Genomic DNA, 71,754 nt, shown 5'->3' on the forward strand with positions numbered 1-71,754 from the left:
GCTAGAGAGATGATAAGGCCTAATAAATGGTTACAAGCAAGAATTTTTCCTTAAGAGTTAAAGCATTTCTTTTTATTTATTATCCTATCAATTTACTACCCAAAATTATACGTGTGAGGGAGTTTAGTTTAAGCAAGATTCTCTTTTCATGATGCATGGATCAACCTATTCATTCGCTCAAGCCAGAATATAGCGGCATTCGCATATAATTTTTGGCACAGCGCACACTCACTTCCCATACGCTAAACGATTCTTACGCAGCGTAAATTAGTGTACCTGTAGAAGATTGATTAGATAAAACCAGTGTCACGATCCTAGATAGACCATATTGCTAGGGCTTATACTTACGTAAATTTATCGTATCCTATTTTTCACAAATTTTTTGTTGCTCAAATTTTAGGTTTTTGAAAAGAGTTCTTAAACCCGTATACTCATTATTGGCTCCGATACCACCTGTGGCAGAATCGCCCGAAATAACACGCTTTCAGAGGTGCTCATCTTTCACTAGACACAAAGCACCCTGAAAGTTAGCTACATCGTACAATTCCGTCGAGCACACCCCACGGGAGAACTAGAATCAATCCATGTTTTACTTCCAGAATCCAATAATGAATACGAGCTTACAATACTTAGTCCATTTCATACAACAAGAGTTCTAAGAAATTATTTATTGCAATACCAGGGTTCAGAGTGCGATAATTAAACAGCGGAATTAAAATAAACATCTAGCGAAAACGATACAAGGATTCGTCTGTGCCCACCAGAAGAATCCTCCACATAAGAGCTACTCCTCAAGCTGCACCTGCAGTAGGGTAAAATAAACCCTAAGTACACAATATACTCGTAAGACTTACCTGACTAGTGGGAATAATTTCCCGACTCTAAAGGATATGATAGGCAATATAGGTTTGTTGTTTTCTTTTTGCTTACGAAAAGCATTACTAGAAGTACGTCCTAAAGATCAAGTTTAATTAGCAATCATGATTTCTTCATTAGCTAACCATTCTAGGTAAGCACATATTCTACTTTCAAGCAAGAGTTGAGCAATCAGAACCAATTTATCATCTTTCATATTTCAGTTCTTACTACGGTGCTAGACCATAGCCAAGTCATACCGTCTCACAGAAATGGCGATTCGTGAACCAATCTATCCCAGCTGGGTAGCCCAAAACACACGCCCCATTTGTACCCCAGGCACAAACAAGACCAACCCATTCCACTCTTGTCACGGGGCTCAGGTCCCTGTCCAAACTTGGACTCCAAGCCCCCACACTTGAGACCCGATCTCAATATGGTGCTTAGACGTCCACCTTTTCCTCCTCCAATCAGTCGGTCCGGAAAGAGCCAGAACCCACAACAAGAGCGTAATGAGTCTTCCTGCTCTCATAAGTAAGTATGTGCTCAGGATAATAAGTCTATGACCTGACTACCATCCACAGCAATGAATGGTCCTCAATCGATACGGACAGGGAAAATAGTATAACCAAGCTAGGCTCCATGGCCGCGGGACACGACTTGTTATGCCCACCAATACCCATACCATATCCCTGCCCAATCTTTATTTTTTTCATCATTTTTATCATGAGAGTAATTATAATAATCACCTATTGTGAGTAACGGCAGGTTACTCACGCTACCTAAAACCTAAGTATAGCAGCTACTCAAACCTACACTAGTAAGACTCATAGGACAGATATATCTATGCATGTGGTTTCCATAAAATTCCTGTAACATAAATGCACATCACATATATGCATATAGTGATTATCAAAAATAAGGGTTATGCAATGGGGCTTGCCTTGGGAAAGCGCGGTGTCAGCTGAGTTAGTCAGTGGTGGTTCCGGGACCTCCTCCTCCATGAGAATCTTCGCCTCGTACTCCTCAACGATCTCCGCCGACTCGTTCTCCATATGCATGCGATGATGATGCAACGATTTAGTATTTAGGCAACAACAACTTTTAAAATATGAATACATATGCCATACTAACAAACTAGCTCTAATGACTAAGATTCTAACCTAACCATCAGCTCTATCAAATCAAGTGTCAAGCTCACCCTAACAAGTGCTTAATTTTCGAAATCAATGTTATGCTCTTATTCATATGAAAGGTTTAATGGATATGTAGCTACCCTAATAAACAAGATATATTAGGGCTACAAAAATTACAGTAAGCACATAATAATACAATGAAGCTACTGTAAAAATTTTAGGATCAAAGTTATCACCAATTTACCACAAAAATTCCTACAATAATTACCCTAATAATATTAAGCACTTTCAAATGATTTAATAGCCCATAGTATCAACACAGATATGCATGATCTATCTATACTACCAGATAGATCACAATTTTAGAAACTTAACAAAATTTGTTTCGCAATTTTTGGACACCTACACGAATTTATATCAATTATACAAATCTAGCTCAGAAATTGAAATGAAAAAACTATTACTAATTCCTAAGAAAAAGTAAAACCAGATTCAACCGCGCGGCCCACCTATGCGAGGCCCGTGCGGACGTGGCCCACATGCAAGACGGCCGACGGCGGGTGAGCCCGCGCGCTGGTATTTTTGCAAAAGAGCCCTCGGACTTCTCCCGAACTACACCTAAGTCCTAACACTATTTCTTCCCCTCTCTAACAAATTCATTTAACCCCCTGAGTTTTCATAATTCCCCCACACACACCCCCGGGCAACTCTGTGCACGGCAGCGCGGCGAGCAGTGGCACAGGGTGGCTACGCCGGCCACCTAGGACCTGTGTGGACCCATCAAGCGGGTCAATCGCCATCCCTGACCTAAACTACTGTGTTGGGTGGTGGTGAGGGATGGCAGGGCTCACTGGTGAGGGCTGCAGCGATGCGTGGCCATCCACGATGGCGGCGCGACCGTTCTGGTAAACTAGGGCAGCTATAGACCTAACCAGCTAGCAGGTGAGCATCAGGATCTTACCGTGGACTTGGCCGAATTGACAGTTGGAGTAGAGGAGGGCGGAGGAGGGCTGGATGCGTGCGGCGGCGTACCGCGACGGACATGGCCGAGTCAATGGCGCTGGGGTAGCAGTAGCGGTTCGGCTGATGAGCGCGGGGTGAAGAGGGAGTCAAAGCGGAGCTAATGATGCAGCTGGACCAGCCTCTCATGGCTCTGTTGGGGAGTTGCCACCCGCGCCAGACGAGCACGACCTTAATGGTCCGGTGGTGGGGAAGTGGCCAAATTGAGGCTTGGCTAGGCTCAACTCAAGGCGGGATGGGGTCGGGTGGCTAGGTGGCTTAATGGCGAGGCTGCGGACGAGTTGAATCGAGTTGAGGTGATCTCTCTCTAGTGGATTTTTTGGGTGCGGCTCAAACGGCAGAGACGGTAAGGAGGAGGGTAGGTCTGAGCTCTGGCCGTCCTCACCCGGCGGCAAGCGGCAGACTAGACCCGAGACAGCATCTGCGGGCTCGCTACGAGACAACGCAGCCAGAAAATGTGCCCGCGCGTAGGTAGTTGGGGAGCGCGGCATGTGCGGCCATAGCGCCATTAAGGCGAGGCGACGGCGCAAGGCAACAGGGAGCCAGCCCATGTTGCACGCGGCGACGAGGTTAGCAACAGCAACATTGCGGCAACAACAGCATCGCGCGACAGCGGCTAGCAACGCGGCAGCGAGGTGGGGCAGCAGCACGGTGGCTAGCAGCAGGCAAGCCATAGCCAGGCCGAGGACGGCCTCGGCCGGCCAACACGCGGCAGCGCGCGTGCTCACGGGCGGCCAAACATTGCGACATCGCGCTCCCGAGCGTGGTGACCACGCCCACCCGGCCAACCAGCCCGAGATGATGTTCGTGCACGTATTTTAAAGCGTTTGCCAAAACTAAATCGATTTGATTGAGGCTCGACCATTTAAACCATGCTAAAGAGGGTACATCAACTACCATACGGAACAAAAACATAGCACTGACCTTTAGCTAAATTTTTCAAAATTAATTCACCAACATAGCCTTGTCACACTATTTTCAAACTAAAGGATTTTTCTGTCTTGAGCTAGATTTAATTTCAAGTTCCATTTCTAAGCTATTAGAAATACTAGCTAGCAATATTATTTTTCTAAGACAAAAGTTACATTGTCATCTACAAAGTTTATACTTCAAACTTTATTTAAATGTCACATACATGTTTTATAACATTTTTGCTTAATAAAAATTATTTTATAAGCCTACTCGATAGCACACAAGCACTAGAACCTTTCGTAACTAAATCTTCGTTGCGCATTTTTAGTACAACCAAAATTCTATTTTCACTTTCCCACATGTTCTAACCCATAAATATGATGCTCATGAGGTGATTTAGTAGTTAGTTTAGGGCGTAACACCGAGGGTGTTATACAATGTGGTTGTAAAGAAATCAAAATTAATGACCTTTATTACAGTCGATGATTGTCGTAGCAATGGCATTGCAAGTTTGTGTGCCATCAAGTCCCAAACCATAGTGGAACTAGCTGAAATTGCGTGGCTCAACGTGGTTGCAGAGATCAAAATTAATGACCTTTAGCGGGTTCATATATATATATATATATATATATATATAAAAGAACACTTTGCCCTGAGCACATGACAAAGCGGACAAATTGGCCTAATTTTTTACATTTTAATCTTTTTTTTAGAAATTTTATATTTGGTCTCTTAGGAGACTTAAACTCATCTTTAGACTCTGCAGATCGGCGCTATGAGTCCTGGCGCCGAGGTAAAACGTCTTGGCGCCACAGATCTTGGCGTCGAGGTGTCTAACTGTGCACAGTAGAAAATCCTAGGTGGTATTAACGTGGCTGGTACCTTGACGCCACGTATCTTGACGTCTAGGTCGGCACCACGTATCTTGGCGTCTAGGTCGGCACCACGTATCTTGGCGCCGATACAGCGACCCATGTACAGCGCCGAGATCGGATGTATAGCCCTCACAGCGACCACTGCGCACCTATACGAGGGCTACGTCTCTGCCGCTCACTGTGCAGGTGGGGGCTTGCACTGTGGGCCGAAAGGGATTCCGTCGTCCCGGCGGCCCACGGGACTGTTTCTCCACAGGACCTCGCCGAACAAGAGCAGGGTAGGTTAATTCTGAATAGTTATGTTGATGCTAATTTCAACTAGATATATATACTCCTATTTCCTTTCATCTCCTGTTTAGGGGACGAATAACAGAGCCACACTGTCTAGACCAGTAAGCAAGGAGAGCAGGGCGCTTGAAACATCGGGGCATGGGCATTCCATTTGAAATAATAATATCGGGGTGCTACTACTCACCATTTCTAAATATACAGTATTACAAGGTAACATTTAAAATGACATATTAGAATTATTGATGGTCATTAAAGAATATTTGACTGTCCACTAATAATGTCTTTATCCGAATATTAATATTGCTATCTTCATTCAGGGGCGGTGTTGGAGTTGATCCGGTACAATGATGCGGTGCGTGTAGAATGATGGACAAATTAAGCTAAACTGAAGAGAAAAGTTTTGAGGACTAAAATGCACTTTGATAGCTCATATATGAAACTGAGTCTAAATGTAAAGCTTAAGGACTAGAATTGTCACTTTGATAGTTATAAAATTATACTTAGCCCAAAAGTAAATTTTAAGGATTGAAATAGCAATTTTAAAAGCTTAGAGGACCAGTGCAGCAATAAAGGAACTAAAAATACATTTTACAATAAAAAAAACAGGACCAGTGCAGCTGTGAGCGCTATGCGCGGTAACATGGAAATAACACCTTTCCACCGCGTATAATAAAAAAACAGAAAGACTCGTGAAGGAAGGACGAAAAATAACCGCGGTGCTACAGGAGTGACGTGACAGGAACAGTGGTGCCTTTTCCCTTCACGTGAAGGAGAGAGAAAAGGAAGATAGCGTGAGAAAAGTTTTGTTATTAGGCCTTGTTTAGACGAGACCCAAATTATAAGTTTTTATAACATATTGAATTTGAAATCTAAATGGGTTGGGTGAAAAAATTTTGGGTTGGGGTGGAAAACAACCTCGGGGCGCACACTGGACGCCCTGTACCCCTGAACTCCGCGCCGTTCACCCCCCAACCCTATCCATTCGGCCGCTGTCTCCCCCAGCTCTCCCCCAGCTCGGTCTCCCCGCGCCGCCGCTGTCTCCTTCCGTCGCCGCCGTTGTCTCCTCCCCCGCCGTTCGTCCAGATCTGCCGTCCTTCACCATAATACACACCATCTCCCGCTCCCTTATCCTTTCACCAGCACCAGCTCCTCTCGCCTTCGAAACCCTAGCCGCAGCAGACGCCATATAGCACCACCGCCGCCGCTCTCTCCTACGCCAGATCCACGCCGGCCTGAGCGAGATCCACCCCATCCTCAGCGAGATCCGGCATCCTTCTACCCGTCGTGCGCTATGGAGGGGTTCAACGGGGACGGCAACGACGGCCACCAGTTCAACGACGACGGCTACGCATCCGGCTTAGGCGACGGATTCAACTCCGGCTACGGCGTTGCCGGCTTGAACTCCGGCTACGGCGACGCCGCCTTAAACTCCGGCTTCGGCGAAGGCGGCCACACCAGGGACTTCCTGTCCTAGCCGCCGTCGTTCTCCGCCTCCGGTGCGCACACCTCCGCCGGCGCGGCGCCTCCTGGCTTCTCGTCTTCGAGCAACCCGACCCCTAGACAGCTGAGGCTGGATTCGCTCGACCTCAACGGCAGGCAGTCCTGGGTGAACATGCACGCCTACCAGGGAATCCTGTAGTCCGGGGGTCAAGACGGCGGCAGCGGCAGTTTTGCCCCCCCCCTGCTGTGCGCGTGCCTTCACTCAGCGGCAAGGGTTCACTGGGCCTTCGACCGCCTCGTGGGGCCTCTGGCAGCGGTGGTGCCAGTGCCGTCCCTCCTCGTTAACGTGGCTCCGCATTTGGCGGCGCTAGCAGCTCTAGGGGCCACGGTGCTCCATGCCGTCGCCAGGAACCGACTGCCGACGACGACTTGCCTCCTCCTCAAGTCCCGGTACAGATCGATTCCCAGAACACGATTGTCAAATTGTCATGACTAGTTTTTGTACTTATCACATGCACTGCATATTACAAAATGTTACAACATACTTAGAAATACAACTTTGAATGCATATGTATGTTCTGCTTATCATGATAATTTCAGTATCAATTCCCATATGGTTGCCTCTGGTTATTAAGGCAATTAGGTTATGCATTATTTCAGAGCCAGCTTGACAGGGCAAAGTGGAGTCCTTTGCACACTAAGGTCTTCTGTAAGCTGTACTGTGAGCAGATTGGCCTCGGCTACTGCAATAGGGGTCAGATGAGCAAGTGGGGTTGGAAAAATATCACAGAGGAGTACTTCAAAGCGACAAAGTTGGTTCATGACAACGTAACCTTTGGCAGTAAGGTCTGAGAACTGAAGAGGGAATGGTCAGCCATACAGAAGCTGCAGCACAAGAGCATAGGATTGGGCCGTTCTGCTGATGGTTCTGTCGATGCTACCGATGAATGGTGGGAGGAGAACAGCGAGGTACACCTTATTCTTAGGTTTCCACAACTCCTAAGTTATCTTCGTACACTTTCTGATAACCTCTTTGTTACATTCCAGGACAAGGAGTGCCAGAAGATGAAGGATGGGCTTCCTGAGTACCTCCTAGAAATAGACAAGATGTTCCAAGGCGTAGCAGTGATAGGGGAGAGCACATATGTTCCTGGCAGACGCAATGGCCCACAGTACATTAGCAGTGACGAAGACAAAGATGGCGACAACGGCACTCCACACAGCACTCCATAGAGCAGTGGCAGCAAGCGGAGCTTCAGCAGCATGAGCACTCACAGCACTGGTACCAGTCCTAGGAAGAAGTCCAAGAGCCTAGCACTTCGTCAAATGTAGAGCAACATGAGGCAGTTGAACATCATGATGGAGGACAAGGCTGCACGACAATCCCAAATCTGGGCCGACAGGTAGAAAAAAGAGGATGACAAGGAGGAAGCAAAGAAAGCCAGGAGGAAGCAAGTGATACAGATGGCCAAAGATTTGGTGGCAACTACGGGAAATCGTCACTTGTGGGTTGGAGTCCTCAAATTAGCCCGTTCTGAATCTGACATGGACACCTTTGAGGACGCAGATGAAGAAGGAAGAAAAGTCCTCCTTGACCACCTCGCTAGGGTCGGCAACTAGACCCTCTAATCAATGCATGAACCTGTGTGTGTGTGTTTGTGTGTGTTAACCTGTGGCATGAACCATTTGTTGTTGTGAACTTTATTGTGTTGTTTCTCGGTTGATGAATGTTTAAGTGATGTGGTACAATGGATGTGTGATGTGTGAATGTGAGAGTTTGTTACATGTGCTAAGGTTAGGGTGCATCATTATGTTTGGTTATTGGAATATGTACTGACAACACTTCATTTGTACCAGGAACCTCAACAACTTGGTGCAGCGCTGGATGATGATGATGATAGGAAGCAGCAGTGGGAGGAGGATTTTTTTGCCATGTTGGCAGAAGATGATGACGACGAAATTGCATTGATATATGGTATGTATTCTGAGTATGCCATGCACCTTGACAAGTACTACAATAGGACAGACTATAGGGTGCCAAAGATGAGTGGGTTGGAATGGGTAGAACGGAAGCTATGCAATGAAACATCCTGCTACAACATGTTTAGAATGGCCCCAGATATGTTCTATAGTTTGCATAATATGTTAAAAACTGAGTATGGCCTGAGAGACACAAAGAAGTCCACCTCTATTGAGGCTTTAGGGATGTTCCTCTGGATTCTAGGTGCTCCACAGTCAGTTAGGCAAGCCGAGGACAGATTTGAGAGATCACTAGACACCGTCCACTCGATGTTCTATAGAGTGCTTAAGTGTGTGATCAAGTATGCGGACGATATCATTAAACCTAGGGACCCAGAATTTAGAACAAGACATCGAAGAGTGATGAACCATCGGTTCTATCCTGAATTCGAGAACAGCATAGGAGCTATAGATGGCAGTCACATGCCTTGTGTAGCGCCTGCCGATAAGTTTGTACAGCACTTGTGTCGCAAGGGCCTGACAACACAGAATGTCATGGATGCTTGTGACTTTGATATGATTTTTACATTTGTCCTTGCGGGATGGCCTGGCTCTGCTCATGACATGAGAGTGTTTGATGATGCAATGACTACATGGAAGGATGACTTTCCTCACCCACCCGATGGTAGCCACCTAACTGTTAGTACATTTGACATTTCTAATTGAAGTATTTAACACTTATAGGTATGTGCTGTTATAGGGAAGTTCTATGTCGTAGACTCCGGGTACGCAAACCGTCTAGGATACCTGACTCCGTACAAGAGAACCATGTACCATATTCAAGACTTCCAAAACGTCATAGAACCACGAGGTAAAAAAGAGATATTCAATTATGCCCATTCATCTCTTAGAAATGTCATTGAAAGGGCATTTGGAGTTTTGAAAATGAAATGACGCATATTGTTGCAAATCCCTTGCTATCCTGCTAGAACGCAAACAAAGATTATAGTTGCTTGTATGGCTTTGCAAAACTTCATAAGATTGAGTGGCCTCAACGATGTTGACTTTGGGTTGGTAGATGAAAATGTTTCCTATGTGCCGCCAGAGGCCTCGTTTGATCAGCCTGAAACTGTTGATGCCCCTGACACCGAAGATCGTGCATAGATGAATGAGTTTCGTGATTATGTTGCGGAGCACCTTTACAATAGGTTGTGACGACTTGTATTTTATTTGTAATTGCTGAGAACTTGTAATAATGTTGCTTGTGGAGGACTTGTATTTTAGCTTTATTTGCTGAGAAGTTATAATAATGTTGCTTGTGGACTGTAATAATCTATGGGTCTGTTAGTGCTTACAAACTGTTTTATGTGTGTCATATGCATGCAACGTATAGGATGCAGTAGCAAATGTAAAGGATGCAGTACTATGCATGGGACATGCAAATCTTTAAATAAATAGGAGCAGTTTTGTCTTTGACCAAGCTTATTTATTGCAATGCAAAGAGCTTTGGGATGAAAATTTTCTAACCGCCGGTGGTTAGAAAAATTTAGGTTAGAAAAACTTGCAATCTAAGCAAGGCCTTATTTTGCTGTTATCAACACCGAGGCCATGTTTAGATTGCAAAAAATTTCAACCCGATGAATAGGAGGCCATGTTTAGATTGTAAAAAATTTTAACCCGATGAATAGTAGCGCTTTCGTCTTATTTGGTAAATATTGTCCAATCGTGAACAAACTAAGCTCAAAAGATTCATCTCGTGATTTCCAACTAAACTGTGTAATTAGTTTTTTTTTACCTACATTTAATGTTTCATGTAAGCGGCTAAAAATTGATGTGATAGAGAGAGTGAAAAAACTTAGAATTTGGAGATGATCTAAACCAGGCCGAGATGATATACAGATAACACTGCAGCGGTTCAGATGCGTACTTTTGAGTGTGGTCACCAAACTGTTGTGTGCATAACTAAACAGATCAACAGAAGGCCGGATCGTAGCAAAGCAATACTCTTTGTGCTACAGGAGTGACGTGACAGGAGTGACGGAGGAAGCACACTATTCCACAATGTGCACAGTGAGCGGCAGAGCCGTAGCCCTAGTGTAGGTGCGCAGTGGCGTAGCCCTGGTGTAGGTGCGCAGTGGTCGCTGTGAGGGCTATACATCCGATCTCGGCGCTGTACATCGGTCGCTGTACGAGGCGGGACGGCGTGCGGGGCGCAGGCACTCGAAAGTTGATCGACTGGCTGGTGACTGCCTCGTCCCGTCACCGGAGATTTTGCGCACAGGGAGAGGCAGGCGAGCCTCGTCCCATCGCTGCCCACGCCTCCTGTAGCACTGACCATCGCACGCGCCTCGCGCCGCGGACTGCCATGGCACGCGCCTCACCGCGACAAGGTTATCAGTGTGTCGAGGTCGGCGGCGAGATGTATAGCGCCGATGTTAGCGCTACATGTTATGGCGTCGAGGCATTAGCCAGGTTGGATTTTTATCTGTGCACGGTTAGTTATGTCGACGTCTAAGATATGTGGTGTCAAGACGTGTTACCTCAGCATCAGAATTTATGACGCCGACCCCAGAATCCAAAGATGAGTTTCAGTCTCTCAGAGCCAAATGTAAATTTTATTAAAAAAAAAGTTAAATAGTAAAAAAATTAGGGGGCTATGTCCGTGCTTGCATGCCAAGCCCTTGTTTAGTTGCACCCTAACTTCCAAAAAGTTGCTACAGTACCTTTCACATCGAATGTTTACGGCCCGTGCATGGAGCATTAAATATAGACGAAAAGAAAAACTAATTGCACAGTTTGGTGGGAAATTGCGAGACGAACGTTTTAAGCCTAATTAGTCCATGTTTGAACACTATTTACCAAATAAAAACAAACGTGCTACAGTAGCCCAAAATCCAAATTCCTACAACTAAACAAGGGCCAAATTAAACTTGGAACTTTCTCGTCACCATGACCTTGACTTCCTTAAGACAGGCAACTGCTAATGACCAAATATTTAAAACAACCCGACCCCAAAAACGTGCTTTGAGCCGAACTCTCTCTCTCACACTCACGACGACGACCTGTCCGTCGCGTCGTCGCACGCCACAAAAAGCTAAAGAGCTAACATACACAGACATATATTTATTTATTCACACCTTAACTTTTGACATAAGCTAATAATAACCACTACAAATTCGAACTTTTGATTATGCAATAAAATAACTAAATTTGGTACACGTAGTCTTTTTTTTTTTTTGACAATGCATACCGCGAGCTTTATTAACTGATGATAGTTACATCGTTCAGTACAAACTCAAGAATAAAGCTAGAGGACTCATGGTCCCAAATACAATTTATCTTAGTTTACATATGATACACATAGTCTTTTAGCTAGCCTGTGAATACGACTAGAGCGCTCAATACGAGTGAAGGTTTCATGCTAAAGCTACAAGAAGCTAACACGAACTATGTTATAAGTAAACTACTTTAATCTAGACCCAGAACAATATAATTAGAGGAAAGTAATTGTAAAAATAGTTGAAAAAGTAAGTAGAGAGGATACTTATATATAATAATAATTCAAATGTCTGGCTCAGTGAATTTATCGGGTTCAACCCGTAGACCGGCTAATATATTGGTGCTTTCTCTGGTATGAGTATGACGGTTGCCTCCTGGGTTCTGTGAAAGTTGGTTTCGGGTTTTGAGGAATCAAAATTCACAGGGCTAACTTAATCAGCTAATGTTCGAAGGATTCAAAATCAACGAATCATCACATAACTCTAAAAAAAGCTGTTTCTACAACTTTCTGCTTTTGGAAAATTTATAAAGTTATACTCGCAACTTTTATGCACAACATTTTACAGGATAACATATTACCATAACTTCTTATCTTAACTTTTTCAACATAATATTTATAAAATTTTCTAGATAATTTTCATGACAAATTTTCTATGTGACATTTGTAACCGAACTTTTGTTCATAGCTCTCTGCGAACAAAGGTTATGTTAACAATTTCACTTTTCTGTATGACCTTTGCAACCCATTTTTTGCTCATAACTCTTTAACATAACTTTTATACAATAAATTTTACGAATAATGTAACTTATACACGTCAGTTCTGTTGTTCAACGTGTTTCTACAAATTTATATACAACTTACCTAGCACATTATTTTACATAATTTGTTCCAAACAAACTTCTCAGCCTAAAAATAAAAAATGTTTAGATTAATATAAATATTTGAAAAAGGATGAAAAAGGAAGGAAAGAAAAATAAAGGGAAAAAATAGAGAAAAAACACGGAGGGCAGGGGTCACACCTGGACCACATGTCCTTCCTCGGTGGTAGCGTCGGATTGGCTCACGGAGCGTGTCGTGGACGGGGAGTGTTTACTCCGAATGAACGACCACGATATTGGAATTAGAGCTAACTCCAAATAACCAGAAAAAAATACTTATTGCGGACAAAGTTATCCGTAGACGTGGCCAGGCCAACCCAATTTGCCTGAATTTTTTACTATTTAACTTTTTTTTTAATAAAATTTATATTTGGCCCCTAAGCGACTTAAACTCATCTTTGGACCCTGGGAATCGACGTCATGAGTCATGGCGCTGAGGTAACACGTCTCGACGCCACAGATCTTGACGTCGAGATACCTAACCGTGTACAGAAAAAAATACTACGTGGCCGGTACCTCAACGCCATAGTACGTGGCGCCAAGGTCGGCACAAGATCTTGTCGCCGACCTCGGCTACACTGTAGCGCGGCTGCTTTTTCTCTTGTACAGTGTTTCGATGACAGGCTTGGGAATGGCAGCCTGGCTCGCCGACGCCCCTGAGCAGTAGCAGGCACAGTGACGACGACCGCGGTGCACGTAATCTGCTGCGCTTTCTTGCTGCAGTGGCAAAGGTGAACGGCTCGAGATAGATGGAGTATACGCTGCGCTGCGCTACCTGCTCTTCTCTGCTCCCCTGCATCGAGACGATGGAGCAGTGCGGAACAGGCAGATGCAATACACCATCACCTGCCAAAAAATGCTCCTACGTGAGGTTCTTCGAAATGCGCCATAATCTGGTGGAAGGATTATTACTGTGTTGTTCACCAAACAAAAAAAATGTCAAACTAAAATATTACTGATTACTGAAAAACGAGAGCAAGTTCATCATCCTTAACAGTCAACAAAGTGCAAGATATGCTCATTCCCATATGCACATTCTCTCCCCAAGCACCTGCAAATCTGCGGTCGTTAGACTATCTTCAACGAGAAAGACCTATTCCAAAGACCTATTCCGGAATTTGGGTGACGCACAGTGAATGAGTGTGATACCCAAATTCCTCCGTTTCCAACGACGAAGGCAAATATCTTCGGTCCTCTCTCCCACGCGGGCATGGCGACAGCGACGACGTGGGGCGACGACGCGCTCTGGCGCTGGCGCGGCGCCCGGATCCGGCCCCCCTCCCTCTCCTTCTTCCCCGAGCCCGGCGGAGCTCGCGCCCGCGTTCGGCCCCCCTCCCTCTCCTTCTCCTTCTTCGCGCCCGCGGTTCGGCGGAGCTCGCGTCTGGCGGAGGTCGCGCCCGGCCGAGCTCGCGCCCGCGCCGGCGGATCTCGCGCCCGTGGCTCGGCGGATCTCGCCCCCGCGGCTCGGGGGACCTCGCCCCCGCGGCCCGGCCGAGCTCGCGCCCGGATCCGGCCCCCCTCCCTCTCCTTCTTCCCCGAGCCCGGCGGAGCTCGCGCTCGCGTCTGGCCCCCCTCCCTCTCCTTCTCCTTCTTCGCGCCCGCGGTTCGGTGGAGCTCGCGTCCGGCGGAGGTCACGCCCGGCCGAGCTCGCGCCCGCGGCTCGGCAGAGCTCGCCCCCGCGGCCCGGCGGAACTCACCCCCGCGGCCCGGCCGAGCTCGCGCCCGGATCCGGCCCCCCTCCCTCTCCTTCTTCTTTCCTGAGCCCGACGGAGCTCGCGCCCGCGTCCGGCCCCCCTCCCTCTCCTTCTCCTTCTTCGCACCCGCGGCTCGGCGGAGCTCGCCCCCGCGGCCCGACCGAGCTCGCGCCCGCGCCGGCAGATCTCACGCCCGCGGCTCGGCGGAGCTCGCGCCCGGCGGAGCTCTTGCGTCGTCTTGCCCCGACGGCTCCCACCATTTGCGTCGTCTCTCTTCGAAACGCATATTTGCCTTACCAATCGCAGATGACCCAGAATGGGGAGCTGGTTTTGGTCCTCCGTTGGAGGAGTGTTTTGGTCCTCAAAAACACTGTGCCAAACGCATTTTTTGCGTTTAGATCGTTCGTCGGAGACAGTCTTAGCGTTCAGTAAAATCACGGAGTATTTTATAAAAATGCAAGCACGAGTATTTTATAGCATGGTCGTCGTCACTGTGCCTGCTACTGCTCAGGGACGTGTGAAGTCAAATCAAGTCCTAGCCATCCAGCGCACCTAGCACATGAGCGGACCCCATGCATGCAGTTCACAGCCTCTCATACAAAAGCACTATGTGCATGCGGACGAGCTGCCTCCTCCACTATTTTACTTTGGTATTTTCACTATTTTTTTAAAAAAATAATTGAATTTATGGAAATGATCTTTCCTAGTTTGGTTTATTTTTTGGCACGCACAAACTGTATTTTGGATAGTGATGTGTCTTAACCACTAGCTAAAAACACTCAACCCAACCACCTTACTGTTTCGAGGATATAAATTAGCTAAGCCATGTAGTTTTGTCCTCTTCTACTAAACTTTTTTGTTATAAATAGTTAATTTAATATTATAGGGGCAATGCTTACTGTATTTTTGGCATTGCAGAGGCGTGGGCGACGGAGACGAGGCGGGACGGCTTGCGTAGCTGACACGCCTACAGTGCCGCTACAGTGCACCGCACAAGCCGCACACCGGCTACCTGCCCGGCACCAGCTACAGCACATCAGGGCCCTTGCTACAGTGCGCATCATTGCCTCCTGCTACAGCACAGCAGCGGCAGTGTACAGCAGCGCGTGCTCGTCACGTCCCATCGTCCTGTAGACGTGCATGCTAGGCGCCACATATCTCGCGCCGACTTCGGCGCTACGTATTATGGCGTCGAGGTACTAGCCATGTCGACGCTACATAGGATCTCGGCTAGGCACCTCGGTGCTAAGATCTGTGGCGTCGAGACGTGTTACTTCGACGTCAGGACTTATGGTGCCGATCTCATGGTCTAAAAATGAGTTTAAGTCTTCCGGTAAGCCAAATGTAAATTTTCTTTGAAAAAAGGTTAAATAGTAAAAAATACGGGGAATAGGGAAATTACCACTAGATGGCGGAGAGAGAAAGCATAATCATATTGCAGACAAAGCATAGCCATGTAATATTACAGACTTTCCGGTTAATCTTACGCAAGAATCGAATCCATTTCTTTCCTATATGAACTGCAATTTGCCTAGGAAGCTGACGTAAAGGTCTCTTTCTCGAAACCAGCTCTTAGGTCTTCTTCGCCTTATTGATTAGAGCGAGGCTTAGGGCGACGGGCTCCATGTTTCTACAGTAGCATATTGTTCCACAGAGCTGGGATCTAAAATAGAAATTAACAAGTCCATGACTCTACCGCCCGATCAATCCTGTTCTACTAAATCCCCTCTCATTTTTCATGGCCACCTATCTTTACGGCTAAGGAGTGAGAAATCGGGCTCGGTGGTGTGTCGATATATGGAGGTGTGGAAACACACTGAAATATACGTGCATTACGGCAACAGAGCAACACACGCCCTGCTTGGTCGGCACGAACACGATTACACGAAGCTGCGGCCTGCGGAGATCATGCCGGCGTTGCCCCGCTCTGCTATTCTCGGCCTCGCCATCTGGATTACCATGCTGGCGCGACAAGCTCGTTTGCTGCCGGTGTTTGCGGCGCGGGGCGACCTGACCGCGGGAGACGCCCTGACGCCGCTCCAGTACATCACCAGCCCGTCCGGCGGCTTCGCTTTCGGCTTCTGCGACCTCCACTCCGACCCAACCAAGTTCCTCCTCGCCACGTGGTTCCGCTTCGGCGACGACGGCAGCTCCTCCTCCCAGCCGCAGCCACAGTCCGTGGTGTGGTTCGCGAAGCAATCGTACATGGGCACCACGCCCTACGCCACGGCGCGGTCCGTCCTCAGCATCACCGACGGCCAACTCACACTCACTGACGGCAACGAGCTGCTGTGGACTCCCAGCATGCAGAGCGGGTCCGTCCTCGCGCTAAGCGACACCGGAAACGTCCGGTTCATCGGCGACAGGGGCAGAGTGCTCTGGGAGAGCTTCTGGTACCCGACGGACACGCTCCTGCCAAGGCCAGTCTCTGGCCCCGATCTACCGGTTCGAGGGGTTCCTCTTCTCCAAGCGCGCGGACGCAGAGTTCAACACCGGGCGGTTCAGCCTGACAGCCCAGCACGACGGCAACGTTGTCCTCTGCATCGACCTCTTCACCGGTGACATAAAGCAAAACGCCTACTGGGCGACGGTGTAACGATGCTATGGAGTGGGATGAACTGGCGTGATTCAGAACAACGAGTATGTGGGTTTAGAACAACGAGTAAATGGATTCGATACAGGTAAATGGAATTGGTAATCGCCAGCGAGATCTCGAGCCGCAGCTCGCCGCCAGTTTGCCGACGCCGACCAAGACTGATTCTGCTTCGCAACTCCCCCTCTCCGATATACTCGCTTACAGCTGTTCGACAGCGTTACTCCAGACGCAGCTAGGCTTGATGCACTCACGTGGTCCAGTCCGGCCCGGTGACTCGCTTACTGGGCTTCTTGGGCCGCTTGCTCTTGCTTCTCCCTTCTGGTGGCTTGACCCGGACCATGACATCCCCCCTCCTTTTGAAACGGCTTGACCCCAAGCCGTGAAATCAGGAAACAGCCGAAGAATCTCATCCTCGTCTTCCCATGTTGCCAGCTGCCCAGCTCCGCAGGCCAATGAGACCATTTGATCAATAATTGGTAATAAGTACGCTGAGATTTGGTGCAAACACGGCGATCAAGAACCAACTCCGGTATCTGCTGACAAGATGTATCCAATGGTATAGGAGTAAAAGAAGTAGGGGCAGCGCCAGTTACCTTCTTCAAGAGCGAGACATGGAAGGCTAGATGAATACTGGACTGAGGACGCAATTTGAGCTTATAAGCAACTGAACCCACTTTAGCTTCGATTTCATATGGTCCAAAATACCGATAGGATAACTTGTGACAGGTTCTAGCAGTAACAGATGTCTGAGCATACGGTTGCAGTTTCAACCAAACCTGATCACCGACCTCAAACTGACGTTCAGATCTATGCTTATCAGCCTGATGCTTCTGACGCTGCTGAGCACGCAGCAATTGTTGATGTAGTAAAGCATTAGCTGTTTTGCGATCTTGGAGCCATCCATCAAGTTCAGGGATATGACAATCTTGGTCAGGGTCTATACCGAAGTGTCTGGGACTGTGACCATATAAAACTTCGAATGGAGTATGCTGGAGAGAAGCATGGTGACAGGTATTATACCAATACTCAGCCAAATGCAACCACTGTGACCACTGATTTGGGCAAGCTTGAATAAAACAGCGAAGGTAAGCTTCAATGCATTGATTGACACGTTCCGTTTGGCCATCACTCTGAGGGTGATAGGCTAAACTCATGTTCAATTGGGTACCGACAGAGAAAATAACTCCTTCCACAACAAGCTGGTGAAGATCTTATCTCTGTCAGAGACAATAGCAGTAGGCATTCCGTGCAGCCTGTATACTTGCTCCATATAGACTTTAGCGACTTGAAGGGCAGAGAAGGGATGCTTGAATTTGATGAAGTGGGCATATTTTGAGAATTTGTCAACAATGACCAGAATGCAATTATACTGAGCAGACATAGGTAACCCTTCTATAAAGTCCATAGTGACTACCTGCCAAGCCTGTGCTGGAACTGGTAGAGGTTGGAGAAGTCCGGGGTATGGCAAACGCTCACTCTTGGCCTGTTGACATACAGAGCAAGCAGAGACAAAAGCTTTGATAGTGGTCTTCATATGTGGCCAATAAAACAGGTTCCTGATTCTCTTGTAAGTTATCAGAAATCCAGAATGTGACCACCAATAGGACTGGAATGAAGTTGCTCAGTAATAAGATTATGGAATTCCAAGGAATGGCCCAACCAAATGACTTATTTATACTTGATAATCCCTTGGTCTAATGAATAATTTCCATGAGGAGATTGCAAAGCCAGCATGGTCAGGAGCTATTGAGCTTTGGCATTATCAGAGTATGAGGTTTGCAGAGATTCTAACCAAGTAGAAACTGCAACTGAGATAGCATGAATAATACCAGCAGCATGAGTAGTCCTAGACAATGCATCAGCAGCACAATTAGTATTACCTTTCTTATAACAAATCTTGTATTGGTAACCCATGAGCTTGGTCATAGCCTTCTGCTGCCAGTAGGAATGAGGTTGTTGGTCAGCAAGATGAATCAAGCTTCTTTGATCAGTGTTGATGATAAATTCAGCAGGCTGTAGATAAGATTTCCATTGCTCTACTGCTAGCAATATAGTCAAACTCTCCTTCTCATATGTAGACAGACCTTGGGATTTGGGGCCTAATGCTTTGCTTACAAAGGCAATGGGGTGCCCATCTTGCTGTAAAACTGCTCCAATGCCATAATCAGAAGCATCAGTTTCAATGGTAAAGGGTCTGTTGAAGTTGGGAACTGCTAAGACAGGAGCAGAGATTAAGGCCTTTTTGAGTAACTGAAATGCTGTCTCAGCACAAGCAGTCCAAACAAACAAGACACCTTTCTTGAGTAGGTCAGTTAATGGCTTAGCAATCATGCCAAAATCTCTAACAAATCTTCTATAGTAACCAGCAAGGCCGAGGAAGCTTCTGAGTTCTTTGGTAGTTGATGGTGTTGGCCAATTTTTCACATCCTCAATCTTTGATGGGTCAGTAGATACCCCATTAGGACTCAGGACATGTCCCAAATACTTAAGTTGTCTTTGAGCAAAAGAGCACTTGTTAAGCTGGACCTTGAACTGATGGTGCAACAACAGCTGAAACACCTGGTTGACATGTTCCACATGCTCCTCAAAAGTTGCACGGTAGATCAGGATATCATCAATAAATACGACAACACACTTTCGGAGTAAAGGAGCTAAAATATGATTCATCACAAACTGGAAAGTGGCAGGAGCACCAGTTAGCCCATACGGCATCACCATATATTCATAATGTCCTTGGTGTGTCTGAAAGGCAGTCTTAAACTGATCATCAGGATGAACCAAGATTTGATGAAACCCTGATCGAAGATCCAGTGTTGTGAACCATGTAGCGCCATGAAGTTCCTCAAACAGCTCCTCAATAATAGGGATAGGAAACTTGTTCTTCACAGTATAGGCATTGAGTCATCGATAATCTACACTCATTCGCCATTCACCACTTTTCTTCTTGACCAATAACACAGGAGAAGCAAATGGACTGGAACTCTCCTTGATCATGTTGGTTTTGAGCAATTGTTGGACCTGTCTTTCGATCTCATCTTTCTGAAACGGAGTATACCGATATGGCTTCAACCGAAACGGCTGTGCACCAGAAATGAGTGGAATAGTATGAGAATGAGATATGCTTGGGGGTATACCAGTTGGTTCTGAAAACAAGTCAGCAAACTGATCTACCAAGGTGGAGATAGCAGGAGGTAGCTCGGCAGTTGAACTGACATCAGAGGAATCAACTGTATAAACATCAACCATATTCCAAATAGCATTAGACTTGTGCAAGGCCTGCAGCTGATTGAGAGATACTTCCTGTATCTGGGGCTGACTGTCCTGAATGCCCTGTAGTTTCACAGATTTACCCTGATACTCAAAACTGAGCCATTTGTGTTTCCACTAGATTTGCATCGGGCTAAGAGACTCAAGTCATTCCATTCCTAATATGGCATCATAACACGACAGAGGAAGTATCTTGAAAGTGGTATTAAACAAATTACCATCCACTGACCAAGAGCAGTTCACCACTTCATGAGAGCATTGCAGAGTAGCTCCATCGGCAACTCGGACAGCTAGTGTCTGAGGAAGAGCTCGCCATGGTGTTAATTTGGAGGCCAAACTCTCACTGATAAAATTATGTGAACTCCCAGAATCTACCAGAATTATAGACTGAAAATTCTGAATGGAGGCAGCAAACTTCAGAGTATGAGTGACATTAATACCTCGAAGTGCATGTTCAGACAAGGCCATGAGTTCATCATCATCATCAGAATCTGATTGAGATGCTTTATCAAAAGTAGGATCAGCTAAGAGTTGCCACACCTCTTCAACTAAGTGTAGAGGAACATTAGCTGCACACTTATGTTGTGGTCCCCATTTAGCTCCACACTTGAAACATAATCCTCTAGCTTTTCTGTAGGTCATCAGGGCAGCTAGCTTTTCATCAACCTTGGGTGTCCCAGCAGCCAGACGAGGTATGTCAGGCACTGAAGAATCAGAAGCATTTGATTTGACTGACTGGCCACCAGGATATGAAGTAGCCTGACTGAAACTGCGCTTGGCAGACTGATTATAATCCAGCTTCTTGTACTCACGAGATGACTGTCCTTGAAGAGGAAGGCAGGATTAACAAGGGGGTCATGAGCAAGCAATTGATGCATCAATTGATCAAACAAGGTAATGTACTCAAGAACGGTGCCCGTTTGTTTGACATGGAAAAATTGATGGATAAAGTGATTAAACTGATCACGCTCAAAACGGGCAACCACATTGTGACAGAGAACATCCCAAGTACATTGACGCAAGTTAAGCTCAATGGTCTGCATCCAAAAGGCTGCAGTACCGGTGAAGTTGATGGTGGCTAGCTTAACCCAATTATCAGGTGGAATATCATAGAGATCAAAATAAGATTCACACTGTTTGATCCAGAATTTTGGATTTGACCCCGAAAATTTAGGGAAATCCTGCTTTGGCATGTTATGACTGAAATTGGAATGATGGCAACAGGAATTGAAGTGCGGAACATGATGGGGAGAGGTTGGTGGTGTATGGGGCTCACCTTTTGTCACAGGTGACACAGCAGGGCACAAGATGTCTTCTTATTAGCTTGGCGTATTTTTCATTGTTTGCTTTGTACTCAGTGTCTGTCATGTGGGCCCTAGGCCAGTGTCTTGTTACCGGCATACAAATGCCAGAACTCTGTAAGAGAAACGCTATTGAAGAAAAGTAAACACGAACACGCTAAGGCAGGGGCTTCCCTCGCCGGCGTTCATCCCTAATTTGTGCCATTTGTAGTGCTCACGTCGACGGCTTGATGCCGGCGGCCACGGGTGTTACAGTGGTATCAGAGACGGTTTATCCTCGGCCTCCACTCTCGATTCCGCTCGGCTTCGATCTTCGATTCGTAATTCCGGTCGGTGGGTTGATCTCCACCCCGCATCCTTGTGGTGTGGGCGAGAGGTCCCGTAAATCCCTCCTTTGGTTGAATCGGGTCAGCTAGCGGCGTCGAGTTCGTCTAATCCGAGATTCACAAATTTCCCATCCACCCACCCCACCTCTTCCATAGATACCTGGATCCGCCGCAGTTTCTGCCCTCCATCTGTGTGGCGGCACTGCAACGGGTTTCTCTTTGTCCACAATCGACTGCGAGCGGGCGCCATCACCACCAGTTCGTCGGTGTTTCCATCCTCTACGGCATGGTTCTCGACCGGGGGACTACATCAACAATTTGGTTCGGTGGCGTGAACCCTTTGTGAGAATTTCTCCAACTTCTCACTCCATTTCCTTCTAGCACGCTTGAATCGGTGGTGAGGGTTGCGAGGCGCTTGTTCTCGTGTAAAATTCCGTAGCCAACTGGTTCAATTGCGGTGTGGTGGCGTTCAGAGGGGAAGTGTCCATCGACTTGGGTTGCGGGACACCTGTTTCCATGTAAAATTCCTCGGTCGAGCCTCACTTCCAGGCGGCGGTGATTAGTTGTTGTGTGGAGCAGTCAATAGGGGAGGTGTGAACCAAACCTGTTGTTCCACCAGTTTTAGTCACAGCTCTGTCTAAGCCTTCCAATCCTAAACCATCCAAGCAGACCCAAATTCTGTTGGATCAGATGTCGAAGAGCACTGATGATGACCAGTCCAAGTGGGACTAGGTGATGGATCATTTCGATCTCTTGTTCAATCGTATAACGGATATGGGTATCGTCCAGCAAGAGATGAAAACTCAAATTGAGTTAAACAACGCAAAGGTTGACAAGTGTTCTGCAGATCAATAGTTCATTGCTCAGCAAGTTAGAGCTAATGGTCAGGCAGTAGCTCAACTGACCCTGCGGCAGTTTGAGGAGGAGAAAAGCTCTGCCACTCATGGTTCATCGTCCCTGGTGTATGATGATGAAGAAGAGCATTTCCAGAACATGTTTGCCAAGGACAAGAACATTAAGAAACCTGAGCAGTCTAAGTATCACAGATCCAAACTGGAGCAAGACAAGGGAGAAGGGGTACCTCATCATGCTCTGCCTAAAATGTTTTTCCCAAGTTTGATGGCCTTCATCCCAAAATCTGGATTGACAATTGCTGCAATTACTTCTCTATCTATAATGTGCCTGAGAGACTTTGGGTGTCTTCTGCCACCATGCATCTAGAGGGCAATGCTGCCAAGTGGTACTAGGCCTATAAATAGACACATACTAAGATCTCTTGGGTCACCTTTTGCTTGGCTATGGAACAACAATTTGAAGCTGATGATTATAGAAATGCCCTCACTGAGTTGATTGATCTCAAGCAGTCAGGCACTGTGGAAGACTATACTACTAAGTTTGAGCAATTGCAGTTTGATATCACTATGCATAGCTATCATTATGATGATCTTTTCTTCACCTCCCATTATGTCAGTGGTCTCAAATATGAAATTAGGGCAGTGGTTGAGCCTCAGGTACCAACAACTGTACACAGAGCTGCTATTATAGCCAGGATTCAGCAAAAGGTGCTTGATAGAGGGAAAAACAAGTACTAGAAGGCTCCTATTCTTCCCAAGCCAACCCCACAACACATAACTGAGACCAAGCCACAACCAGTTTCTGGTACTCTATGGAGGGATAGACAGCTGAGGGACTACAAAAAAGCTAATGGATTGTGCTACACCTGTGGGGAGAAATTTGAACCAGGACATATTGAGGTCTGTCCCAAGAGAACCAAACCACACAGCAATGCTCTGGTGGTCAATGACTTGGATACATAACTCAGTGACGATGTTCTCAATCAATTAGCCATCGAGGATGCTTTACCAGACCAATTTTGTCAATTGTCCCTCAATGCATTGACCAGCACTGATACAAGCAACAGTATTAAACTGAAAACCAGGGTCAAGAACAAGATTATTCTTACTCTATTGGACAGTGGCAGTTCTCATAGCTTTGTAAGTGCCCAGTTCACCCAACTAGCTGGCCTGCCAACTGTGCCGATGTCCCCTCGCAAAGTAAAACTTGCAAATGGGGAGTGGATAGTGGCTGATAAAATGGTCAAGCAATTGGAATGGTATTGTCAGGGTCATACACTGGTTGCTGATATGATAGTACTGGATATGCACCCCTATGATGCTATTCTAGGTTTTGATTGGTTGCAGCGCCACAGTCCAATGCAATGTGATTGGCAACTTAAAACTCTTGAATTCAAGGTGAATGGATGGCCAGTGAAATTGCAAGGCATCAATCCACCACCTCTACAGCTAACAGTCATATCTGCAACTAAAGTCTACAATTCCACCAAAGGCAATGATGTTTGGGCCTTCGTATTAGTGGACTAGATCCCTACAACACCAGACCCAGCCTACCAATTCCACTATCATTCCATCATCTATATAACAGGTGTTGACATAGTATGATGATGTTTTCTCTAATCCACAGACCTTACCACCACAAAGGTCTTATGATCACTCAATTCCTTTGCTTCCTGGTTCCATTCCTGTAAATTCAAAACCCTATCATTACTCTCCCCACCATAAATCAGAGATAGAAAGGCAGGTTCAACAGTTAGTCCAAGCTGGATTAATTTGCCACAGCCATAGTCCATTTGCTTCTCCAGTCCTACTTGTCAAGAAGAAAGATGGAACATGGAGGTTTTGTGTAGATTACAGGAAGCTCAATGCCCTCACTATAAAGAATAGGTTTCCAATGCCTATAATTGAGGAGATACTGGATGAGTTGGCCGGTGCCAAATTCTTCACAAATTTGGATATGAGGTCTGGTTACCATCAGGTCAGAATGCTTCTAGAGGATGAGCACAAGACAACATTTAAGACACATCACGGCCACTACCAGTTTAAGGTGATGCCTTTTGGACTCACTAATGCACCAGCCACTTTCCAGTGTATCATGAATCAAATCCTTCAGCCTTTCCTCAGAAAATTTGTGTTGGTCTTTCTAGATGATATATTGATATATAGCAACACTTTAGAAGATCATGCTAGTCACCCTGAGCAAGTGTTGGCCACTCTTAGACAACATCAGTTGTACTTGAAATCTTCTAAATGTACTTTTGCTCAAGATAGTCTGGAATATTTGGGTCACATAATCTCTTCTCAAGGTGTGGCCACTGATAAAACCAAGATCACTGCTATGCTACATTGGCCAGTACCTACTACAGTCACTGAGCTAAGAGCTTTTTTGGGACTCACTGGATATTATAGGAGGTTTGTTAAACATTATGGACTGCTTACTAAACCTCTTACTCAGTTGCTCAAATGTAAGCAATTTGCCTGGTATGAAACAACTCAGCAGGCCTTTGATGAGGTCAAAATGGCCATGACCAGAACTCCTGTCTGGGTCTTCTAGATTTCACTCAGCCATTTATTCTAGAAATCGATGCTTGTAATGATGGTATTGGAGCTGTTTTGATGCAGCAGGGACAGCCCATTGCTTATCTTAGTAAGGCTCTTGGGGAGAAACACAAATCACTTTCCATTTATGAGAAGGAGTTCTTGGCCTTAATTATGGCAGTTGAGAAATGGAGACCATACTTACAAAGACAAGAATTCACTATTCTCACAGACCACAAGTCTTTAAGCTTTCTCAATGAATAGAACCTACATTCTGAACTGCAGAGAAAAGCTATGACTAGGCTCATGGGTCTCCACTTTAAGATTGTGTATAAGAAGGGCAAAGAAAATGTGGCTGCAGATGCTTTATCCAGGGTAGCTCATCTCCTGGTTGTTCAAGCAGTCTCTACTGTTCAGCCTATTTGGATTTAAGAGGTCTTGAATTCCTACACCATAGATCCCAAAGCTCAGCTACTGATGAAGCAATTAGCTGTGTCCAGCCCTGATGCTAATGGTTTCAGTCTAGAGTAGGGTCTCATTAGACACAATGGCAACATTTGGATTGGCCAGAATTCATCTTTACAAACGAAGATCATTGCTGCTTTTCATTCAAGTCCTTTGGGAGGCCATTCAGGTATTACTCCTACCTACTTTAAACTAAAGAAGCATTTTGCTTGGAATGGTATGAGACAGGATGTCGAGAGTTATATCAAGCAATGTTCAGTCTGTCAGCATGCCAAACATTCATTACAACATCCAGCTGGTCTGTTGCAACCTTTGCCTGTGCCAGAAGGAGTTTGGAGAGATGTTTCTATGGATTTTATAGAAGGTTTACCCAAATCTGATGGCTACAGTGTCATTTTAGTGGTTGTGGACAGGCTGACTAAGTATGCCCATTTTATTCTAGTTAAGCATCCTTACACTGCCAGCACTATTGCTCAGGCATTCCTGGATAATGTAGTGAAGTTGCATGGCTTACCAAACTCTATTGTCAGTGACAGAGACACAGTGTTTGTCAGCCACTTCTGGACATAACTGTTCAAGTTGTACAAAGTCAATTTAGCCTTGAGCACAGCCTATCATCTTCAAACTAATGGACAAACGGAGAGAGTAAATCAGTGTTTAGAAATGTTTCTCCGATGTTCAGTGCAAGACTCTCCCAAGGCCTAGAAATCTTGGCTGTCCCTAGCTGAATTGTGGTATAACTCCTCCTATCACAGTTCACTAGGTTGCTCCCCTTTCAAGGCCCTTTATGGGTATGAACCAAATGTAGGTGCAGTACCTCAGCTACCATAAAATACTTCTCCATCAATAGCTGAGGTCATTCAAAATAGGAAACTTCATTTGCAATCTGTAACAGAACCGACCAATTATACGAAATTAAGTAAAAAAATCATCCGCCAGCGCAGACGATTTAACAAACTTAAGCCCGTATAACCCGGTAGTCCGTGAAATCATGAAGGATTTCAAACCAACTCACATACCAGCCAAGATCGTAATAAGTTTAGCGGTCACCATCACATATTACATAAAAGTTCGCATCTCAGATACATTAGAGTTTAAACATAGTTATTACAAAATGAGTTCAAATAGAAGTAGCGGAAGCCATTTGTTCAAAACCACACACTCACACGGAGTTCAAATACAGTGCCAGCTAATGATCATCTCCAACAAAAGCATCAGACGAGACATAAGGAATGACCATGCCCATGGTCCTAAGCATCACTCATCGCAGGATAAAGGCAGTTGATACAGTAGCCGTAATACATCTGCCCATCTATAACAAGTGGGAATAAACCCTGAGTATGAGAAGGTACTCAGCTAGACTTACCCGACATAACCGAAAATAAAGTGACACCAAGGATTATGAAGGGCTTTATAGTAGTGTAGCTGACTCATTTGCAAAAAGAAGCATTTTTAGCATTTCAAGAACCTTTCCAAAAGCATTATTGTCAAGTTAATTATTTATAACCTGTCGACTAGATTTGCACCTATACTAGAGCAAACATGTGATTAAGCAGATAATGATAACCAATGATCATTAACAACTTCCATATTGCCATATTCATTATAACTGTCCAAGTGTTCCATCAACATTACTATGATGAAGTAACTCAAGTCAAGTGCTCACTATCCAGGAGCAATGGCGATTCGAATCGATTCCTAACCAGCTGGTGATTTATTCCTTACACAAACCTCACTCACCCGCTAAAGTGAGGTATCGGTCACCGAGTCAACTATCCAGGAAGCTCGAGTTTGCCAGGAACCACATGTACCCGGGGGCCGACCGACTGCACTTTGGTCTTATCATCTCGCCCCCGTGTCCTACCACACCTGCTCCGGCACAGTACGCTGCGGGCAATCTACTTGGCCCGAATAATCTCCCAGCTTCGTGGTCGAAAGGTACTTTATTTGGCCAGCTAAATGTAAGGCATGCGTTCAACATGACTCGAGGCCCAACAATGGTCGGTCCTTAATCGACACAGACGGAAAACACTACAGTCCAAAACTCTGTAAGTCTCCGTCCGGTCTCAACTTCATTTAACACTTAGTTATACCATGACTTCATAGTCATCCAAGTAGATCTAGGTAACCACCTATGGCTCGCGGGTGATAGGAAATCACCCGACTTCTACCAGTCTAAGCCAGCTAAGTATTGACTCGACGGTGGATACTAGGGTAACAAGGATATAGTATAACAAAGGTAGACAAGCTATAATGCAGCAACGGTTGCAAACAACTCCTGAACGTAATGCATCAATTAAAGTAAAGCAGTTAATTAACAATTGCAAACCGGGGAGAAAATGCTCCGGGGCTTGCCTCTCTCGAAGGAGCTCGGGCGGTGATCGGGGCACTCCGAAAGTTCCTCAACGTCCTCTTCGTCGGCTTCGGGCACTTCCTGCGGCTGCACCTCGAGCTGCTCCTCGGGCTCCTCGGGTATGACGACTGGGTTCTTGGTTTACGATCCTGTATGATGCAATGTGCGTAAGTGCTTATGCAATCGGTGCATCGGATGAGATGAATACAATGGATATGCTCGAATACAAGGTAGTCAACATCATCCAAGAACATATACTACAAGCACATGTCATCTACTGCATTCTCTTCTACTACTAATATGCTAAGTCAACACATCTCATTAAATGCTTCAAAGATACACCAAAGCTTCACTAATTTCTTAATCACACATAAGGCAACACTTGATTAAACCCTAATTAATAATAGGTTTGAATAGCAACATCTATTTTTATTGCTTAGAAAAATCTTAGAAAATTACCATAGCACAGTACTACCCTAAGTAGTCTACCAGCAGATTTTTATGGTATTTGAATGAGTGGATTAGCCTACACAAAAATAACAAGCTATGGCAAGATTATGAACATGAAAATACTTTGTACTGTGAAAAGTGTCAAACAACAGATGAAATATTTTTCCTATGTTCTACACAATAAATAATCACTGTACAAAAATTATCACATGCATGTTTTATACAAATTTTGCTCTCTAGCAAAAATAACAAAAATCAGCCATTAAAGGCACTTGAACTACACCTCATAATTTTTCTACAGTACATGCATGACACATATTTTTCCTAGGAAGTACATTACACAAGAAGAGTAACAAACTTGGAATCATATTTTTCTGCTACATATAGGATTTACTAACCATTTTACAAGATATTAGCAATATCAAGAATTAATTAAAGCTCTACAGAAAAGCATCTAAAAAATGACATGCAATATTTTTATCATGTAGATCTGGTGACAAGGATCCTAGCAAAATTTGTTTCAACAAATTTGGAGCAAATTTGAGTATACAAACATTTTCCAAAGCATTTCTCTTTCCAAATAATAAAAGAAAACTGAAAACGTAATTTTCCTATTACTACTGGGCCGGCCCGTGGAAAACAACTGGCCCACGGCCACATTCGGCCTGCTCAGACCGAGCGAAGGGGAGGGCGGCGGCCTGGCTCGGGGCTTCAGCCCAAGCCATCCTGGCCCAGCTCGGCCGAGGCAAAGGAGCCACACCACTGCGGCTGGGCCCTGCGGCCCCACGGGTCAGCGACCTAAGAGCAGGGGAGGAGCTCCGCCGACCGGTGCTCACCGACGGCGAGCCCTTCCGGTGGCGCGGGCGGTGCCAGCGTGCACACCACGCCGAGCTGCACCGGCTGGGAGGGTGACGTTGGCCCGGCGGCGAGACGGACCACGCGGCCACGGCAGCGCGCTCGCCGGAGAGGAAGGAGGCGCCAAGCTCGGCCCTTACCTCGACGACGGCGGCCACGAGCGAGCGCAGGCGAGGCAGGGAGGCTAGGCGGAGCTTCTGGCGGCAGGAATCGAAGAATGGAGGCGTGAGAGGAGGGGTAGGTCGCCGGCGAGGCAGCGGCGGCGTTCGGTAGCGAGAGCAGCGCGCGCTGCTGCTGTTGCTGCGTCTGAGAGAGCGGGAGTGCGAAATGAGGGTGCAGCGGGGGCAGCAGATGAAGGCAGGCGCGTGGAAACGGAGGCAGGCCGTGGCTGCCGCGCGGCGGGCGTCGTCGGCGCATGGTCGCCACGCGGCGGTCGCGCTCTGGCACTGGTCGGGACGCGGCGCGTGGGAACGGTGCGGCGCAGCGTGGAGGCAGGCCGTGTGCGCGAGGTGGGCTGGGCCGAACGCGGGGCGGGCGAGCGGCAGGCGCGGTGGCAGGCCGAGCCGGCTTCGGCCGTGGGCCGAGAAGCGAGGCGGCGGCCCGTGAAAGGATAGAAACACTTTTCAATTTTCTATTTTCAAGGAAATTTCAAATAGTAGTTTTCAAATACCCTTTTGAGCAAGAAAATGACTTCTTTTGAAAATGGCGCAAAAATAAAAGTTGCTTAGAATTTAATCCTCTACAACTTTGCTTTTATGACCAAAGTCCAATTCTTGCTAGATTTTGAATTATAAAATTAAAGTCAATTTTAACTCAAAACCCTAATTTTGGAGAATTATTTTTAAAGCAAAATTTGGCAATAATTTAGATACAAACTTTGCTCCAAAAATTATGCTAAATAATTCTAGATGATTTACAATCATAGCCAAACATGTTTTACTAACCTAGCAAGCATAATTTGGGCAAAAACAACTCTAAACGAGTGTATGCAACATTCATGTTTCACGAGCATGTTTCATACGTTTCGAAGCCTGGTTTCAGTTATTATTTACATGATTAGGTATGTATGATTAGGATGCTTGATGATGCACAATATGCATGATTGCAGCGCCAAAATGCTTGCATAACACCGGGGTGTTACACAATCCATCAAGCAAAATCTGGCAAAAGCTCCGAAAAGGATGAAGTTGCTGGCTGACAGAAAATGCACTGACTGTCATTTCACTGTTGGTGATCAGGTATTGTTGAAATTACAGCCCTACACTCAATCTACAGCGGCCAACCGCCCCTTTCTCAAGCTGGCATACAAATATTTTGGTCCTTATACAGTTCTGGAACGTGTGGGTTCAGTTGCATATAAATTGGACTTACCGAAGGGCCATATGATTCACCCAGTTTTCCACATTTCCCAGCTAAAGCCCTTTGTGCCAGACTGTACTCCGGTGTTTGAGACACTACCAGTCACTACAGACTTACCAGCTGCAGCAGCTATACCAGACAAGATCATTGACAGGCGTCTGGTCAAGAAAGGAAACACGGTCATTCCTCAAGTCAAGGTTATCTGGACTGGTCTGCATCCATCTACTGCAACATGGGAAGATTATCATGTTCTGAGGCAACGCTTTCCTGATGCTCCAGCTTGGGGGCAAGCTTCATCTTCGGCGGGGGGAAGTGTCACAGGTGACACAGCAGGGCACAAGACGTCTTCTTATTAGCTTGACGTATTTTTCATTGTTTGCTTTGTACTCAGTGTCTGTCATATGGGCCCTACGCCAATGTCTTGTTATCGACATACAAATGCCAGAACTCTGTAAGAGAAACGCTATCGAAGAAAAGTAAACACGAACACGCTAAGGCAGGAGCTTCCCTCGCTGGCGTTCATCCCTAATCTGTGCCATTTGTAGTGCTCACGTCGACAGCTTGGCGCCGACGGCCATGGGTGTTACACCTTTGACCGGAGGTGGTTCGAGGGCCACATCGCCACCCGAACCAGACCCCTCGGTAACTCGATTCAATGCCGTGGCCTAACAGCCCTTGCACCGCCCACGACGGGGGCGGGTCCAGATGAGCGGACCCTGGCGACTTGGTGAAGACGTAGCCGTCCTCAGCGACATTCTTCTGCTTAGGCGATGCAGAACGCAGCTCAGCAACTTGGGTGCGGAGGGAGTCGAAGCAGGGGCGGAGATCTGCCACCTTGGAATCAACTTGAGGCCGCCACTGCTCGAAATCATCCTTCGCAGCCTTGAGATCTTCGATGGAAACCTGGACCTCGTTGATCCGCCGGTTCCCCTCGTTGATCCCCTTGGTCTGTTCTTCGAGCTTGTTGAGGATGAGGGTAAGTTGGTCCTCAACCTTCATGGTGACTTGGAGGCGAGTACGGTGGTTGTGAGCCAGGATTTCGACGCCGACCCGTCAGACCTCGGATCGGACCTATGAAAACACGCAATCGACACCGAAGTGGATCGCGCGATTCTGCCGACGGGGATTACAGACGTGATCGAGGCGACGAACTCCAAAACTCCCGGGATCGAGATGAAACCGATACCAAATGTAACGATGCTATGGAGTGGGATGAACTGGCGTGATTCAGAACAACGAGTATGTGGGTTTAGATCAACGAGTAAATGGATTCGATACAGGTAAATGGAATTGGTAGTCGCCGGCGAGATCTCGAGCCGCAGCTCGCCGCCAGTTTGCCGACGTCCACTAAGACTGATTCTACTTCGCAACTCCCCCTCTCCGATATACTCGCTTACAGCTGTTCGACAGCGTTACTCCAGACGCAGCTGGGCTTGATCCACTCACGTGGTCCAGGCCGGCCCGGTGACTCGCTTACTGGGCTTCTTGGGCCGCTTGCTCTTGCTTCTCCCTTCTGGTGGCTTGACCCGGACCATGACAGACGGGCACCGCCAACAGCGCCAACGGCAAGGCGACCATCACCTTCGACGACCAGGGCTTCTCCACAACTACACACTTTACGACGGCTCCGTTTACAGCTTGATTTCGCCCACGGATAGCTTCGTCGTCAGCCCCGGCGGCAGCAGCTACTTCCGTTTCGCCAGGATGGACCCCGACGGCATCGTCCGTACCTACGCCCGCCCTAGAAGCAGCAGCGGGAACGCGTCTTGGACGGTGACGGGGAGCGCTCCCGGGAGACGGTGGCTGCGACAAGACAACGGCCAGGGTGCAGGGCCTATGCGGCCCCGCATCCTACTGCACGGAGACCAAAGAACGGCTGAGCTGCCTGTGCCCGAGCAGGTACACTTACGTCGACGCGCAGCACAGCGACAGCGGCTGCACGCCGGCGTTCGAGCCGCAGAGCTGTGGCGGCGTGGAGAACAGCTCCGACGAGTTCTCACTCGTGGAGATGCCCAACACCACCTGGGAGATCTTGGTGTACTACAAGAAGTACCCGTCGGTCACGGAAGAGCAGTGCCGGGAGAAATGCCTCGGCAACTGCTACTGCGCGGCCGCGCACTGATGATCGGCGGATCCGCCTGCGCAGAGGTGGGGGCGCTCACTTACGGACGCCAGGCAGACGACGGCGCTGATCAAAGTGCGCAAGGGGAATACTTCTTCTTATACACAGAGCGAGAGACCATGGGATAGGAACCAGAACCATATACTGCGTCCGTACAAGATCGTCCTTGTTTGCTTGGCCTTTATCTTTGTGGCCACCGTCGGCGTCCTCGTGGCACAGCATTACGTTGACAGGAGGAACAGAGAGAGCCAGCAGCAGCCGTTGAGAGCGTTCAGCTGGAAGGAGCTTTACCAAGCCACCAATGGCTTCGAGGAACTGCTGGGTAAAGGGAACTTCGGCGAGGTGTACAGAGGAACGACGAGATCGCCGCAGCCGCATCTCATCGTGGTGAAGAAGCTCATCGACTCGAACGAGTACAGCGAGCAGGAGTTCACCAACGAGATGCAGTCCGTCGGGCAGATCCACCACCGGAACCTCGTCCGCATGATCGGCTACTGCAAAGAAGGCAAGCACCGGATGCTGGTGTTCGAGTTCATGACGGGCGGGTCGCTCCGCAGCTTCCTCTTCAACCCCGAGAAGCGGCCTCCGTGGCACTGGCGCGCCGAGGCCGCACTTGCCATCGCCCGGGGGCTCGAGTACCTCCACGACGGCTGTAGTGCCCAGATCATCCATTGCGACATCAAGCCCGACAACATCCTGCTGGACGACCGCGGCGTGCCGAGGATCACCGACTTCGGCATCTCCAAGCTGCTGGGGAGCCAGCAGGTGCACACCACGGTGACCCACGTCAGGGGCACCAGAGGCTACATCGCGCCCGAGTGGTTCCGCGGCGACGCGCGCGTGGACACCAAGGCGGACGTCTACAGCTTCGGCGTCGTGCTGCTGGAGATGATCTGCTGCCGGAGGTGCCAGGAGCCGGTGGTGGTTGATCCGCCGCAAGGCGTGGAGGACGACGAGACGGTCACCTTGTTCGGTTGGGCGGCGCAGCTGGTGGGCGCGCGGAGGACGGAGCTGATGCTGCACGGCGACGGCCCTGACGTCGGCAGCGCGGAGGACATGGAGAGGGCGGACCGGTTCGCGCGTGTGGCGCTCTGGTCCGTCGAGCCGAACCCGCTGCTGCGACCGACCATGCACCAGGTAGTGCTGATGCTGGAGACCAGCAATCGTGCTCAGGGCCAGGCACTACCTGACCCTCCAGACTGTTACATGGAATCCTCACCTTTAATTGCTCAGCTCAACATGGTATTGTTAGGATCGAATGTGTATCTTTGTGTAACCCGTAGATCCGACGGTGAGGTTGGTGGGCACATCTCGTCGCTGGCAGCACTTCTTTAGGATCGGATTAGAGTTTTCTGTAGGTGGGATGGCGGCTCCAATGAACCTCGTAGACTGAGCCTTGATCCCCACCTTCCTTTTATGTGTGCTGTGCGACAGGGGCCCACCAACCGTATTAGGGTTGGGCTCCCCCGATCAGGGAGCAGAGACAAGGGCCCAATAGATCGTTGGGCCTATTGGTGGAGATCAACTAACATTCTCCCCCTTGATCTCATTTTATCTTTCAATTTCATATCATTTACTTTTGTTTATTCCATTATAGATTAGCGCATAGAGCATGTCTCATCGTAACGGTCCATTGCCGATAGACTTAACAGCTACAACACACTACTCTGCTCTGAAATAGATACTTATCTTTGGGTCTTCTTTTGTCCAGAAATTTTAGGCTTTCCCTTAAACCCATGCTAGCTACATGTTCTCTGAACACCATGTTCTCTGAACATGTTGGGTGGTAAGCCTTTTGTAAGCGGATCCGCGAGCATCTTTTCTGTACTTATATGCTCAAGACTTATGACTTGATCCTGAACTTTATCTTTCACAACATAATACTCTATGTCAATGTGTTTGACAGCACCACTTGACTTATGTTGTGAGCATCCTGTACTGCTAGATTATAATCGCAGTATAACTTTAGTGGTATATAGATGTCGTCAACCACCTTCAAACCGGGTATGAACTTCTTTAGTCAGTTCACCTGTCCGTTGCCTCATAACACGCTACAAACTGTCAAATATTGTGGACGATGTAGTGACAGTTTGCTTTGAGCTTTTCTATGAAATAGCTCCCCTTTGCGAGATGATAGAAAATCCACGTCTGGATATATATTCACTCTCGCATAATCAGAATCTGAATATCCCACTATGTAGAGTCAATCAGATCTTCTATACGTCATCATGAGGCCTTTCATTCCTTGCAAATAACGCAAGACTTTTTTTTATCAATTTCGGTATTCTATTCCAGAATTACTCTAGAATCTGCCAAGTAAAAACCCGGTAACAAATGCCAAGTCAGGGCGCGTACATACTTGAGCATGTTGTAAGCTTCCGACAGCTGAAGCATATGGAACCACTTTCATTTGATTGAACTCATATTGGTTCCTGGGGCATTTAAAATCCCCATATCTGTTGCCCTTGACTATAGGAGCAGGTGAGGGACTATATTTGTGCATACAGAATTTTTTTAAGATCTTTTCCATGTATGCCTTTGTGACAGTCCTAATACCCCTTTACTTCTATCTCGGTGAATCTCGATCTCTAGAACGAATGAAGGTTCACCAAAATCTTTCATATCAAATTTTGAGGACAAAACTTCTTTGTCTCTAGTAGTAGACTGACATCACTACTAGCAAATAAGATATCATCCACATACAGGACAAGGAAGATAAACTTCCCATTCTTAAACTTTGTATAGACACAATTGTCCTCTATATTTTCTTTAAACCCAAAATTCTTTATTGTCTGATCAAACTTCAAGTACCACTGTCTTGAAGCTTGTTTTAATCCATAAATGAATTTCTTTAGGCGGCATCCCATTTGTTCTTTTTCTTCCATGACTAAACCTTTTGGTTGTGCCATGTAAATATTTTCCTCTAAGTCTCTGTTGAGAAATGCCGTCTTTACATCCATATGATGTAATTCTAAATCGTAATGTGCCACTAATGCCATTATGATTCTGAAGGAAACTTTACATGAGACTAGAGAAAAGGTCTCATTATAATCAATTTCTTCTCTTTGCATAAAGCCTTTTGCCACAAGTCGCGCTTTATATCTCTCTATATTCCCTTGAGAGTCAAGCTATGTTTTGTAGACCTATTTACAGCCTACTGTTTTGGCTCCTTCAGGAATTATTTCTAAGTCCCAAACTCTATTGGCATTCATTGATTTCATTTCATCTTCCATGGCCTCAAGCCACTTTGATGAATGATCACTTCTCATGGCTTCTTCAAAAAATGTGGAATCAACCTACATTTGAAATTTCTTAGTGCTGTACACTTCATAATCAGCTGAAATAGCTGATTTACTAACTCTTTGAGACCTTCTAGGGGCCTCCACATTTGGCACATCTTCTGTTTGAGGCTGCTGTTGCTTCCCTCATGTGTGGCAATAGGTTCTATAGAATCCTGAAGAACAGGTTCCTCATCGTCATTCATTGTTGCCACAGGTGGGATAACAACAGGTGCTGGCACCACAGTATCTTGCACTGTCGGTGCAGCGACATCATGTAGTGAGAAAATTGGCTCATGAATCATTGGAGTGGGCGCATACACCCACTTCACTTCAAGGTCAATTTCTCGAGCTACCATGCTCCCCCTCATCTTTTCATCATCTAGGAAAACAGCGTGTCTCGTTTCCACAAACTTTGTGTCTCTCTGGACAGTAGAAACGAAAACCTTTTGACTTTTCTATGTAGCCAAACAAATGGCAACTTACTATTTTGGGATATAACTTCCTAATATTTGGGTTAAATACTTTAGCCTCAGTAGGGCTCCCCCACATGCACACAAGTGGTTTAGTGAGGGTACTCTTTCTGTCCACAACTCATACGACGTTTTGGGCATCGACTTACTTGGTACTCTTTTGAGAATATGAATGGGGTTTTAACGCCTCCATCCACAGGCTCAACTGTAAGGTGGAGTGACTTATTATACTGCCCACCATATCCATCAGGGTACGATTGATTCTTTTAGTTACTCTATTCTGCTAAGGTTCACCCGGTATAGAATATTGGGCTACTTTGTCATTCTCCTGTAAGAACCTTACATAAGGTCTAGAAACTTTGGCCATATGGGGTATGCCGACCGTAGTACTCCCCCACGGTCAGACCTGACTATCTTTATCTTTAAATTGCGTTGGATTTCAACTTTTGCCTTAAATATCTATATTTATCCAATGCTTCTGTTCTTTCTTTGATTGGATAAATATAGACATAACAGGAGTAATCATCTGTGAACGTTATGAACGAATCATTACCATCCACACTCTTTACAGGAAACTAACCACAGATGTCTCTGTGAATAATCTATAAAATTCCTACGCTTCGTTTGTCATCTTTCTTAATCTTCTTTACATACTTTCCTTTTATGCATTCCCTGCATTGTTCTTAATCTGAGAGCTCTAATGGAGTAAGAATATCATTCTTAACTTATCTTTCTATTCTCCCCCTCGAAATATGGCCTAAACGACAGTGCCATAATTTCGACAACGCATCGTGAGCTCTCTTATGCCACCATTTCCAGAGTAACACTCTGTCCCCAGCTGTTTTATCAGCTGGGTAGCATGTCTTGGAAGAGCTAGTGAACTGACTCTTTATTCTATCGAGGTACTCGGTGACTATGTCACACTCTAGGATTGAGCCCACAATTGCAGGTTCAATCATGTTCTTTATCACAGCCAAAACATTTCTTGTTGGCAGTGACCTACTTCCTATGCATAAAAGTCATAGGACTATCTTTTGGGATTCAAAACCCCTCTCTTTAGTTGCCCAAGTGATATCATTCTCTTTTGTCTCCCTCACTGGTGCCACAAACTCAGTGGAACACGATGAGGTGACTACCCAGTCCACCTTAGACAAGATGAAAATTAGATCAAAACTTTTCTTATCATAAAAATAACACCATTTGCATGCCTTGATTCCAACGTTGGTCAAAATCAAAACATACAACTATTCTTATACACTAATTCTACATCACCGTTGGGCAGAAATAGAATTAATGCATAAATCATTAACTTTCACAATTGTTTTTACACACTAATTCTACATCACCATTGGACAGAAATAGAATTAATGCATAAATCATTAACTTTTACAACTGTTCTCATACACTAATTCTACTTCATCGTTGGGCAGAAGTAGAATTAATGCATAAATCATTAAAATTATCAACTTTTCTTATACACTAATTCTACATCACCGTTGGACAGAAGTAGAATTAATGCATAAATCATTAAAATTACGATATTGTTATTAACAACGTTGGTCAGAAAATAACAACATCATAATCATGTCAAATCTCTTTTTCTCCAATTAAATACCACATTGGTTCAAAAATAACTGGAGAATCAACATTTTCTTTAGCAGCGGAAAAAATCTCTTTTTCTCCAATTAAATACCACATTGGTTCAAAAATAACTGGAGAATCAACAACTTTACTTTGGCTGTGGAAAAATTCTCTTTTTCTTGAATTTTACCCACAGGGAAAATTACCTTTTCTATTTTCTTTAATCCATTAATCAATTTCTAGGAAATAAACATTTACTGGAAGAACTTTCTTTTTCTCCAGTTAAATAACACGTTGGTTCAAAATCGCTAGAGAATATACTTTTTCTTTAGCAGCGGAAAACATATACTCAATTTCTTGAATTTTACCCACAGGGAAAAATTATCTTTTCTATATTTTCTTTTGAGCCAATTTGTATTTTCAATTTTCCAGGAAGTAAAAAACTTTTCTGAGAAATGAAAATGAAAACCTTCGTTTTGGGCTCAAAACCCCGGCAACAGTTCGGCCCAGCCTTACTCTCAGGCCGGCCCATCTTTCTCGCGCGCGCGCGCTGCCTTCCCGGGCCGCAACGTGGGCCTAGGCCAGCAAAGCGCCGTGGCGCGCTCGCCCGCTTGGGCTGAAAGCCTACCCGCTCAATCTGAGTCGTCCGATGGAGATCGACGACTGCGCGTCGATTTTGCGCCAACAAAACCCGTGGCCGCGGCCTCCGACCTGAAACCCTAGGTCATTCGGCCTTCTCCTATCTCTGTCTTCATCGCTCTCTCTCTTCACAGCGTAGCTTATAAACCGAGAGCGACCGAGAGCGAGACGGCGAATGAGCGGGCGGTGGAGCGAGGCATGATGCCGTCGCCGCCCCCCTCGCCGGCACGCGTGCTCCCCAACAGGTGAGCACGCCGCCGTCGAGTGGCCTAGCCGCGGCGCTTCCTTGGCCGAGCCCGGCGAGCCAGCTTCCCTGGCTCGGCTTCTTCTCCCGCGCCGACGAAGGGACATCCCGACGCACGGCGAGGTAGATCCACCCCTTCCCCCTTCAGATTTGTATTGTTCTTCCTTTTCTTTTCGGAGTTCATCCGAATGGGAAACTAGGGTTAGGGTTAGGGTTAGGGTTCCGACCCTTGTTCTTTTCTCTTCTTCTTCCCCAATCGGATCTAGATCTTGTTTGCTTTTCTTTGTTTGACCGATTGGGGTTAGGGTTCGTGTGCCGACCCCTTTTCTTTGTTCTTTTTCTTTTCGCTTGTTCACCCGAAAAAGGGGATCTAGGGTTAGGTCTTAGGGTTCGGCCAAATCCGAACCCACTCTTCTTTCTCACGCGAGTTAGGGTTAGAGTTGGGAAGAACCCTCTTTCTTGTCAGATCCGAACTGGATTTGATCTTTTCTATTCTTTGCCGTGCGCCGTCGAACGGTGCGGCTTCTTTCCCCATGCGACGACGGTGGTGACCGGGGTTCTAGTGACGTACGCCACCCCCGGTCCCTTTTCGCTTTACTTTTACCCGATTAGGGTTAGGGTTACACAGAGGCAACCTAGCTCCGATACCATTGTTAGGATCGAATGTGTACCTTTGTGTAACCCATAGATCTGGGGACGACCTCTTCCTTTAGGGTTCCTCTAGTCGCCCTGGGACAGTAGCGTCGTGACCTCGTGGACACCGGTGCCGAGGCAGCCCCGGCTCGATGGCGAGGTACAGTGGTGGCGGCGGTAACGCTACAGGGGTGACGGCGGAGACCCTACAGGTGCGACGGTGAGGTTGGTGGGCACATCCCGTCGCTGGCAGCACTTCTTTAGGATCGGATTAGGGTTTTCTGTAGGTGGGATGGCGGCTCCAGTGAACCTCGTAGACCGAGCCTTGATCCCCACCTTCCTTTTATGTGTGCTGTGCGACAGGGGCCCACCAACCGTATTAGGGTTGGGCTCCCCCGATCAGGGAGCAGAGACAAGGGCTCAATAGGCCGTTGGGCCTATTGGTGGAGATCAACTAACAGGTATGAGTCGCTCTTGTAAAAAAAAGTTTAATACACTGTCGGACCTTAAACTTGTGGCTCCGTACCACTTAGGTCCACGAACTCTCAAACTCGAAATACGGCTTCTTGAACTTGTTAAGTCGTGCACCACATGTCCATATCCCTTTATGTAGCTGCTGACTAGATAAAATTTTATAAAAAAACACCCTATCATTGTCATCTCGGATCTTCAGCTGAGATGGGCACGCATGAGCACGACGAGCTCATGGCCAACGTCAAGAACGGCACCTATGCCAAGCTCATCCGCATGCAGGAGCAGGCGCACGAGGCGGCGCTTGTCCACACCTGCCGCAGCAGCGCCAGGCCCTCCAGCGCCCACAACTCCGTCATCCTGCTGCTGGACGAGGTCACCAGCGCGCTTGACTCCGACTCGAAGAAGCTCAGACAAGAGGCGCTGGACCGCTTCATGATCGGGTGCACCACCCTGGTGATCGCGCACAGGCTTGTGGTCCTTAAGCCCCAGGTAGTTGCTGGCAAACGCCTTGAATGCCTCGAAGTCACAGAGTGTGAACTGGATGTGGACGTCCAGCTAGCCCAGGCGCAGCACCGCGACGTCGATGGCGTCCTTGCCCCCGCGCATGGTGAACACCCATGACACGCTCCTCGTCGCAGCACGACACGTCGGCGAGGACGAGCGAGCGCGGGGTGGTGTGCAGGAGCAGCGCGTGGAGTTCCTCATCGGCGCGTGACAGGTCGATGTCGTAGCCCAGGAACCTCGCCATGGCCGCCGCGAACGTGGACTTGCCGGTGCCTGGCGGGCCATGGAGGAGGTAGCTCCCACGCCAGATGTGACTGAGGCGGTGGTAGCAGGCGCGGCCCTCGAGGAAACCGACGCCAAGCGCATCGCGCCCGTGGCCCCATCCACGTCGGCGTTGGCGAACTGCCGCAGCTCGCGGTGGTGCTGCTCCATCTCGTCGGCCACGGACTCCACGTGTTGCAGGTAAGACCACAGCACGCGGGGCGGTCGTGGCGGTGCATGCGCAGCACCAGGCGCTCGCCGCTCCCTCCGTCGGCATCGTCGCCGCCTGCTCTGATCCGTGCGACTGCATGAGGCGAGTGCCGAGGATGTTGCTCCCTCTGTCGCATGCGCTCGCGACGTCACTCGTGGAGCGCCTCGGCCGAGCTGCTTCGGCACATCTCTGGTGGCCTAAGCACCTCCAAGTTGAGCTGCTGGTGCTTCTGCTTGCGCGTGGAGGAGTGGTGGAGCCGACCACCGGAGCAATGGTGGAGCCCGACGACGTGGACGTGGCGCCGGTGCTGGAGCGTCCCAGGTTCATGCGCCGTGCCTCCAGCAGCGCTGTGTTCGCATCCAGGATGTACGCCCCCGCCGCGGGGATGTACTTGCCCGCGTAGCTCCACGCGAAGGAGTTGCGCGAGAGGGAGACGCCATCAGGGTTCAGGAGCCGAGCTTGAAGAAGTTGCCCAGGAGGGCAGAGCAGCTGGGCCCGCCCTGTAGCCAGAGGAGCAGGGGCCTGGAGGCCGGCGGCGTGATCGGGTCTGTGGCCTCGTAGAAGGGGAAGAAGAGGGAGGTGTTTTTTTATAAAATTTATCCTAGTCAGCAGCTACACGAAGGGGCATGGACCTGCGATGCACGACTTAACAAATTCAGGGAGCTAGATTTCGAGTTTGAGAGTTCGTGGACCTAAAAGTTTAAGGGCCGCCAGTGTATTTAACTAAAAAAACATTGTATGAGTCGCGGGTCATATTTTGATTATTTTCGCCAGATTTCATCCAAGTATTTGCATGGCACCTAATGAGTTGTATTGCATTTTACTAAAAATCCCTTAGGCCCCGTTTGTTTCCTACAGAATATTCCCGGCCAGAATCGTTAGTCAATTTATATAAGTTTTCATTAGCCGAATTGATTCCTGGTGTTATTTTGCCCAAACCGAACGAGCCCTTAGGATTTATTTGTTTGGTCCCGAAATCAAGGGGCCGGGGGTGGAGGAGATTGAGGCCTTGTTTGTTTGATCCCTAAACTAAGGGAATTATAAGGGATTGGTCGGGATTAAATCCCCTACAAGTCCATATCCTCCTCAATCCCCTCCAATCCGTTTGATTTTGAGAACAACCGAACAGGCATAAGATGAATTGAATCTCATACAGGTCAAAATCTCCCTCTACACCTCGCCCCCCACCAAACACACCCCCAACCCCCCCCCCCCCAACCCCCACACACACCCACCCACCCAACACCCCAATCCTATCTCAAGATCAAACGAACAGGCCTCAAATTTGACTGTTTTTCTGAGCTATTTGAACTTAAGAGCACGATTTATACTTCTCAAAAAATCAAGGGAAAATGTACCAATACATTCAAATTTATATGCAAATAAAATATAGATCAAGAGGATATGGACAGTGAGGTTTAACTAGTCTGCTGGAGTGTGCTGAAATATGAAGAGAAAAAATTATGAAATAGGATACCTAAGATACGGTGGGTGAAATTTTACAGTGTTCGCTGGAGATGTTCTTAGGTCCTATTTGGTTTGCCACTTCTAAAGTTTAGTCAGCTAAATCTAGTCCTATTTAGTCATTTTTTCGCCAAAACACTATGACTAAATGGGACTAAATGGGTTTTAGCCAACTAATCACCAAATTGTGACTATTTGGGACTAAACCTCGTATTTTAGTCACTTTGGAGCCAAATACCCTGATTAAAAAGGGACTAAAAGACCTATTTTAATCACCCAAACCAAACGACCAGTGACTAAAGTTTAGTTGTTGGTTTAGATAACTAAAGTTTAGGATGGGCAAACTAAACAGGGCCTTATTCTAGTTTATATTTGGCCATCTGGCACGGGCACTATGGGCCGACCCAGGCACTGCATGAAGAAGCACGGCCCAGGGACAGTTCGGCTCGGCTCCCACCGTGTCCGTGCCTGGCACAGCCCGGTGGTAGTGCCGTGCCTAGGACGTAGGTTCGGCCCGTAGTGCCGGCACGATGTGGCCCGATAGTTTGTAGCCATTGGATGATTTCAGGAATTTTCAGTCGTTGGATTGGAGTATATAATCACCTCCCCAAACCCTAACTCCTAATTTCCCTGTACTCCCCAGTCCCCACGGCCTCCTCCCCAATTTCCTCTCGTCCTCCTCCTCGCAGCCTCCTCCCCATGTCCGATTCCTCTGTCCTGTGCCTAGACTCTCCACCACTGCTGCCCACGGTGCCTCCTCCTCCTATCCCACGGTGTCACAATGACCTCGGCGCGGGGGAGCTGGAGAGCGGCGCGGCGACCACGGCAACCACGGCGTGGCAACACGATGACAACGCTCGACCGGGGGCACGTCCCTGCGGCGACGGCGCTCGGCCAGGGGCGTGTCCGCGCCGGATCTACATCTATGCCGAGCCTAGGCGTGAGATCTGCAACGGCGCATGGAGTCGATGCGACGACGGCGGCGGCCGAGAGCAGCGACGGCGGCGGCTGGGCGCGGTGTCAAGCCAGGGCCGGCACGGGCACCGTGGGCCGTCGTGCCCCGCGACATAGCATGGCACGACTCGAAAACCATAGTGCCGTACCTGGACCAAGAGGGTGACACGGCGACACTAAAAGGCACGGCACGGCTAGCTGCCATGCCTAAGCGTGCCATGCCTGCCGTGCCGTGCGGCCCGGTTGGCCATGTATATTCTAGTTGGTCTTTGCTGGTCTTGGCCTCTTGGGTGTACGGTGTAGCTGCTTGTTTTGCTTCGAACAAAACAGGTCATCCCTCCGCCAGTACGTGCCGGCTGTCCGGGACCATGCGACTAATGTGAGGCAGGGTATGCCCCTTGCTAGGCTATCGCGCTCGGATCAGGCGTAGATCGCGCTCGGATCAGGCGTAGATCGCGCTCGGATCAGGCGTATCTCGTCGCAGTATCTGGCTCACGTCCCTGATGCCCAATTTTAAGAGGCCAGTCCGTAGGCTGGCACTGGCACGAGGTCAGCAATCACTCCCAAGATCAAGGACACTCAAACCTAATAAAAGCCCTTGCCCGGCCCCCCAACCTCTCATCCTCTCTCAATCTTTGCTTCTGCAGGCTGTACACGACACAGCCACTGAAACACAAGCGAAAATACCACTGAAACACAAGTGAAAATCACAGGCATAATAATGAGTTAATGACTGCAATCGGTGTGAGCTATTGCAATCTCGATTTGATCAACTGGCGCCCTGTTCGCTTGGGTTTGCATCAGTTGTTTCAGAGGTGCCGGCTTTGGTAAATGGCATGTTTGGGAGGGCGGCAGTGCAAAAGACATTCTGTCGAGTCCTCTGCGGCTCTGCCCCGTCTTGGGCCAGCCAGGTCCTCAGAAGGGCAGCCTCCGCGGCGGCTACTGGCTGCTACCGCCACTGCGGCCTCTGCCCCCACTGCCGCAAATCCCAATAAAGCCAGTGCAGAAAGGATGCGGGCAAAAGCAGCCTCGCCTTCTCTTCTACACAACCCGCCGGTCCTCCCCTCTCTGCCCCGCTCCGTCACCTTTGACTCCCCCATTCCGGTCTGGCGGTCTCCTCCCCTCTGCTCCCTCCATCCCACCACCACCGGCCAAGCAAACACACTGTACATTTCAGTTCAGACAGTCCAAGAACAGCACCAAGAAAGGCTCCTTGCCGCTGTTCTTGCTGCTGTTCTTGCTCGACTAGGATAGGAGAACTCCCTGCCGCTGGTTGATCAACAGCGGGCGGGCGGACGGGCGGACGGCATGGTGAGCTCCCTGCCGCTGTTCTTGCTGCTGCTGCTGCTGCTCTCTGCGGCCAGCTTCGGCGGCGGCGTGAGGCTCGGCAATGGCGGCTACGAGGACTGGAGGCTCGGCACCGCCACCTACGTCAAGGAGTTCCAGTCGCACCCTCTCAACGACGGTATGTGATGTGCCTGCGTTTGTTTCAGCCTCGCAGTCGTAGCACAAATACAATCAGGAGGAGCATCAGCGATGCTCTGTCGTCAGAGTCGGTTTTCTTTCCCTCCTCTTCTTCCCCGGCCCCTGCCGGCCGGCCTTTCTGCATTTTTGGTGGATGAAAGGTAGCCAATGCGAATGTCGTCTGAAGACACGATTCTATTCCATGGGCGAGAATATAGTGCGGTGTTGTACAGATCCGGGCGTCGCTGCTTACTGCAATGTCGCCAAAAACACACACACGCGAGGGGAGATTCACCAATGTCCAACGGAACTTCTTCCCCTTTTCCTTCCTGGCTTCACATTGAGTGATTCTTGGAACTGAACATTCCAAGATGATTTTTTTTTTGTACATGATAGAAGCACTATCTTGATTTGTCAAAGGTGCTGCAGAAAAAAAAAACCCAGTTTTTTGAGGAGGGTTGATGGTAGTGCACTAATGCTATTGCTATCTTTTAACGGCCAAAAGAAAAGGGGCTATGGAGTACCCCTTTTATTTTTTTAGGACAAGTTATGGAGTACATTTTCGGCGCTAATGGGCTTTCAAGTTTTGTGACCTTTGCCTTTTGAGAAAGTTGTAGTTGACGCACATTGAATGGGTGCATTGACAAATTATGAGAGGCCAGCTAGTACTACTACCAGTACCACTACAGTGTGAGGTTTTCTACAGTTACCCTGTTTAGAAACTCATGGAGCTGAGGTTTGCATACAGTAATTTTCTATGACACCACTGTATACAAAGTTAGAACCAACGTATTGACAGACACTTCATTCATTGCGAGTGTACTTCATCAGCTCCTAAAAGTTACAGTCCAGGATATTTCTAATGTAGTAAATTTCACTGCAATTTCGTTTGGACCTGTTCAATTCTCGTAAATTTGAGAAAAATCTAAACTAGCGCTAAAGTTCTAAATTCATGGATTCAAGAATTTCTATCTGTGCATAGCTCCATGTTTTCTGTCATTGCTGCACTAGTTATTACAGTATTAGGAAAAGGAAACACACACACTGCTTGTTGCTGTGCCTGATGCAATGGTTGGTTCCTGCAGGTGGTGGCGCCTGCGGGTACGGCGACCTAGACATCTTCAGGTACGGCCGCTACACGACGGGGCTGAGCGCGGCGCTGTTCGGGCGCGGCAGCGCCTGCGGCGGCTGCTACGAGCTCCGGTGCGTGAACCACATCCAGTGGTGCCTCCGGGGTAGCCCCACGGTGGTGGTGACGGCGACGGACTTCTGCCCCGCCAACATGGGCCTCGCCGACGAGGCCGGCGGCTGGTGCAACTTCCCACGGGAGCACCTCGAGCTGTCCGAGGCCGCCTTCCTCCGCGTCGCCAAGGCCAAGGCCGACATCGTGCCCGTGCAGTTCCGAAGGTAGGTTGCGCTACGTTACATGCCTCACGCCTTGAACTGCTCGATGTTTTTGTTTTTCGTTTTTCAAGGCTTACAAAATTTGTTTCAAAGAACACGCAGAGCAACTGCGCATTGGAATCGGGTTAGCAATACTTTATATGTGAAAACAAACAAATTTTATCATACTCCAACTTGGCTGACCATGAATGAATATGCAAAGCCATGGGCACATGGCGCGCTATCATTCTTGAGCTGTGCATTCAGTGTATTTTTGAAGCCTGACACTGCACTGCCTTTTGCGAAAGCCCAGAATGATGTTGGATGATTAGAATTGGATCGTAGAATATCGGATGAATGTCTGAAGCCACTTTGGAATGCTAACTATTGGGTGTAGGAAGCATCAGGCTCTCGAAAGCACAGAGAAAAGAAAACATCGGCTTTCAGTCAGTGGTCCTCCTTTTTGTTTTCAAATCTGACTTGCGTGTTTAATTATGAGCACTTGCCCGTTTCCAGACAAGTGCTATGAGTGTGTTCCAACTACTGCAAGAGTGCACAGCAAGTATCCTTTATATGAGTTTATTATGGCATAACACCAAATTAAGTTATCCTGCCATTTGCGCCTACTGATCACCTTTTCTGTCTGAAAAAAAAAGAACACCTGATCGTCTCTTTCAGAAGAGGCCATCCCACTATGATCACCACCATCAACAAATGGAGCTTTTCTATTTCTTTTTTATTCCGGGATATGATGCAGCTGAACTTTTTGGCGATATGGTGGTGGTGATGGTGCAGGGTGAGCTGCGACAGGGCGGGCGGCATGCGGTTCACCATCACCGGCAGCGCCCACTTCCTGCAGGTGCTGATCACCAACGTGGCGGCGGACGGCGAGGTGGCGGCCGTGAAGGTGAAGGGGTCGAGGACGGGGTGGATCCCGATGGGGCGGAACTGGGGCCAGAACTGGCAGTGCGACGCCGACCTCCGCGGCCAGCCGCTGTCGTTCGAGGTCACCGGCGGGAGGGGCAGGACGGCCACCGCCTACAGCGTAGCGCCGGCGGACTGGATGTTCGCGCAGACGTTTGAGGGCAAGCAGCTCGCCGAGTAGACGCCGAAAAACCAGTCTCCGTGGACGGTGGTGAATGCAAAGTAGAATTATACAGGTGGGTTCTTGCTGGGTTCATTTGAGGCTTTTTGTTATATAAGAAGAAAGTGACAGTCCAAATATGTGCATTACGACATCTCACCGTATAACAAGCACTGGAGGAGCCCAGCATTGTAAAACACAGAAAATGACAACTCAAACACAATTACGGCATTAATCTATCTATATGCCCTAAGAAAAAAAAAACACCCCACGAGCATACAATTATAATAGCTATGTGTTCCTACAAACTATTCACTAAACTATATCATCACTAGCGGGCACTTAACTGACATCAATGAGTTATTTCATCCACTAACATTAATTATTATTATAGTCTATCTCTCCATGAAAACTAAGTTACCCATATTAATGATTTATGTAAGTCAACAATTCTGGGTGGTTCAATTTTCATTCCAAACCATATACATCTGTCGCAAATCCAGCAACATGATGCGTTGTCCGTCTAGCATCTTATACAAAAAGTTATGGTGATTTGAAAATAGTGCAGGATTCCTAATGCAAAATTGTCTGTTTGAACAGAATTTTGGAAACTGTCGATATACTCCCAACTTCTTTTTAGCCACTTGAAAAACTCTTGATTTCTCAATTGGTTTTTTGAGAACTATTGGAGATGCTCTAACATCTATTTCATTAGTTGAACAAAACTAGCTAATATTAGTTATGGTCTATTAGCTAGCTAACTATTAGTAGTTAATGGATCCAAATAGTAGTTAATGGATCCAAATAGGGCCTAAGCTGCAACATTCGAATGCGAGAAACACCTGCTTACAAACAGACGCCTAATCCAACAGCAGAATTCTATTTACAAACACGCACGTTTCAAAATTCTACTGCACAAAAGCAAGAGAATTATTATAGCTGCCAGTGTGCTAAACGAACGTCTCGAAGTCCAAAGTCCGTCCAAAAATCCAAACGAAGCATTACACCAGCTGGGAAAAGAACAGATGCATTAAGTCTAAGGATCTAGCAAGACACAAGAAGAGAAACTAAAGAGAAATGAAGCAGAGTGATCATTACTGGCATGTAAGTTTTAGGGCCTAACAAGAGAAAAGGAAAGGCACAGAATGGTTACCGTGTAGTTTCACTTTCTGTCAATATTTGGAAGTCTTTGCAGGCCCCCTTCTTAGCCTCTTTAACTTAAGAAGAGGGACGTCATCTTCAGTTTGTGAGGACACACCTTCAAGATCATCTGAAAAGGGATTTTTTTTTAGGCCCCGTTTAGTTCCAAGCCAAAAACCAAAAATTTTCAAGATTCCCCGTCACATCAAATCTTGCGGCACATGCATGGAGTACTAAATGTAGACGAAAAAAAAAACTAATTACACAGTTAGCCGAGAAATCGTGAGACGAATCTTTTAAGCCTAAATAGTCCATAATTGGACAATTTTTGCCAAATAAAAACGAAAGTGCTACAGTAGCCAAAAGCCAAAAGCCAAAAATTTTCGGAACTAAACGGGGCCTTAGTTCATGCAAGACAAACAATTGACAAAAATTTGGGAATCTCAGCTGGAATGATGGTCCTACCATCGCTGCTGTTATTGGGCTTTGATGGGGTGCCACTTGAAGGTTTCTTTCACTTGTTGACAACCTCTGGCATACCCTGTACATTATGAGTACAGAATGTGAACAGCTATTTATCTCCATGGCTTTGATCTTGAGCAGAGGAAGTGTATTATATGATTTAGGGTTACTAGGTACCTTCGCATCTTTTTCATCTTGAGTAATCATCTGAATCTCGAGGTTCTGAGGGCTCATTTCCTTCTTTGGTGTACCTCCTTGCAGGGCAGCCTTATTTTGTTCATCATGTCCAGATCTCTTCTCACCTATCACGATGACGCCTCGTCCCATTTGTTGTTCAGGAATCTCACATTTGCCATTGAATGGTGGCATGTAGCAGAACCTGAAATTCAGAACGTCAGGGCTTAAAAACTATCAAAAACTAATGCCCATGTATAAACTTTAGTGAACCAAAATCATAAACTCCCATTGTATAAACCACACAACTGCGATGTTACATGTAAGTATCTACAAATAGTTTCGAACGGATAATGAATTGAGATCCAATTATTCAGACGATGAGTACTAAAACTGATGCATGAACAACTAAATGTTTATCCACTAAGGTGAGAAGGCAGCAAGATGATCATCATTAATAAAGAAGTGATATTGTTAGAGTACGTCAGGGGGCCTATTGGGCCTGGACTGGCTGTATAGCCCATTAGTGTTAGGTTAATTAGAGATAAGGGTCGCTTGCTTAGGGGTCAAGTAAGCATTGCTTGGGAGTAAGTAAACCTCTCTATATAAAGAGAGGAGATGTATCAATCTAATCAAGCAAAGAAGGAAATCCCTTCCCTCTTGCTCGGCCGTGGGCAAGGCCCCTGGCCGGCCCTCTCTCCCTCGCAGCCCCAGCTGCCACAATCCAGGTGGGGTGTGAACAGTACCCGCGGCTACTGTAGCACGGCGGTTCGCCGCAACTCCCTCAACTCTCTCCCTCTCAATCCTAGCAGCCACATAACAGATATAGTGTGGTCACCATGTCAAATCACTAATTATTCAGTGTGGTGTAACGGTAGCTAAGTGCTCAATGGTAAAATTACTACTTCATAATCACCTGATTATTAATATGTGAAAGAAAGATTAACGCTAACTAAAAGAAGTGCTCTAGTGTTACCATGTAAACCAATCAATTGTGTCATTACAGCTTATGAGTAAGAAGGGCACAATATTAAAATCATGACTTCATCATGTATGAAAATCCTTCATGACTGCCTGATACAAACCATTCCTCAGGAAGATTGTCTACATTAAAGCCTGCATTCAACATTCTCCATTTACGACAGCTGCAGCACTGAACCCAGTCAGAATCAGGCTTGTGGAGCTCATCCCCTTTTCTCTGGATGAAACAATTATGAAAGAATCTACAATGAGAACTCCATCCATATATAATATAGACATTGAGCTTCTGATGACACAACTATAAACAAAGATTGGAAAGAAACTCTCAATCCTCCCACCCCCATCCCACTATGTTTAAGATATTAGTATGAACATTTAGCACCTCATGGCCCCATATGCATGAGCAGTAAGGCACGTTAATTTATTCCAGAATAAACAAAATCATAATCCATACCAGCTCGAGACTGTCAAATTTCGTATCCCAGTATTCATCCACTTTCCTACCAAGCCACTCCTCCAGTTTAGCATACATTTCACAATCTTGAAATCCCTGTTTATTGTTCAGAATCCATGAATTACCATCTTCATCATCCTGCAAAAGAACAGAGAAGTTAATTCCATGGATATGAGGCTAAAGGAGAACTGAATTTCTTGCTCTGAACGAAAAACAAAAAATAGTATAGTCATGGTGTAAGCATACAATGAGATTTGTGATATCTGCAACTCCTATTACTCCACGCCCCATGTCCGTACTATGCTTTTGGCCTCCAACCCGCTTGTAAGACTGAAAAGTGAAACACATAATCACAAGTACAACAAAGCAAACATTTACAGCTATGAACTTGGACATGGAAATTTCAATGTAATTCCTGCAGCTAGATGTTACATCTAACATGTCTATTTCCATTTTCAACATAAATGGAGCCACAATTCACTCTCGAGTCTTGACTATAGTCTAGAAGGCAGATTAACTATTTATGCCAGAACAGCTAACCTCACCTCTATCAAACGACCATGCCAATATAAGAAGATTCCACAGTTTGTTCTGTCCCATTCTACTTTGCTCCTTCCCAGAGTCAATAGAATAGTCCTTCCCATAATTTCACCAGACACAACAGAAGTCTTGTTAAGGGTCTTCGCCAATGGGCGGCTTTTGACCTGCCAAGTAAAAAAAACAACAGCAAATGAAAACAGGCAACTATAACATAGAAAGAAATGACACAGGAGTAATAAAGAGTGCTCAAGAAAAGAATATTTACCAAAGACCCTTGGACAGATATCTCCATACGAGGATTCAAGAACATAACTTCCAGATAGGACTGAAGAGAATAGTCCAACAGCACCTAAGAATACGATCCATAAAAGAAGTGATTCAATGCACAGAATATTAAGAACCATTGCAAACCATGACATGGACAAAGAATGTGGTTAGGTTCCAAGTCAACCATGCACAACGTTTAGAATATCAATGTGTGAGTGGCATGCATCATCATCAAACTACAACAAGCAGTATATATAAAAACATGAAAGCTACAGTATCCCATCAGAAAGCTACAATGAACTTCTGGATCCTACAAGGTAAAATTCAAAATACATCCCTAGAAGTCATGTTTAGTATGGTTGTCTCTTGCCTCAGAGATCAAAGTAAATTGATGAAGAGTTACAGAGCATACCTTGTTACTTGTTTGTCCTGGACGTGATCTGACTCTTCTTGAACGGATTAATATGTCTCCACGACCAGGGTGCACAGGATTTTCTGAAGACTTACCAGAATTCCACTCCAAAGTGCATTCAGTACCCCATCTGTCTAAATTCCATATGTAAATTTGTGTCCCAGTACGATCTTCACCAAATAGGCCTAACTTTTCTCCAATGAAATACTCGTTGAACGAAGAAAAATTCTTAATAGCACTCAAGTTATATTCTGCAGTAGCATCAGACTGGACACTCAAATCAACTTCCATGTATTGCCCTTCCTTTCGATATGCCACCACAGGGATCTCAAGGTTCTGCAGTGAATTATCCAATTTAATGCAATACACTACGAGGGAGGCAGGGGGGATGGGGGAGCAATAAGAACAATACATACATCCTTTTCTTCATTAAAAGACTGAGAAAGAAAGGCCACTGATCTGGAGGATTTAGTTTGTGTGAGAACAATTGCATCTTTTCCAAGTTTCATAGCGCCAGTCTACATGTACCGCACAGAAAATAGTAACAAAGTTAGTAACAACATCAATCTTCATACAATATGAATCTGTATGTATCAGCAAAACTGCAGGCATGATTGAAGTACTGTTTGCAGCGCTAGGACAGCTATGAATCATGAACAGGAACTCTGAACTGATAATGTTAATATTCATCAGGTCTTATATTAGCGTATTTAAACAATAGACATTTTCATTCATGCGAGTTTTTAGGGCAGAAATGATAGTGTATATCAACTTGAAGGATAGCACCAGGCAGGAAAAAAAAACTAGCTAACAGAAATGATGAATGTAGATCTCTATCGTTGACATAGTAGAATGAACATATCATCTGAGACTGTTGAATAACATACAAACAAATTCTCAGCGTCACACAAATAAGAGCCTTCAGATAAAACTGTTTCAGTCGCGCCAAAATAATAGAACATATTGTGTTCATCACTAGGATTTGAAGGGTTTAGGTGAGATAAAGCATAGACCACGTCAATAATGAGGATAGAACGAGAGTCCAATCTAAAACTGTGCCTTTGAGTAGATAGAAACAATGAAACAGAAGATGAAGCCATCTTCAACAGAGAGATCTCTACCTTAAATCCGATTCCAAATCTCCCAATCTGATCCTCACGATGTTCATTTGGTCGTTTATGGCCAAAAGATATCATTCTCATCATGTCAGGATAAGTCATTCCATGTCCATCATCAATTACAGATAAGACAGGAATTTTCTTTTGTGCTTTCTTTGAAAACAAATGTTCGATGGAAATACTCAACCTTCCATGATAAACAACAATAAATAAGAAACAAGTAATTAGCACAGTCAAATAGGAATAACTGAAAACAGTAAATAAACTATGCTAATAAAACATCTTGCAACAGGATTCTGAAAACTACAAATAGAACATGTTGACACTATGGTGATTTTTTAATCTATGATCTACAGTTTGATTTTTCTGTTAAGAACATATTCCTTTTCTTTGAAATATAAACAAACTGAGAACCTTTCTTAGAGTCACATGAGAATATTTTAATTTTTAGAAAGGTAAACATTTTCTTAACTAGTTTCATAATACAGCACAACACACTACGCAGATTTCAAACAGGACCTAAACTGATTGCAAAATTAAAAAAAAACAATATATTCGTATTACAGAATCCTGAAGATATGAGCATACCTGGATGCACCAGCATCTCTGGAATTATCAATGAGCTCAGCTATTGCTCCAAATATCCAGCTAGCATGTGTCTGACTAAGTGTTCGCAGATAACTAGGGTCTGCAACGATGAAATTTTTGGTAGGACAAGCCGTTCTCTTGTTTACCACCGGATTCAAAACTCTAGGGTCTTCAACAGATTCACATGGAGAGGATGTGACAATTGGATCATGATGCTTAGGTGAAGTTTCCATCTCCTTGGGCTTCGGTAAACTATCACAGACCTCCTCTTTAAAGTATGGTGGCTTAGAGTTTCTTGAGCCATATTGAAAGTCACTCTTGAAAGGCCTCTTTGAAGCATTCATCACAGGACCATTCACATGTTTCCCTGGTGTCATGACAGTTTAGAAAAGAATGATCAATTAGCAAAATCAATTTTTATCACCCAAAGTTCAAAGGAAATATGGTATAGTATGTTGCGTATCATCGACTTCAACAATGTATGACCCAACACAATGAAAAAGTAATGATCCAAATGAGGAATTAAACAGAAGAGAGCTCAACAGAGCAACATTTAGGAAATGACATGACATCACCCACTTAAAACAAACTGTCAATGATGAAATTGAGATGACAAAATGTACTCATGTAGGGCTACTGAATTATCTTAGCAAAAAGAGTTTCTCTCAGGAGGCAGCACTGCAGAACCCTCACCAGATGTTCTTGCCATCTGTTTGCAATCTCCAGGGCCATTTTGTCCACACTCATACAAGAGCACCGCATGCGGAAAATTTGAGCATTCATCAGGTTCAGGAGCAAGTATGTGGAAGGTTGAGGACCCACATCTAGCAATAGCAACCTTCACAAGCAGAAAAAACAGATTTACTAGATTGTGTGACAACAAAATACAGCACATAAAACCTGCCTAAAGTATTTTAGATAATTTTCATACAGCACATCAGGCCCCTCTCCCTCACCACCTGCTGGGGAACAGATCGGCACCAACCATATCTGCAACGTTGCAGTTGACAGAAAGAGGTAGCCCATGATACAGAATCCAGTCCACAGGGTGGCCAGATGACCTGCTCCCAGGGAACCCATGAGCCGGACGGCCAAAACAAGGCCTTCTGGAGGTATACTTCCAGAAGCATCTGGAAGTTTACTGGCAGATCAAGGATGGAAGATGTACTGATTCAGGGAGGATGGTTCCCGAAGCCTCCTTGAGAAGACAGGAGGCCACATCAGCAGATGATGTGGCGTACAGGACTACAGGGGATCCCTCACCTGACGTAGGAACACACTACAGGGGTGCCGCAAAGAGATAGGTTGTACAAAGGTCAGGGATACCCCTGCATATCCAGAGTATTATGCCCTCGGTAAGTTCCATACCGGAGGCAAGACTGTAAAGATACACGGAAAGTTAAGAGTCCTCAGCTATAAATACCAAGACCCCTAGTGTGAAATCCATTCATTGCCAGGAAATGTACTTTGCTATGGGATTCTATACACGGTCCTCTTTAGCCTTCCAGAACCTGGCTTGATCCAATGCCCTCCCAAATACCTTGTTTGAACATCATATCTACCAACACTGAACTCTCTTATTCTTCTTAAATCTTAGATGTCCATGTCATACACTTTTTGTAACAACTTTAGCTACTCATAGCATCCAAAGTGAGAACTCCAGGATGGTAAGTTGGTTGGTCCCTAATCCTGACCCTAATTCTTTCAGAGAACAATTAAAGAGACTGAAAGGTAGCCTTCTTGTTTAGTATATTTATTCTTTATGTAGAAAATTGTTTACCCTTTTATTATCCGAAAGGAAGCGCATGAACTTTCCCCATTCAGATTTCTGACGACCGTCTTCGGGATCAGGAAGCAGCAAAAATTTTGGTAAATCACTCTTTTGGTATGCTTTAGTTGGCACAAATGAAATAATTGGCCAAATGGTCGGCCTGCAAAAGGAAAGAATAATTGTGATGTTGTAGAGCACTGTTGCAAGCAAAATAATCATATAGGCGTGATTAGAACAAATATAATGGTTCGGAGTTAGTGTTGACCATAGGGACAACAGTGTTGCACATTGCACTGAACCGGTGAAAAGACCATGTGTCCAAGTTAACTTAAGTGGTGTTGATGTGCAATAATCCGCTACATAAAAATGAACCATCCCATGTTTTCACCAACAGTTTGGTAAAGTATACAAAGTACTTAATGTAATTAATTTGTCAGAAAAAATGTCAACTTACACTTCTATGGGAAGATCACAAACTTTGGTGCAGCATATGTTCTTACAATCCCTTTGCAACAGCACATAATTCAGGTTGCCACCTACCATAAAAAACAGTGTTCTTCAGGCCAAATCTTGGATAAATTTATTCTATTATATAAATATAGTTGGACAACAAGCCACAAAGGGGAAGCAAAGTTCAAGTTTAAGAAAAATCACAGATTGTGAATGAAGTTTGATGGACAATACATGTTCATACTTCATAAGAGAATTTAGACCCATCCCAAAGTTCAAGCCACATTCCGTCCATGAGCAATTCAATGTACATGGCTACAACTTACAACTGATAATATGCACAAAGTAAATGTGGTAAATTATGAAAACTAAAGTTACAGTACAGTTCATACAGAAGGGTGCAATATGTAATTTTGAGCAGTACAAGGATTTGCAGAAATGTCATCAGAATTTGTTATGGAAAACCCAATATACAAAAAATATGTTATTTAATTATAACAATGTAACAAACTGACAATTATCAATGATTCTCGTACCTTGATTTTCATGTGGTTGCTCATTCAAATCAAATGTCTCACTTCCCATCTTTTTTACTTCACCTGCTAGAACAGCATGAGCATTGGAGTGACAATTGGTTATATTCGAAGACAAGGTAATGCACCTCCAATAAAAAAAACTGAGGTAATAAACCTCCATCTACACTAAACTGAAATCAAGCCTGCGAATTGCATTGAAAGTCAATCAACTATCCAAAGTTGAAGAAGAAAATGAAGCCAAAACATAATGCATTCCTAGCCAAGAGGCATGTAAAACATAAAGAGGTCCACAGCTATTATTAAGATATAGCATAATTACTCTTCCTACTAGATCAACAGGGCGTTCGGCTGGTAGGGTCTCGGCTCGTTTCCGCTTGTTTCAGCTTATTCTCTCTCACAGAATACTATTCAACCATCCAAAATCATCCAAAACCAGCCAAAACCTGACCAGCCGAGTCAGCAGGCTACTAGGTGAATTTTCCTTTTCATAACCAATGGAGCCATAGAAGTTCCATCACAGAAATTGCAAAACAAAAAAACAAAACTGACACAAATGTCAGCAAATCATTTTTACAGTTAAGTGCCAAATCCCGTGTCCAGGCAAATGCTTCAAAGTAACATCAAAATGGAACATATATGAAGAGAACCAATAATAACTTTTGGCATTCCCACCAAAGTATCACAATCACATACTCGTAATGCACAAGTTAAATGTACAACCCCGACCCAGGTAGGCGCCCAATGCAAAACCCAAGGCCACAAATAAGGCCAAAAGGCCGTGAACCACCAAACGTGCCCCTAATACACCTTCAACATTGCACCAATTCCACCAATAATGCATCAACATCAGCACCAAGCGGCAAGCGCTCGAAATCACGACCAAGGAAGGAAATATTGGCCGCTTGTTTGATTCCATCCGAATCCGAGATCCCAGCAAACACAGCATTCAACTAAAAATAAACGCATCCACGAGAAACAATCTAAACCAAGCTAACAAAGAGAAATTAACACATACAAACTCTCACAAAGCGGAGTCCCTCACGAGAACTGCAACCATTTTCGAAACTTAAATGCAGATTTTCGCAGTCACTAAAACAAATTAGTTAAGAGAGGAAATGATCACCGATTACGCACCCAACATTACGCAAGCAACGTACTGTGACGTCGAGGCGAGGGAAAGCACCAAAGCAAACCCCCACCCAAAAAAAAACCCACCACCACTACGCCACAAAACCCCAACCCCAAACAGGACAACGAGCAGGCACCGCAATCAGGCCACGCCCAAACATCGCAGACGAAGAGTAACCGAACACCGCCGCGCGCCGCGGGAAGTCACCCCCACCCACGAGCCCCCGATGCCGCAAAACAGAAGAGCCCGAAATCAACGGCGCGGTCGCGCGGTCACTTCAGAGTGACGAAACTGGGAGAGCAGGATCGGGGCTAGGACTGGGAGCATTACCGGCGGCGAAGGCGGAGCAAGCGCGAGTGGGTTTACAGGAAGGCGAGTTGGGTGCTTCCGTATCAGGGGGAGTGGGGGACGGAGGCCTCGGAGGGCCACGCCCCACGCTGCAGAGCGGAGGAAGAGGAAGCGGAGCGGCCGGTTGATGTTGCTGGCCCCGACGATATATACTGTGGAGCGTGACGGATTTGCCGTCAGGATTGGTGGTAATCCACGGGAGAGGCTACCACCCCATCGGACTCCGGGCTTTTTGCTGGGACTCAGCCTTCAGCAAGTTACAGCGTAACGTGTATCCAAAGCACCATCCGACGGCTGCCAGCTTTCTCCTCCAACATATTTTAGTTTTCCTCTGTGAAAGCTAGGCGGGAGTGGCTGCTCGTTCGCGCGCGCTGCGCTGGTTTTCGGCGGGCTGCGCCGACCCGTGCCCACTGCTCGCCGCCGCCCGTCGTCCGGAGGTGCCGAGCCGTCGAGCTGCATAACGACTCCGAGCCACCACTCCCTCTGTCCCTCCGCAACAGAGCACGAGTAGCACAGCCGCCGCTACTGTCGACAATGGTGGAGCCCAAGTCGTCCAAGAGCAAGTCCAAGTCGAAGTCCAAGAGCAGCCACGACGGGTTCGGCGGGGCGGCGTCCAAGAAGAGTCCAGAAGCGCCGCCGCGGCCACGCCGGGGACGCTGGACGACGGCCTACATCCGGACCAACTTCGCCATCCTGGCGCACCACGCGTGGCACACGCTCACCCTGGGCCTGGGCACTAAGAACTCCAAGGCCGCCGTGTTCGTCTTCGAGTCCGCCGCCATGAAGGCCGCCGCGGAGGCCGCCTGGCCGGGCGTCGTCCCGCTCGGCGACGTCGGCCGCCGCCTCATCCGCGCGGCCCCGGGAAACCCCGAGATGGCGCGCTTCAAGTTCCGCAAGGGCTGCGTCACCTTCTACGTCTACACCGTCCGCACCGCCGGCGCGCGCGGGTTCGCGCGTGCCGACGAGCTCCGCGCCGTCGTCGAGGCCGTCGCCAGGCTCAAGGACTTCCTCGACCACACCGCCATGCTCGCGCTCCCGGGACAGAGGAGCATCGACGTCGCCGCCGCCGCCGCCGCGCAGGTGGGCGTCGTGCATTGATGGACGCGCTTGATTTCGGCGGCGGCTTGTGATTGAACTGTGAATAGGATCCTTTCTTTTTCTTTTTGTTTCCTTGCGGTGTGTGCATTGGTTTCTGAATGTGGCAGTTTCTTTTTGGATTGAGATCGGGGTTTGTTGTGCAATTCCTTGGTTCTCTGCTGTGAGATTGTTCATTCGCATTTGAAGATGCCATGGAAGTTTCACTGCTAATAAGATGCTGATAGGAAACCCAGTCATAGTTAGCATTTTTCTCTTCAGAAGAGTGGAGTGACAAGACAAGCTCATCCTCAGCTTCGCGTTTCAGTTAAAGAGATGAGTGTGCCTAGTTTTCATGCTTCGTGAGCAAAGCGTTTCATTTGTAGACAATTTGTCAAAATTCAGTTCATGAATTTCATTGTTTGTCTACTGTCTTCAGTGGATCACGATAAAGGACCAACCCATAGGAGTGTTCAGTTGATTCTCCCTGATTACGAACCACACTGGCAGCAAACCTCGTCAGAGCTGAATTTTGCTGGGGAGCATCATCGGACACACTGAACTGAACTGAACTAAAGACGGCAACCGGCCCGATACCCGACGGGTATTTGATCCATTAGGGGATGGGGATGGGATCATATCTTTACCCGCAGGCATCTAAATTGGCAAGAATCCATCCCCGACGGGTATAGCGGGTACGGGAACGTTCCCTGTTTACCCGTCCCCGTTACCCGTTGGGGAACCCGACTATTTGAGCTGTCATACGAGTATTAGGCCCAAAGAAGCTCAACATAGGAATTGTGGTCCAAATCTAAACAATCATATATATAGTTTGTGTGTTCTAAGAACCCTAGTTCAATTTTTCCTCACCATCTCCGCCAGCAGCACAAGCACGCCTGCCTCACGAGCGCTCGTGCCCCTCGCTTCCTTAGTTTGGTCTCTCTACCACATTTGCTCGTCCTCCTCGCAACCTCGCTCCTTCTCCTTGTTATCTCCGAGACTCCGACACTTATACCCGGGTGAAGAAGAAACGTCTCCGATTGCAAAGCTGCGATCCCAAGTGTCCTTGTTTATCGGATATGCAGTACCCGTCAGGTATCTGTTACCTGACCGATACCCCACGGGAATGGGGATGTGCAAGAATCTATACCCGAGACGAGACAGTTAATGGAGATGGGGACGGAATGAATTCTCCGTAGCGGGGAAGAGAACGTTCCGGCGATACCCGACGGGTATATCCCCGTTGCCATCCTGAAACTGAACTCCTATCATTGCGTCGTTGTATGCAGCTCGACGGCTCGGCCCCTCTGGACGACGGGCGGCGGCGCAGGACTTCTCGGGTCGGCGACGGCGAGCAGTGGGCACGGGTCGACACAGCCCGCCGAAAACCAGCGCAGCGCGCGCGAACAAGCAGCCACTCCCGCCTAGCTTTCACGGAGGAAAACTAAAGTATCTCGTGGGAGAAAGCTGGCAGCCATCGAATGGTGTTTCAACGTTGGATATAGGGCCGCACGTTACGCTGTGACTTGCTGAAGGAACGTTACCCAAGCTGAGTCATTTTTGCTGTGTGTGTGGTAAATGTGAATCACAATGGTTGGAAAAAAAGGGTAAAGTCCAATTTACACCCTTCAATTTTTACCAAAGTCTGGATTTCAACCTCGAACTTCAAAATCGGATAACTTTGGCCCTCCAACTCTTGAAAAAGTTCAACTGTCAACCTTCTGGACGGTTTCGCGGTAAACAGTAACTTTTGATATTTTCGGGAGGCGTCGAAATTTTATATTATTTTTTGAGCATTTTAACGTCCTCAAATAAAAAAACTCAAAACTACAAAGTTGTAGATCTCATCGAGGTCTACAATTTACATATAAAAATTATTTTCATCCGACATCGTATTGAAGGGTTTTATATTTTTTGAAATTTGAGTCTCATCACGCGATAAAATATAGTGCTGAAATTTTATATTATTTTTTCGAGCATCTTAACTTCCTCAAATGAAAAAACTCAAAACTACAAAGTTGTAGATCCCATCGAGGTCTACAATTTACATATAAAAATTATCTTCATCCGACATCGTATTGAAGGGTTTTCTATATTTTGAAATTTGAGTCTCATCACGCGACAAAATATGGTGCTGAAATTTTATATTATTTTTTCGAACATTTTAACGTCCTCAAATGAAAAAACTCAAAACTACAAAGTTGTAGATCTCATCGAGGTCTACAATTTACATATAAAAATTATCTTCATCCGACATCGTATTGAAGGGTTTTCTATTTTTTGAAATTTGAGTCTCATCACGCGACAAAATATGGTGCTGAAATTTTATATTATTTTTTCGAACATCTTAACGTCCTCAAATGAAAAACTCAAAACTACAAAGTTGTATATCTCATCGAGGTCTACAATTTACATATAAAAATTATCTTCATCCGACATCGTATTGAAGGGTTTTCTATTTTTTGAAATTTGAGTCTCATCACGCGACTCAAATTTCAAAAAATAGAAAACCCTTCAATACGATGTCGGATGAAGATAATTTTTATATGTAAATTGTAGACCTCGATGAGATCTACAACTTTGTAGTTTTGAGTTTTTTCATTTGAGGAAGTTAAGATGCTCGAAAAAATAATATAAAATTTCGACGCCTCCCGAAAATATCAAAAGTTACTGTTCACCCGTGAAACCGCTCAGAATGTTGGAAGTTGAATTTTTTCAAGAGTTGGAGGCCCAAAGTTATCCGGTTTTGAAGTTCGAAGTTGAAATCCAGACTTTGGTGGAAATTGGAGAGTGTAAATTGGACTTCACCTGGAAAGAAAAAAAAAAGGTCGCCCGTGACTGGCGCCTTGTGCGGTGCTTGCCTCGACTTCTTCGTGCCCGAATGTGTTGTACTCTCTCAGTCCACGACAACATAATTATGCAACCGTACCCATCAAATAATATTAATATTTATGTCTCTAAATAAATTTATTATAAAAATATATTTTATAACTAAACTAATGTTATTTAATTTGTCTCATGAATATTAGCACTTTTTCATATAATTTTAGTCAAAATTCAAACTATTTGACTTCTTGAAAAACGAGAATTGCATTTTTTTTTTATGGACGGAGATATAGTATTTGGTAGCGCTACCCGAGCAGTTTAATGCGAGCGCTAATCAATGCTCTCCTGTCGTTCCAGCTCCATCGAACAAGCTCCACGAATAGTACCAGAGAAACCATGAGAGAGAAGGAGCTGAAAATAATAGTTTTCCTCGGTTTTCTTCTCAATCCCACCCTGATTTATCTCGCGTGGGGCGAGGCCGGCGCGGCACGAGGCTACGTCGGCATAAGTTGGGGAGGGGAAGGGCAAGCACGGGGCGCGCGCGCAGCACTGAACAGCACGTCACGAGCCGAGGAGACGACAACAGTGTGCCTTGGTGGCACGACGCTAGGGAGGGGGGGGGGGGGGGGCATTGAGCCGGCGGCGACAGACGATGGAGGCGTGGGAACAGGAAGAGAATAGATGTGCCATGTGCGGTGCGGACATTAGACTTTCGAGCATGGAGAACATAAGGAGGAAGAAGAATAAAAGAAAAAGAAAAAAAGGTATTACGGATTTCATCCTTTTCAACAACCAAGAGAAAGCTGTTTTATTAAACGATTTTCTAACTAATGAAGTTGGATCCGACAAAAAACTTTTTCATCGAAGAAACTACAGCTAAAATTGTTTTTGCTAGAGCTGGAGCTCTACCTAACGCGTCCTAGATAATTACCCATACATTGCAATAGAACCAATAAGTATTTTATAAGATGTTTAATAGAGTATTGTTTGAGAATCCTTGCCAAGATAAAATCAAGATATATAGGATTTGTTTCCATGCGTTGCTAGGTGTTTCTAATATATAATACGGAGTACGTTTTCAAGAGAACTTCATATCGTCCGACTAAACTCGCAGTTCCTGTTAGTATAAAAAGGAGCTATAATATATGCTTCTTTGTGACCATTGGTTCATTGCTCATTCCACTCGTTGAGCTCATAGTACCCTTTCATTTTTTTTACCATAATAAAATAGAACGGAGATGGTAGCGCCCCGATGTCCAGTGTCAGCAGCGCGTCCAGACGCCTCGCGCCTGCTGCCGACGGGTCCACGCTTGGCACGCACTCCTGTTGCCTGCTGCTACTGGTGCGTGATGCTACTGACCGGCCACATCCAGCCATAACAAGAAGAGAGAGCAGCCGAGTATGTACGTAGCTTCGTACTCCACGCCTAGTATGCATGTAGCTTCGTGCTCCGTGCCCAACTTTGTGCTCCGTGCCCATCATGCATAGAGTTTCATACTATGCACGTGCGGACGCTGCACCTGTTGACGGTAGTTAGCAACCATTATAAACCGTCAATTAAATATGTATAAGGGCATAAATGTAATCACCAATGAAGGTTTAGGGGTTTCAACTAATGAATTCCACGAGCTTTAGTGATTTCATGACTGCAGGAGGATTTATCCAGAAAAGCAACTCCTGGAACCACTGCCATATACTCCAAGCAAGCAAACCGACGACAACAAGTGATTCTACCCGCGACACCTACGAAAGTCGACCCAAGACGAAGCCCAAGCCTCGCCACCAGAAGGAGGAGCCCACCTGGCACCATAAGGAGACCGCCCGACCCATGAGGGTGGCCCATCATCCTCTGTCGTCGCGTACTCCTTCCTACGATCTACACCGTTGATTATAAGGCGGTTTTAGATCGGTTCATCCAACGGTGGTCGGGAGAGTTGACGTGAATCGATGACGTGGCAATTCCTTGCCCCTATTCCTCCTAGAGTCCTTGCCCCTTACTCCACCTCGATTCCTTAGCCGCTACTCTACCTCTAGCCTATATATAGCAGCCCCTACCCCCTCCCTTATCAGATCCTGAAACCCTAATTTATATTCTCCTCATGAGGATCAGAGCTAGCTATAAAGAGAAGATTAGTCCTCTATAGGATTTAGTCTTATAATTAGAAATAGTGAGATAGAGAGTGAGGGAAGAGTTTGGAGGAGATATCGGCCTGTCGGTGCTCTCTCTACGGCTTGTACCTTGGTGGATTCAAGTTCTAATTGAGCTTGCTTCTGAGATTTCTCTGGTAATCAACTTCTGATTCAAGTAAGTATCTTATTTATATTATTCTTCAGGTTCACGTCTCTTTTGAGTGCTTTATTCCTACACTAGAGGGAGTAGAATATTATTTGTAAGTGTAAGTGTGGTGCTTAGACTTACGTTAATCGTGGATGCACCCTGCATTCCGGATCGGTGGTAGCTCGCGATGGTGACTCTTATAGCCTCGTTGAATCCTTTGTAGTCCACCTCCCATCTATAGGCGTACGTAGGACGTGGTTGCGAAGGAAAGCATCCTCTGCTGGTGTCTTTCTCTAATAATGTTCTCAATTGAATAGTAGAAGACATAAGCTTATCCAAGTCAGAACTAGAGAACCTCAGTTGTCCTCTCTACGCTCATGTTTATCCTAATCTTATTGCTACTCCTAGATAAATTAACCCTTAACCTATTCACTACCCCTCATTAAGTTAGACCGTAGTTAGTCTCACACGTTTTCTTGTGGATACAATATTTGGAATACTTCCGGGTGAAAGCTACAGCGGTATCTGTGCGCTTGCGGATTTATCTATGTGCATTAAAATATACTAATAAGCTTTCTGACGCTGTTGTCGGAAAAACGGTTGCTGAATTAACTTTGAGCCTAGCTTAACATTTTTTTAGCATTGATTCCACTCCTATTTATCAATATGCTAAACCCACGAGCGCAAGCCTAAAGCCACCAGAATCCTTAGAGCCTATCATAACACCTGGTTATGAGCTGCGCCCGTGTTTAATAAAATTGATTTGGGATAAATCCTTCTCGGGAGAAGGCGATGAAAACCCATACTCACACCTACGAGAGTTTGAGCAGATCTGTGTAGGCTTGCGTATCGCTGGCATGTCTGACAAGACCTAAAGATGGAAGTTATTTCTGTTCTCTTTGACGGGAAAAGCTAAAACATGGTATAGTCAAACCGTAGGAAGTGTGCAAGGAGATTGGAAAACGTTATGCTCTAAATTTTGTTTACGTTTCTTTTCCATCTCTAAAGTGGTTAGCCTTCGGTAATAGGTTCTAAATTTTTGACAACTAAAAGAAGAATCTCTTGGTACAATGTGGGATCATTTTAATGAACTCATCTTCACTGGTCTAGACCTTGCCATTCAAGACCCTGTACTTCTTCAACATTTTTATATAGGTCTTAGCATGGATTCCATGGAATCCCTTGATGCAGCCTCTAGAGGAGCTTTCTTTCATTTGTCTACTAGGAAGGCAAGGGCTATGCTTGATAGAATTAGTGGAAAGACTCTCTGCACTAGCATTCATAATAAACTCTCCGAGGAAGAGAAGAAATCATCTCCCGAACAAGAAGAGAAAGTTTTGATAGCCAAATGACAACCACTCTAATCACAAGGTTTAGCTATCAATTCTGAACTACCAATACCCCAAAATCCTCCAAGGGAAGAAGAAATTCCACCTTTAAAAATCCCTATTGAAATTAAGGATGACCCCCTTGGTGCTGATTTTAGGAGGACATTAAATTCTCATATTCACAAGAGACCTTCGAGCGAATATAATTCAAATCCTCTCAAGAAGAGATCTCTTGGAAAGCATCCTTATTCCCATATAGGACATTAGGAAGAACACAAGGGTGGCATTTCAAGTAATGCCTAGAAGGAGAGCTGAGCCATCTAGAAGCAATTCCTATCTTCTCCCCTTCTATGCTCATATTAGATGTCTCATCTGAACCCATCTCTCAACCCATCCTTGATCCCGATGATCCCTCTTATGCTCTCTCTCCTAAGTCTCATGATGATCCTAGAAATCCATTATGACAACCGAAGTATATGAATCATGAAGACCACAAGGATGACCAAGAAGAGCAACAACAATGATTGGAGGATATTAAGAACTTATGTGTCGTTGCCATTGAATGGATGGATGAGGCTTTGGACAAGATCAACCCAAGAGTCACTAATTCAAGGGAAATCTTGGACAATAAAACATCCAAAGAATGTCATAGGCATGGAATGATTCCACCTATAGACATTCATGAAGAAACACCCTTAGAACTTGAAAAGGAAGATAACATCAATGAGCATGGAAGTTATTGCATGAACACTTCATCAAATCCATGCTCACATGAGAAATTTCCTGAATCAATTGGTCTCTCCAACATTGCCATACACGAGATCTTCAACCCCCTCATACTCTCTATTCATAAAAACTTTAAAAGGGTGGTTGTAGATGCATATGTTTATCATAAATATTATAGATCTTGTTGTGTGAATCTTGAGACAGGTACACGAAGATTGGTGTTGGACGGGAAACCACTTCACCAATTAGAAGATTTCCCAAGCACGAGCTTTTGTCCTAAAGCAAGCACTTTCGAGAGATAATATGAGCTTTCACCTTTTGCTGTGATACCTTTATGAAATGAGCATAGAATATGTCGGTGCGAAATGTGGCCAACAAGTAAATATTTGTAGTTTTGCCATGCACTGTGATCGGATGTGGCCTAGCACGTGATGACACAGGATTTATACTAATTCAGGCAACGTGCCTTACATCTAGTTTTAGTCGGTCAGTGACTTTATTCCTAAGCCTAGGTGCTCGAAGTTTGCTGTGGGGTTACAAACGAGTAAGGAATAGGAAGGGGTGTTAGAGGCCCGATCGGACTCTTAACCGAGTAGAAGAGAGTGATGGATGCTCAAACATGCGCTAAGTATTGGAGCATATGCTCTGTGTGTCCAAGCTTATCAGCTGTTGAGAGCGTGTAGACTGTGCAGCTATTGAGCTCCAGAGCTATTGAGCTGTTTAGCTGTCGTCCTGTTAGGAGAGAGCGCATCCCCTTTTATAGATGAAGGGGATGGCCTTACAAGTCAAAGACGAAAAGAGAGAGAATGTGTATGTGTGCTACCTAGTCTTGTTGCCCACGCCATTGGGTACGGCATGCCATCGCCCACCTTACTGTTCATGACCTGTTGTATCTGACAGGCTACACAGTGTTCGCCTACCTTACTATTCATGACCTGGCAGGCTATACAGTGTTCGCCAGGGACGGCAAAAAACGGCGCCCACAATACTGTTTGTGTTCTGATGTGTCTGGAAGGCTGTATAGTGTTCGTCTGACATGGCCTGGCAGCACCGTCCTACAGGTGCACAGGGCATGGTAGGGTACAGTTCTCGATATTGCGGTTGACTTGAGCGCTTTACCTTATCTGCTCCGCCTGCTCCTCGGGCCCACATCGAGCCGGCGTCCTGGTCGGTCGTTCCTAGTCGGCCCCGACCGTGTCGGTCGAGAAAGAGAGGTGAGCAAAGGTTGAACATATCCTCAGTCAGAGGAATGGGGTTGGAGTCGTACTATGGTCCCACCATGGCCAGGCCTTCCGATTGGGGTTCTGACTAGGTCTCCTGGCCAAAGGTGCCGGTCGAGGACTAGATCGTGGTCTCGGCCTATAATTGTGTATCTGGGCCAACCCAAACGCACGCTGTCGCTGTGCTGTCTGCTGGGCCAAGCATTGCTGGGAAGCGGGTCCATTAGGGACCCTAGGTTTATAAACCCGACAGGAGCCTCTGAGCCCCTTTGGGGCTTGTATGAAGCTATAAATTGGCTATTAAGTTGCTACTTTTGAGAGCGCATAGGAGTACGATACTAGAAGATCTCTCATAAGGAGAGAGCATTGTACGTCTTGAATGGGCCCCTATCCCAGATTCTGGATCAGAGGACGGAGAGAGGGAGGGGAGCATTGTAGCGGGAGAACAAGGATCTTGGCTCCCTTGTTCCGCTTCTTGCCCTAAGGTGCGGAGCAGTCCCAGGGCTGTTCACACACGCTTTGTGTGTTATTGTAAAAGCCTGGGGCTTGTGTTTTTAGCTTAATGAAAGCTTGTATTTGCTTTATAATTCCTGTGCCCATTGCACCATGGAGGCGGGCTATTTATTAGAACATCGGTGTTTTCCCCTTGGTTTATTATACTGCGTAGGGTAACCAAGTAGGATTTAGGCGCCCAGCCTCCATGGGGAGGACTGGTGAAGGCCGTGGAGGCACGCAGGGGGGATATTGGCACCCAACCCTTGATGAGGGGACTAGCGAAGGCCACGGAGGTGCGCCGAGTAGACATAGGCGCCCAGCCCCCAAAAGGGGAACTCGTCGGTAGTCCGTCTTCTGTCGGGTACGTGCGAGCGTACCCGGTGGGTGTAACCCCCAAGCATGCGGTCGACTGGTGAGTCAGTCAAAGGCTGAGCACCTTAGTACTCTTTCCTAGGGCCACAAACTCCTGTGTTCCTGTTGGTCGGGGTGTTTGCCCATTGTTCGTCCCACCCGTGACCTGCGCGGTCAGTTAGATTCCCGAGTCAGGGTCAGGTGGCCCGGGCCCCCGAGACCCGTTGGGCTCAATAGTGGTCGATCGAGTTTCATGCATCACCCCATCCATGGTTTCTACAGCCAAAGGGGTTGAGCTAACATTGCTTGCCTCGATGGCTCGAGTGACGTGCTCGGTGAGCTCACTAATGGGCATGTTCGAGTGGAATCCAGGTCCATCGTTCATAACAGGGTCAGCATAGCCCTCATATGGCATTCCACTACTCCTTAACCCATCTCTTGATAGATGCCCAAGCCGTTCTAGAGACTGACTCAAGTGGCTCGCTGGCCTCCCCTCAATGGAGATTTTGTGGGCATGGCTCTAGGTCAGGATCGAACGAGAAGGTTGAGATGACCCTGTGTACTCTTGAGTGGGTCGAGCGAGGACCGCTGGGGCTCATCTACGTTTTCTCCCCTGGCTCTATTTGACGTGAGTCAGCCTTGAGCCCTTCGCAGGCCGGCCTTCAAACCCCGATCGGTCACAGCTCATATCGAATGAGACGACTACCGCTTCGTGATGCGACACGAAGTGTTCTGATGCAACAATTGCATATGCAATGCTTGGATGTATGGGATGAATATATGACTGAATGTATAAATGCATGCATGAGAATGGATGAATGAATGCTCATGCACTGGAAAAGTAAAACGGGGGTTGGTAAAGTTACCTCGATGGCTGGAGTGACGGGTTCGAGGAGCTCCTATCAAATATGTCCGAGTGGAATCTGGGTCCGTCGTTCATGATGGAGTCAGCATAACCCGCATGGGGCATCCCACTGCTCCTTACCTGTCTCTCGGTAGCCACCCGAGCTATTCGATCAACTTGGGTGACCCGCTGGCCTCTCCTTGATGGAGATTTCATCGGTGGGCCCCTCTAAACCCTGCCTAGGAAGGCGAATGGTCGTTTGCGTGTGGTTGCACCTTGTTTCCCATACCCGAGTTGTGGTAGTGGTGGGCCCCACCTAGGCCATGTCCCATTAGCCAGGCAATGTCCCATCAGGCAGGCCGCGTCCCATCAACCAAGGCCACGTCCCGCTGTATGCCTTTCTACATTAAATTGGGGGAAGGGAGAGGGTTTTCCTCCCATTCTTTCGCCTTTCTTCAACTGGTACCATTTCTCCTTCCTTCCTTTTGCCAATCTTGTCCGTGTGCCATGGCGGTTTCTAGGAGAGAGGAGGGTAGAGCGAGGGAGAGGAAAAACTCATAGATTTGTTCATAAATCCGAGGTGCGACATTGAACTAGAGGCCTTCCAACGTGGATGATGAGGTGCCAGCCGCCTTCACTGAGAAGGGGCTATTCCCATTGAAGGAAGTGGAGCATTGGAGGGCTCCGGCACCGGGGGATGTTGTTCCGCAACCCCAGGCCGACGAGGTCGTCTCCTTCCTTGCCTTCCACGAGCGTGGGCTCAGGTACCTCGCGCACTAGTTCCTGTGTAGGCTCCTCAGTGAGTGGGGCCTAGAGTTGCAGTACCTCAACCCAACTAGGGTGTTGCACATCGTCGGCTTCGTCATCGTCTATGAGGCCTTCCTCGGGATGGAGCCACACATGGACCTCTTCTGGTGGATCTTCAGCGGGAGGGCCCTGTCCAAGGGGAAACCATCTAGAATCGCTCCGGTCGGTGGGTTCGCCCTGCAAAAATGGCCTAAGCCGTCGGTCCCCTACCCGGCGTACTCCCCCAGTGACTCCAACCGGGGATGGCATGGCTAGTGGTTCTACATCATGAATTTGCCGGAGGCGCCATTCCCGATGTTCACCGGGGAGAGGCTGGAGAGGAGAGAAAGCTGGTCTTGGGGTCCTGCCCATCGGCAGAACAAGCTGGAGATCATCGAGATGAAGCTTCGAAGGCTCGTGCGACATGACCTCGATGGGTTGCGGGTCTTCCATACCTTCTTCCACCGTCAGGTCACCCCATTGGCAGAGAGAACATGACCGATGTGGGAATACTTTGGCCCGATGGATTTCGACCGCGCGTCGCCAGAGGAGTTGTCAAGGGATAAAGTCTGGAGTTGTCTTGATCGGGTGCTACAGTTGGGGGATAATGAGTCCCTCAAAGGGACGCCCGGACCTCTCCATGATATGAAGCTATCCGATCTGGTATACTCCTTTCATGTGGCCTTTTTCCTTTCTATTTTGATCTTTAGATCAATTTTGAGCCGCCTGTTTCAAAGGGGCTCGCGAGGTATAAATCCTGGTTGCATCTTCCGAGAGGGGCAGAAGTCATGGCTTAGCAAGCCGCCCAGAGGGAGGTCATGCTTACCAAGAAGAAGAAGAAAAATGAGAAGGTCCAGAGGAGGTTTGATAAGGAGAAGGAGATCACCAGTGGGTCCATGGTGGCAAGAGCTAGAGCAACATGGAGATGGAGCTCGAGTCGGAGGAGCCCATGGAGACGGGTGATGACACGAGTTCCCTAGAGGATGAGGGAGACTGGGGCACTGTTGTGACCGTGGTGGAGCGCCAAGAGCCTGTGGTTGTGTGTGTTGATGGCGGGCATGGTACGGAGACATATGGTGACGCTCCTAAGTCAAGGAAACGCGTCACGGGTGTGGATGCCGCCCACGAATGGGAGGCGAAGTGGGCGTGGTCGCCACACCCTTCAGAGGCATCATTGGCTTCATGGCCCTCTGCTTCGAGTGTAGTGGAGCACGCCGGGGGGTCAGGGGGACATGATCATTCCCCTACGTCTTTGGGGTCGACGTGTGTGCATGACCCCCAACAGGGAGATGCCCCGCTAGTTGCTCTGGTGTTTTCACCACGAGCTGGTGGCTGTGGCCATTCGTGGGCCAAACGGGGTCGGCCGGGTCACCCCCACCCTCGTTGATCCGAGGGGGCGTGGGTCACGACCTCCGAGGGATCCTCGTCTAGTTAGCTCGTTGTCAACCGATTGGGGCTTCAAGGTTCTGCCGCTTTTGTCTGGGTATGTATTCATGCTTCCCTTTGTTCTCATAGTTGAGTTTTTGAGCATGACTAACCTGTGCTTATGCGGTAGTGGCCAAGAACCTATAGGACTAGGGATCTCCCCACCTCCCATGCGAGAAGAGTGGAGACCCAGCCTATGGCGAGTTGCAACGAGCGAAGGGGAAAGTAGGCTGGTGGCGGCGTGACCTTCATTAATGGGGGTTGCGCCTTCCCGATTGGTCATGAGAAGCTGGGCTCCCTGTCTCACCCGGTGGAAGAGCACATGGTTTGCCCGCCTGGTCAGAGCTACAGGGGGCTAGAGGAGCTATGGCTAGGCCAGAGGTAGAGCAGCCACCGGTGAGCTATGGAGTCCTGGTGGTGGACATCCCCTTCGATGGCAAGGAAGACACCGGGGTGGAGCCGCTAGCCATCCTACCGTCCTAGGAGTTTGTGATGATCCAGTCGTCGCTTGATACTGCGATGGCTGGATCTTCCGGTGGGTCGGGGGTGACCCACGAG

At 46.8% G+C, this 71,754-nt stretch overlaps 3 protein-coding genes and 1 pseudogene across 3 annotated transcripts; 3 read left to right on the forward strand and 1 right to left on the reverse strand.

The window, feature by feature from the left end:
• The first annotated feature begins 16,248 nt into the window (after nt 1-16,248).
• On the forward strand, nt 16,249-34,161 carry LOC136524288 (G-type lectin S-receptor-like serine/threonine-protein kinase LECRK2; annotated as a pseudogene).
• Nucleotides 34,162-44,657: 10,496 nt separating this feature from the next.
• On the forward strand, nt 44,658-47,603 carry LOC136519442 (expansin-A16). Its single transcript, XM_066512846.1, has 3 exons — nt 44,658-45,007; nt 46,092-46,413; nt 47,185-47,603. Exons 1-3 carry the CDS (start codon nt 44,851-44,853, stop codon nt 47,492-47,494), a joined length of 789 nt encoding a protein of 262 aa, XP_066368943.1. The 5' UTR covers nt 44,658-44,850; the 3' UTR covers nt 47,495-47,603.
• Nucleotides 47,604-48,118: 515 nt separating this feature from the next.
• LOC136522478 (uncharacterized) lies at nt 48,119-57,937 on the reverse strand. The gene is made up of 18 exons (XM_066516293.1): nt 57,826-57,937; nt 56,367-56,429; nt 55,835-55,916; nt 55,390-55,540; nt 54,303-54,447; nt 53,610-53,976; nt 53,025-53,208; nt 52,320-52,421; nt 51,904-52,239; nt 51,490-51,573; nt 51,230-51,388; nt 50,931-51,014; nt 50,685-50,822; nt 50,335-50,447; nt 49,253-49,454; nt 49,079-49,154; nt 48,627-48,743; nt 48,119-48,483 (listed from the first exon to the last, which is right to left on the reverse strand). Exons 2-16 carry the CDS (start codon nt 56,413-56,415, stop codon nt 49,128-49,130), a joined length of 2,223 nt encoding a protein of 740 aa, XP_066372390.1. The 5' UTR covers nt 56,416-56,429; nt 57,826-57,937; the 3' UTR covers nt 48,119-48,483; nt 48,627-48,743; nt 49,079-49,127.
• Nucleotides 57,938-58,195: 258 nt separating this feature from the next.
• LOC136524289 (uncharacterized) lies at nt 58,196-59,107 on the forward strand. Its single transcript, XM_066517715.1, has one exon. It carries the CDS (start codon nt 58,378-58,380, stop codon nt 58,939-58,941), a length of 564 nt encoding a protein of 187 aa, XP_066373812.1. The 5' UTR covers nt 58,196-58,377; the 3' UTR covers nt 58,942-59,107.
• The last annotated feature ends 12,647 nt before the right edge of the window (nt 59,108-71,754 follow it).

Source organism: Miscanthus floridulus, chromosome 18 (genome assembly GCF_019320115.1).
Source record: "Miscanthus floridulus cultivar M001 chromosome 18, ASM1932011v1, whole genome shotgun sequence".
Classification (NCBI taxonomy): Eukaryota; Viridiplantae; Streptophyta; class Magnoliopsida; order Poales; family Poaceae; genus Miscanthus; species Miscanthus floridulus.

What these genes read in the sequence shown, in the direction of transcription:
- LOC136519442 (XM_066512846.1), top strand. Translation starts at nt 44,851, where the DNA reads ATGGTGAGCTCCCTGCCGCTGTTCTTGCTGCTGCTGCTGCTGCTCTCT. An exon ending in GTCGCACCCTCTCAACGACG is followed by an intron (nt 45,008 to 46,091) that starts GTATGTGATGTG and finishes TGGTTCCTGCAG; the next exon opens with GTGGTGGCGCCTGCGGGTAC. An exon ending in GTGCCCGTGCAGTTCCGAAG is followed by an intron (nt 46,414 to 47,184) that starts GTAGGTTGCGCT and finishes GTGATGGTGCAG; the next exon opens with GGTGAGCTGCGACAGGGCGG.
- LOC136522478 (XM_066516293.1), bottom strand. Translation starts at nt 56,415, where the DNA reads ATGGGAAGTGAGACATTTGATTTGAATGAGCAACCACATGAAAATCAA. An exon ending in TCCTTTCGGATAATAAAAGG is followed by an intron (nt 54,448 to 55,389) that starts GTAAACAATTTT and finishes CTGCTTGTGAAG; the next exon opens with GTTGCTATTGCTAGATGTGG. An exon ending in ACAGATGGCAAGAACATCTG is followed by an intron (nt 53,977 to 54,302) that starts GTGAGGGTTCTG and finishes TCATGACACCAG; the next exon opens with GGAAACATGTGAATGGTCCT.
- LOC136524289 (XM_066517715.1), top strand. Translation starts at nt 58,378, where the DNA reads ATGGTGGAGCCCAAGTCGTCCAAGAGCAAGTCCAAGTCGAAGTCCAAG.